General features: G+C 40.4%; 1 protein-coding gene across 15 annotated transcripts; it reads right to left on the reverse strand.

Moving 5' to 3' along the window:
- Nucleotides 1-14571: 14571 nt before the first annotated feature.
- On the reverse strand, nucleotides 14572-51209 carry LOC149912023 (sex comb on midleg-like protein 2). Of its 15 annotated transcripts, none has more exons than XM_090132781.1 (10): nucleotides 50745-51209; nucleotides 50392-50574; nucleotides 49249-49362; nucleotides 43048-43134; nucleotides 38062-38244; nucleotides 36919-37032; nucleotides 30717-30803; nucleotides 25731-25913; nucleotides 24588-24701; nucleotides 14572-15883 (listed from the first exon to the last, which is right to left on the reverse strand). In XM_090132781.1, the coding sequence occupies exons 1-10, from the start codon at nucleotides 50758-50760 to the stop codon at nucleotides 15459-15461; spliced, it is 1506 nt and encodes a 501-aa protein (XP_089988907.1). In that variant the 5' UTR covers nucleotides 50761-51209; the 3' UTR covers nucleotides 14572-15458. The 15 variants fall into 15 exon arrangements, with proteins under 15 accessions (XP_089988907.1, XP_089988906.1, XP_089988910.1 ...); XM_090132780.1 differs by having other exon boundaries at nucleotides 14572-15886; XM_090132793.1 differs by lacking the exon at nucleotides 14572-15883 and adding an exon at nucleotides 22775-24487.
- Nucleotides 51210-72089: the final 20880 nt, after the last annotated feature.

Genomic DNA, 72089 nt, shown 5'->3' on the forward strand with positions numbered 1-72089 from the left:
TATCATTTCCCCTCCATGATGGCCAGATTTCAGAAATCCAAAGACTGTTTTGGATTGATAGGCACAATCCACACAAGCTTGTACAGCTTGTTGAAGTACCACGTTGACAGGACCTGGTCCAAAGTGATCTGGAAGCTCCTGAACCTTTTTCTTATCCAGGTGAGGCCCAGAATTTCCATGCTTGTTGACATAAACACACACTGAAAAAGAACAAGCCATATTTATACAGAATATTTCTGCTTTCTTCACACCTAGTGCACACAGAATAGAGACATGTTTCACGTGCTAGAACTGCATTGTTTCTTAAGTCCCAAATTCACTCCCATCTGACCTCTAAAGCCTTTCCGTACCCTGCTAACGTACAAAGCTATCACAACCTGCATCTCTACTCACGCAATAGTCCCAGCAAAGCAAGAACTACCAGTACATGCTCTAAACTACCAAAAATCTATTCTTAAAAGTTGTCCTTGCTGCCCTATTTTTTCTCAGATTTGAGACGATACAACAAACCAAACCCTATAGCATACGCCTGCTATCGGTGCCCATTCTGAAGCACCCACACAGCGTTAATAATGTCTGTGCACAATGGTCAGTATCTGCTATCTTCAGCAACCATGCATGTATGATTTCCACACTACAGTTTGACTTTCAGTGCTAAACAAAAGAACAGTACTTACCTGGAAACTGTGCAAAGTGGTTTAAGGCTTATCATGAAAGTAATCAAATAGGACTATTGAAAACAGAGACAATGTCCTCTTGAGGGAAGAAAACAGGTCTTTCTCACAGCAAATGTCATCCAATTGGGAGAAAATCTCCTCTCTTGGGGAGAAAAGTGGTCTTTCTGAGAGAAGGTGTCCTCTTCTTGGCTGCAAGTGTCCCATTTGGCATTGTCATGGAGGCTTTTTGGGGAGAAAGCGTGTGGCAGTTGTAAGAGAAGGGGTATTTCTGGGAGCAAATCTCCTCTTTTTGGAAGAGAAGGTGAAATTTCCAAGGGAAAAGTGGCATTTCTGGGAGGAAATGACATAGCTGGGGGAGAAAAGTGGGAACCGGTGGGAAAGAATATCTTGTACTGGAGAGCAACGGTGGTCTTTTTGGTGTGCCAAGTGGTCTCTCGGGGAGAAAACGTGGTAAATAGGGGAGACAATGTCCTCTGGAGGAGTGTCAAGTAGTATTTGGGAGAGCAAACGTCAGGTATTTCTCGGAAACCGGCTGTTTCTGGGAGATAGTAGCAGACTTGGTTGGAAAATGACAGGTGTTTGTGAGAAAGCTGGTATTTTGGGAAAAAAAAGGCCGTTTTTTAAAGAATAAGCTGGCATTTCTGGGAGAATATGTCCCATCTTTGGGAGAAAACGGGTGTATGTGGGAGAAAATGTCGTGTATTTGGGAGAAAGCTGGTGTACGTGGGAGAAAAGGCCACTGTGATGGGAGTCAGTGTGATCTTGAGGAGTGGAAAGCAGTATTCTTGAGATGAAACGTGAGGTATTTCTAAGAGTCCTGGTATTTCTGGGAGAAAATGTCTTGTTTTGTTTTATTGTTTTTAATATTTATATATTTTTTATGTTGCAATTTCAAGGAAACACTTCGATAGAAATGGCTTTTAATTCTTTTGGCATACATAGAAGATGCGAAAATGCACATCATATTTTCACATGAATGTAGTAACACAAAAAAAGTTCAAAGCAGTAACTGATACACTCAATTATAAAAGCTGCCCTTCCTGTGCAAGAAATGTAACTCAGCCCTTGGGCTAGATGCCATTCTGTGTCATTGATGTAAACCTGGCGGACAGTACAAATACTCTGAATTTAAAATGGCATGACTAAAAATGGAGTCTTTCCTCTAGCTTTTAAGTTTTAAGAAATAACATAAAATATGTACGTATGCTTGGCAACTTTTCCTTTCATTATATACAAAAGTGACTCTCTCTAAAATAACTGTCAAACTAAGAGGGACTGTCAGAAGCCTATCACAGGAGGTAATCTATTTGCTCAGGTTGCTGAAGAGCAATGAAAAAGTAGATACTGAGTTTCAGTTTTCAGCACATACATTAAAGTCCCATGCCTGTAATTAGGTCTCCTACCTTCCAAATAGAATTTTAAAAAAGTTTGATACATGATTATTTTAAATTATTTTTCTATAATTGGTTAGTGGTATTGTGGAACACATATTTAAGGATTAATGATGAGAAAGATTAGAAATCCAAAAAAGTGTAAAATTCCATGCAAACTCAAGTAAGTTTCAAGGACATTTCCATCAGAAAGAATGGAAATGAAGAAAGAACGGAGCCCCCAGGCTGGTTGTTGAGTGAGAATTACTGCTTACCCAGCATCCGTTTGCTTCATCAAATGTCCCCCATCTGCTCACAGAAACCTCTCTAAGATGCTTTTCTGAAGAATATTTGGCAGCATGTTTCCCAGGGCTGATGCCTAGAGGAGAGGGTTACATGGAGACTTGCTGTCTATCTTGATGGCAAACCCCTCCTAAGTAGGAATCCAGAGCTGGTGACTCACTTTGTAGTCTTGTATAGGTCTGGGGCAAGACAACATTATGGCAGTGGGGAGATATTCATGGTCAGGCTGGACAGGCCTCTGAGGTCTCTGACCTCTGTGGGTGTCCCTGTTCATTACTGGGGAACTGGACTCAATGGTCGGTAAGAGTCCCTTCCAACTCAAAAAAAAATTCTATGATTCTATGATTCTATGAATATTCCTGGTTTTATTACAAGTACAAATACTGATAAAGCCTACATTCAAATTGTTTATTCCTTGCTTTTGGAGAAGCTAAAACACTAGCACTAAGAGTTTTAATCAACGTAGATAATAGCTTGTCAGTTGTTATGCACAGTGGTACGTGCACCCAGTTTGAAATTTCAGTGCCATTAATGTTTTAAATTTTTTAAGTGATATGACACAGTACATGCAATCAACAATAATGAACATACCATGGTTCAGGACCCCTGATCTCTCAGCTAGTAATTTAAAATATTTTCATGTGTAGAGACAAGACAAGTATTATATCCTAAATGGAGTCTAGGTCCCCAGCACTATTTCTCTCTCTATTTGATCCCTAAAAACAACTGTTTTCTTGCCAAAGATTTCTTCTTTTAAGAACGTTGCAACAAAACGTTGCTGGCATGCCATGCAGAGACTTCCTAGCCTAGAAGGAAAAAAAAAATGTCAAGCAGCAGCTATTCAGTTTGAGATGTAAGGATAATTTATCTGTAGGCATGGCATTAATATGTAGCAGAACTAATCCTATTCCTTAATAGAGGACGTAAGAGAACGAACACTGACCTAAGAGACCAGGGAATGGGAGAAAGGAGGAAGCAGCAAATTTAACATGTGGAATCACTTGCCTGGAAGCTAAAGAGATTAGCTGGAAACTTTTCACTCACTTGGTTAAGGTATTAAGAACACAACCATTATGTATGGATAAGATTATGAGAATGACTTGAATTAATAAAGCTGATACTCCACTCATACTGAGCTTACTTGACAAATGTATAGCTTGTATAGCTGCAGCTGTTGAGATGCACAAGCTCTGCTCATTACCAACAACCTAACTGTACAGTGTACATGTAATTCAACTTTGCTATTGCTAGACTCTGATTTAAGAACTGTTCAGAAAATCCTGGACTCCCAGTGATATAAAGTATACTCCACCAGGACTATCTTAATAAAGTAGTTCACAAACATACATTCTTGACTATGCTTAAGGAGTTACAAAAGTGATAGAATCTCACTGCAGGTTACTTCAGTTCTTTCTCCCTACCCTAGGTTCACAAACAAGTGAAGAAACAAAAAAAATTAGAAACATCTTCACATACCAGTTATCATTTCCCCTCCATGATGGCCAGATTTCAGAAATCCAAAGACTGTTTTGGATTGATAGGCACAATCCACACAAGCTTGTACAGCTTGTTGAAGTACCACGTTGACAGGACCTGGTCCAAAGTGATCTGGAAGCTCCTGAACCTTTTTCTTATCCAGGTGAGGCCCAGAATTTCCATGCTTGTTGACATAAACACACACTGAAAAAGAACAAGCCATATTTATACAGAATATTTCTGCTTTCTTCACACCTAGTGCACACAGAATAGAGACATGTTTCACGTGCTAGAACTGCATTGTTTCTTAAGTCCCAAATTCACTCCCATCTGACCTCTAAAGCCTTTCCGTACCCTGCTAACGTACAAAGCTATCACAACCTGCATCTCTACTCACGCAATAGTCCCAGCAAAGCAAGAACTACCAGTACATGCTCTAAACTACCAAAAATCTATTCTTAAAAGTTGTCCTTGCTGCCCTATTTTTTCTCAGATTTGAGACGATACAACAAACCAAACCCTATAGCATACGCCTGCTATCGGTGCCCATTCTGAAGCACCCACACAGCGTTAATAATGTCTGTGCACAATGGTCAGTATCTGCTATCTTCAGCAACCATGCATGTATGATTTCCACACTACAGTTTGACTTTCAGTGCTAAACAAAAGAACAGTACTTACCTGGAAACTGTGCAAAGTGGTTTAAGGCTTATCATGAAAGTAATCAAATAGGACTATTGAAAACAGAGACAATGTCCTCTTGAGGGAAGAAAACAGGTCTTTCTCACAGCAAATGTCATCCAATTGGGAGAAAATCTCCTCTCTTGGGGAGAAAAGTGGTCTTTCTGAGAGAAGGTGTCCTCTTCTTGGCTGCAAGTGTCCCATTTGGCATTGTCATGGAGGCTTTTTGGGGAGAAAGCGTGTGGCAGTTGTAAGAGAAGGGGTATTTCTGGGAGCAAATCTCCTCTTTTTGGAAGAGAAGGTGAAATTTCCAAGGGAAAAGTGGCATTTCTGGGAGGAAATGACATAGCTGGGGGAGAAAAGTGGGAACCGGTGGGAAAGAATATCTTGTACTGGAGAGCAACGGTGGTCTTTTTGGTGTGCCAAATGGTCTCTCGGGGAGAAAACGTGGTAAATAGGGGAGACAATGTCCTCTGGAGGAGTGTCAAGTAGTATTTGGGAGAGCAAACGTCAGGTATTTCTCGGAAACCGGCTGTTTCTGGGAGATAGTAGCAGACTTGGTTGGAAAATGACAGGTGTTTGTGAGAAAGCTGGTATTTTGGGAAAAAAAAGACCGTTTTTTAAAGAATAAGCTGGCATTTCTGGGAGAATATGTCCCATCTTTGGGAGAAAACGGGTGTATGTGGGAGAAAATGTCGTGTATTTGGGAGAAAGCTGGTGTACGTGGGAGAAAAGGCCACTGTGATGGGAGTCAGTGTGATCTTGAGGAGTGGAAAGCAGTATTCTTGAGATGAAACGTGAGGTATGTCTAAGAGTCCTGGTATTTCTGGGAGAAAATGTCTTGTTTTGTTTTATTGTTTTTAATATTTATATATTTTTTATGTTGCAATTTCAAGGAAACACTTCGATAGAAATGGCTTTTAATTCTTTTGGCATACATAGAAGATGCGAAAATGCACATCATATTTTCACATGAATGTAGTAACACAAAAAAAGTTCAAAGCAGTAACTGATACACTCAATTATAAAAGCTGCCCTTCCTGTGCAAGAAATGTAACTCAGCCCTTGGGCTAGATGCCATTCTGTGTCATTGATGTAAACCTGGCGGACAGTACAAATACTCTGAATTTAAAATGGCATGACTAAAAATGGAGTCTTTCCTCTAGCTTTTAAGTTTTAAGAAATAACATAAAATATGTACGTATGCTTGGCAACTTTTCCTTTCATTATATACAAAAGTGACTCTCTCTAAAATAACTGTCAAACTAAGAGGGACTGTCAGAAACCTATCACAGGAGGTAATCTATTTGCTCAGGTTGCTGAAGAGCAATGAAAAAGTAGACACTGAGTTTCAGTTTTCAGCACATACATTAAAGTCCCATGCCTGTAATTAGGTCTCCTACCTTCCAAATAGAATTTTAAAAAAGTTTGATACATGATTATTTTAAATTATTTTTCTATAATTGGTTAGTGGTATTGTGGAACACATATTTAAGGATTAATGATGAGAAAGATTAGAAATCCAAAAAAGTGTAAAATTCCATGCAAACTCAAGTAAGTTTCAAGGACATTTCCATCAGAAAGAATGGAAATGAAGAAAGAACGGAGCCCCCAGGCTGGTTGTTGAGTGAGAATTACTGCTTACCCAGCATCCGTTTGCTTCATCAAATGTCCCCCATCTGCTCACAGAAACCTCTCTAAGATGCTTTTCTGAAGAATATTTGGCAGCATGTTTCCCAGGGCTGATGCCTAGAGGAGAGGGTTACATGGAGACTTGCTGTCTATCTTGATGGCAAACCCCTCCTAAGTAGGAATCCAGAGCTGGTGACTCACTTTGTAGTCTTGTATAGGTCTGGGGCAAGACAACATTATGGCAGTGGGGAGATATTCATGGTCAGGCTGGACAGGCCTCTGAGGTCTCTGACCTCTGTGGGTGTCCCTGTTCATTACTGGGGAACTGGACTCAATGGTCTGTAAGAGTCCCTTCCAACTCAAAAAAAAATTCTATGATTCTATGATTCTATGAATATTCCTGGTTTTATTACAAGTACAAATACTGATAAAGCCTACATTCAAATTGTTTATTCCTTGCTTTTGGAGAAGCTAAAACACTAGCACTAAGAGTTTTAATCAACGTAGATAATAGCTTGTCAGTTGTTATGCACAGTGGTACGTGCACCCAGTTTGAAATTTCAGTGCCATTAATGTTTTTAATTTTTTAAGTGATATGACACAGTACATGCAATCAACAATAATGAACATACCATGGTTCAGGACCCCTGATCTCTCAGCTAGTAATTTAAAATATTTTCATGTGTAGAGACAAGACAAGTATTATGTCCTAAATGGAGTCTAGGTCCCCAGCACTATTTCTCTCTCTATTTGATCCCTAAAAACAACTGTTTTCTTGCCAAAGATTTCTTCTTTTAAGAACGTTGCAACAAAACGTTGCTGGCATGCCATACAGAGACTTCCTAGCCTAGAAGGAAAAAAAAAATGTCAAGCAGCAGCTATTCAGTTTGAGATGTAAGGATAATTTATCTGTAGGCATGGCATTAATATGTAGCAGAACTAAACCTATTCCTTAATAGAGGACGTAAGAGAACGAACACTGACCTAAGAGACCAGGGAATGGGAGAAAGGAGGAAGCAGCAAATTTAACATGTGGAATCACTTGCCTGGAAGCTAAAGAGATTAGCTGGAAACTTTTCACTCACTTGGTTAAGGTATTAAGAACACAACCATTATGTATGGATAAGATTATGAGAATGACTTGAATTAATAAAGCTGATACTCCACTCATACTGAGCTTACTTGACAAATGTATAGCTTGTATAGCTGCAGCTGTTGAGATGCACAAGCTCTGCTTATTACCAACAACCTAACTGTACAGTGTACATGTAATTCAACTTTGCTATTGCTAGACTCTGATTTAAGAACTGTTCAGAAAATCCTGGACTCCCAGTGATATAAAGTATACTCCACCAGGACTATCTTAATAAAGTAGTTCACAAACATACATTCTTGACTATGCTTAAGGAGTTACAAAAGTGATAGAATCTCACTGCAGGTTACTTCAGTTCTTTCTCCCTACCCTAGGTTCACAAACAAGTGAAGAAACAAAAAAAATTAGAAACATCTTCACATACCAGTTATCATTTCCCCTCCATGATGGCCAGATTTCAGAAATCCAAAGACTGTTTTGGATTGATAGGCACAATCCACACAAGCTTGTACAGCTTGTTGAAGTACCACGTTGACAGGACCTGGTCCAAAGTGATCTGGAAGCTCCTGAACCTTTTTCTTATCCAGGTGAGGCCCAGAATTTCCATGCTTGTTGACATAAACACACACTGAAAAAGAACAAGCCATATTTATACAGAATATTTCTGCTTTCTTCACACCTAGTGCACACAGAATAGAGACATGTTTCACGTGCTAGAACTGCATTGCTTCTTAAGTCCCAAATTCACTCCCATCTGACCTCTAAAGCCTTTCCGTACCCTGCTAACGTACAAAGCTATCACAACCTGCATCTCTACTCACGCAATAGTCCCAGCAAAGCAAGAACTACCAGTACATGCTCTAAACTACCAAAAATCTATTCTTAAAAGTTGTCCTTGCTGCCCTATTTTTTCTCAGATTTGAGACGATACAACAAACCAAACCCTATAGCATACGCCTGCTATCGGTGCCCATTCTGAAGCACCCACACAGCGTTAATAATGTCTGTGCACAATGGTCAGTATCTGCTATCTTCAGCAACCATGCATGTATGATTTCCACACTACAGTTTGACTTTCAGTGCTAAACAAAAGAACAGTACTTACCTGGAAACTGTGCAAAGTGGTTTAAGGCTTATCATGAAAGTAATCAAATAGGACTATTGAAAACAGAGACAATGTCCTCTTGAGGGAAGAAAACAGGTCTTTCTCACAGCAAATGTCATCCAATTGGGAGAAAATCTCCTCTCTTGGGGAGAAAAGTGGTCTTTCTGAGAGAAGGTGTCCTCTTCTTGGCTGCAAGCGTCCCATTTGGCATTGTCATGGAGGCTTTTTGGGGAGAAAGCGTGTGGCAGTTGTAAGAGAAGGGGTGTTTCTGGGAGCAAATCTCCTCTTTTTGGAAGAGAAGGTGAAATTTCCAAGGGAAAAGTGGCATTTCTGGGAGGAAATGACATAGCTGGGGGAGAAAAGTGGGAACCGGTGGGAAAGAATATCTTGTACTGGAGAGCAACGGTGGTCTTTTTGGTGTGCCAAGTGGTCTCTCGGGGAGAAAACGTGGTAAATAGGGGAGACAATGTCCTCTGGAGGAGTGTCAAGTAGTATTTGGGAGAGCAAACGTCAGGTATTTCTCGGAAACCGGCTGTTTCTGGGAGATAGTAGCAGACTTGGTTGGAAAATGACAGGTGTTTGTGAGAAAGCTGGTATTTTGGGAAAAAAAAGGCCGTTTTTTAAAGAATAAGCTGGCATTTCTGGGAGAATATGTCCCATCTTTGGGAGAAAACGGGTGTATGTGGGAGAAAATGTCGTGTATTTGGGAGAAAGCTGGTGTACGTGGGAGAAAAGGCCACTGTGATGGGAGTCAGTGTGATCTTGAGGAGTGGAAAGCAGTATTCTTGAGATGAAACGTGAGGTATTTCTAAGAGTCCTGGTATTTCTGGGAGAAAATGTCTTGTTTTGGAGAGCCAAAGTCCCATTTTGGGGGCAGAAGCTGGTATTTCTGTGACACTGCCATCTTGATGGGGGTAAGTGTGATCTTGAGGAGTGTAAAGTCAGTGTGATTTGCCTCATTTCTGTGAAAACAAATCCGGCTCCATTAATAAAAGCAAAAACTGTTTAAGGCCATCCATCTTACTCATTCTCCTCAAAGGTTTGCTGCCACTTGTTCTATCACAGAGGACTGCAAAACTTTTTTGCTCCACATTGTTACCCTCTAAAGATAAAATGAATAAATTGCTTAAGAAGATGTTGAAAGACTCTTAATGGTGCATTTATGATCATAACATACGTATTTGTGAGACCTAAGGATTTTTATTAATTCTATTTTTGTTCAATGTAAAATCAAGATTAACTTCTTAGATTTTCTGGAAATCCTCGTTGTATAAATTTAATTTTTTACTCCTTTTCCTTGTACAACTTCTGAAATCTGACAGTAAGAACATTTTTATTTTTGTCTCAAACCTCTTTTTTATTCTTTGTCCATCTATTTTTTTTTTCCCCCTATGATGCTTCTTATAACTTTACCAATTACTTTGTGTTCCATTTCATTACGTTACTTATGTTTGCTTTTTCTTTAGGGCAGGATATGTCTACTGCTATGCATCTGCACAGTTCCTACAATGGAGCTTTGATCCTGGTTGGATTGCTTAAGTGCCATTAACATAAACGTGGTTAACAAAAATAGTAGTTTCAGCTTAGTATTTTTCATGCTAAATCAGGTTCAAAACTAGAAGAATAAAAGTTTTTTTGTAAGAAACATAAACATCCATGTTGATTTCATAAGTGAAACTGATTCTGTTTTTGAAGAGCGGAAGAAATTTAAATAATTCATCGGAAAGCAAAGTTCACTTCTGTTTTTATATTCTCAGAAGTGAATCATCAGATTAAACTAGCATGCCACAGTTTAGTGGTAAACCTCTGACACTACCAAATCTACATATGTAGATTTTGCTTTAATGTCACAGGCAACAGAATGTAATCAACTAACAAACAAAACAAGCAAACAGAAAATTCACATCCAAATAAACCAGAAAGAGGAGTTTATAGACACTCTACAGAACTGTTAGCTGTGCTATGCTTTTCAAAAGCTGGAATTTGTCCTACAGACATCTCAGAAGTTGCACATCTGTCCAAGAAGAATCATTGCACTTTATTTCTACTGTACATGTTTATCTTCTATCTTATTCTTCATTACTGTTATGTACTATGCAAAATACATAAAGAAAAAAAGCAGTAATCAAACTATACATACTGTGAGCAGGGCTTTGTGAAGGCTGCAGTACTGTACAGAAGAAAGCCTTGAACAGATCTACCTCAAATTCAGGGTAATAATACATTTATTTCCTACCCACATTGCTCATGTAATCCACCAACTATTTTAGGAACGCCTAGATTCTTAAAAATACAGAAATTAAAGTGATTTCCTGATCAACCCTTACAGAAAGACACAAGTTTAAACATGAAAGCAACTATGAATGCTTTGGAGAGAAAAAAATAGAATGTAATGTTAATAATCCCTGTAATGTTAATAAGCTAAATAACAGTTTCAACGTTTAGTATCTTGATGCTTTACGGAGCTCCCATAAAATGGCTCTGAGCCATCCCTTTCTAATGATTTTGCACACCCACGCAACTTGCTCTGTGGGGATGGAAGATAACAGGATTTAGATCCTTGACACACTGCAATTGATTTAACAATAAATATTGTCTATCCTAGTTTTGGGTTACTATAAGATGAAAGCAAAAATGTATATACTGATCTACTGGTTTTCTTTTAAAAAACATTCACCTGATGCTGAAGGCTAATTCTGTAAAGCTGAAACTTAAATCCCAGCAGAAACAGGTTCCCAGATATTAAAAACAAACAAACAAACAAACAAACAAAAAATCATAAAAGTATGTATAATGAAATCTTTAGGCATGTGACAAACTTTGTTTTATATATTATATGATTTCAGAACATCTGTCACACACACTCACAAACTTTCCTTAGAAGGAGAAGCAGAAGTTTAGATGATGATAAAGTTATGTTCTTACCACATTAGAAGGTTCCAATTTCTTCCTTCTAGCAAGGTCAGTGATATTATTGCCATTGTAGTTGATGCTCTCCATACAGCCTTTGAAATTTTTTTCTGCTGTTAGAACTTGGCTTCCCAGAAAAAGGCATGCCTCCAAAGGTTATCTTTGAATGTATCAGAAAATGAAAGACAGTTACTGGAGGACAAGGGCTTAGAATTTTTGCTTACTAGAAAAAGAAAGTATCAAACAAGTACTGGAAAAGTAGGAAAAAGTCTATGATGAAGTCATGACTGCAAATATTTTTGGTGGTAAATTGTATCTGTTATTAGGTTTTCCCAAATACAGAGAAAATATGTATCACAGTTACATATAGACTGTAACGAAGAGAAGGTCTCTAAAAGGAATGCAGTTTTAAATGCTTGGCAGAGCAAAATGTCAGTATTGTTAAGAAACAAGAATTTGTTGGCCAAAGAATGTGCTGTCTGTCTGATCTTGGAGAAGAAAAGTCTGCCTTTCTTTACAAACCTGATTGCAGAAAGTTTGAGAAGTAAAGGTGCCCAGTAAAACCTATTTCAATATGTAGACTGAAACAAACATTAAAAAAAAAAAAAATCTACTAAATCAAAAGGGAAGAAGGAAAGTGTTGCTTTATGTAGAACATCCATCAGTTTGGTAGAGTGTCAGAAGTGAGAAGTGGTTGGTGGCAAGTAAGGAAAATAATTCTTCTCTATTATGATGCTAAAACTAACTAAAAATTGATGATAAGAAAAGAGAAGCAACTGGCACCTATAGAGAGCTTCCCTGTTATAATATTAGCCTAGAACATGGCTTTGAGAGCACAGGGTTGTCAGCAAAAATGAGTCTGAGGGCAGGAGGGAAAACGTGAAAGAGCAAAAATGTTACAGCATTTACAAAAATACATTGTTGGGGAAAAATAATTCCCTCCTCCCCCTTCACCCCCCTTCCATATTATAGTATGTATATAGTTATCTTAATCAAAAAAGTAACCAAGGAACAAAGGCTATAAAATACAGGTGTTGTGCTGTTTCCTGTTCAATCATCCCTTCCCTAGGGAACAATCTAAATACTAAATACTATTACTAAAATTCTGAAAAATGAAAGTAGTATTTCTGACCCTTATTACTACTTGGGAGAAAAAGGAGATATCATATGAAGGACTTGGAATGGGAAACTCGAAGTTACTGTAGACAAATTGTTGGATAGCAAAAAATACAGTGAGTTGTGGCCAGTTTACCAGGCAAAACGTTTACTCTTTACATATTCAATTGCATGCACAAGACAGTGTTATACTACTTTGCATGCCCAGAATGGGAAAAAGCAGATTTCAATTCAAAACTTAAATATCAATAATAAATGGAGACAATTGTGAATTAATTTCTTTTTTATTTAGTTTAAAAACAAAAACAACAGCACAAAAATGTTTCTAAAAATCTGTTTTTACTCATGACTGGAAAATCCAAATGTGATTTCCATGCATCTCGTGGGCCTGAGATAAAGACAATTTAAAAGGAAAGTAAGAAAAAAAAAAGGGAGGGGGGGATGCTATGATGGTAATGTTTAATATTCGTGTGGGGGGTGAAAGGTGTACTTGAGTTGCCTAAGCACAAGCTTCTACTGCTATTGGTGATGCCTGGGGTAATGTGCCTTAGTAACCTCTGCTTTCTGCTTGAGGAGGTATGCATCTCTATAAATTCTCTGCCATTTCTGCCAACACCATGGGAGTGCTGCAGATATCTAGGGGATATATGTATATAAGCTGCTCATTCAGTTTACGTGTTTGTCTTTTTCTTGGATGAGAAATAGTTGCTGTTTATTATTTCCTTAAATGCAACACAAGCATTTACTCATAATATCCAATCTGAGAACACCGTTCTTGTAACTGCTTATGAAAATCATAGATACAGAAATCAAAAGAAACTGTTTCAATCTGCTTGCACTTAAGGAAATAGGAAGTCTCTTTCCACCCTTGCGCATATTTAAGACTGTTTTCTGACAAACTGCTAGCTAAAGGCTTCAGTCTTTCTTTTTGTGCTTACTCCCTCAGTGGAATAGCTGAGCTTTTGTAACTGTCCCTACTTTGAAGTTTTCTAGTGGATCCAGGTTGGTTTAAGTATCCTCTATTCCTCACTTCTTTCTTTTCTACCATTTTCTTCAAAAAGGAGCATGTTAAGAACATAAATTTCTATTCTGTTAAGAGTCTTCTCCTGCAGTTAGCTGGTTAGTAAATAATACTTTGCTTTCAGAAGATAGGAAATGGATTTGTGGTCATTCTAGATGTTTCTTATCAGGTAAACTCTCATATGTATGTGTTGGAGAAATTCTAATCAGTTCTTCAGTAAAGGTATTATGAAAGCTCAGACAGACTGTTCTGTCATTATTTACCAAGAGATCTGTCTCTTCCTAAAAATAAACAAGACTTTTTGAATTAGGATGTAATTTCCTTTTAAACTGAAAAATTGGAGAAAGACATTTTCTCAAGGGGGAACTGCAGTGGTTGGAAAGAATCTCTGCAAGTCATTGAGTCTAACAAAGCTGGTTCCCTACAGTAAGTTACAGGAAAACGTCCAGATGAGTTTTGAATATCTCCAGAGGAGACTCCACCACCTCTCTGGGCAGTCTGTTCCTGGGCACTGTCACCCTCACAGTAAAGAAGTTCTTCCTTGTGTTCAAATGGAACGTCATTTATTCCAGTTTGTGTCCCCTGCTCCTTGTTCTGTCATTGGGCTCCACAGGCAAGAGCCTGGCCCCATCTGCTTGACTCCCACCCTTTTGGTATTTATAAGCATTGATAATATCCTCTCTCAGCCTTCTCTTCTTCAGGCTGAACAGCCCCAGGTCTCAGCCTTTCCTCATACAGGAGATGCTCCAGGCCCCTCATCATCTCTGTGGCCCTCCACTGGGCTCTCTCCAGAAGTTCTGTATTTCTTGAAGTGAGGAGCCCAGAACTGGACACAGCACTCCAGATGTGGCCTCACCAAGGTAGAGAAGAGAGGGGAGATCACCTCACTCAACCTGCTGGCCACATTCTTTTTAATGCATCCCAGGATACCATTGGCCTTCTTGACCACAAGGCCACATTGCTGGTTTGTGGGCACCCTGCTGTCTACAGGGACACCCAGGCCTTTCTCTGCAGTGCTTCTTTCCAGCAAGTCAGACCCTAACCTGTACTGATACATGCAGTTACTCTTCCCCACATGTAGGACTCTGCACTTGCCCTTGTTGAACCTCATAAGGTTTTTTCTCTCCCTTTCCACCCGGTCCAGGTCTTGTTGAATGGCAGAAAGATAAAAACTAATCAATGCTTCTTGAGGGAAATTCCCAATGTATTTTAGGTGTATACAAGATTATGTAATACTGTGTGAATGTTGTTATGACTGGGTGACAGTTCACCGATCAGTTCACAGATGTTTTTGCTTCTCAATTGTTTTTACAAAATGTAAATAGTATTCATGAGAAGAGAATGTGATTGACTTCACTTCTTCTAGCAAAATTTTGGCCTTGGAGCTTTGTATCTGTGCAGACTGGAACCATAAGTCAATCACAGAACTTGCCACATCACCATTTGCTTTGGTAAACCATCACCACCCCCTTATTCAATATTCTTGAAGGTTCCCTTTTAAGTGAATTCAGATCTGGTCCAGCTGTGGAACTTGCAGCTTTCAGCGTAAGAGTATTGTGAAAAGAAGAAGTATCACTAGTCTGTACAGGACTAACACATTTCATTTTACATATGACATTCTTAACAATAGGCTTTTATTATTCATTCTTTGTCATATATTAAAATAAAGGATGTTTTATTTTCTTTCATGTACCAAACAGTTCCATTTGTCTTAAATACTCCATACAACTGCAGATAATTACAGCAACATAAAAAACAGCATTATGACATACCTAGAGGGATTAGTTTGACTTGTGTTTGGTTCCCAGGTCCCAAGATGCCAGTATCTGGGAAAGTGGCAAATGGAAATTCAACTGTGCAGAGGAACAGGAAAAAACCCTATATCTGTATATCAGCAATACAGAAATAATTGATAAAATGCTCAGGAAACAAGCTGTGTTTAACCAGCACTGTCCAATCCAGCCTGTTGCAGGGTCCACGACAGCAGTGAGAGGAAAGAGCAGCAGACAAGACTCCTCTGGCTTGTACCATGGTATTAGTTCTAGCACGCTTAAGTTCTGCATCTGAAGTTACATTAGCAAGCCTGATGTGCTTGGCAACAGCACAACATCTCACTCCATATGTAACGTATTTTCTGTGGCAAAGAACTTCTTTGTTCAGAACTCACGGACTTTGCATGTTCATAAAAGCTGTTACATACTTTGGAAAGTTCAGGCATACCTTCAGTCCTCCTCTGTATTCGATTCCTACTGACTTCATAGTAACTGCTGTTCCCAGCAGAGCTCAATGACAGCCGGCGCAGGATCGGGGCTGAATTTGAGGTAGCAGTCACTGGCTGAAAGGAATTCCTGTAATATGCTGCACTCCCCGAAGTACGATATTCAGTGGAATTTCGACGGGCTGGGCTTGACAGATTTACTGAATTAAGTGCAGAATCCATAGAGTCCTCAGAAAAGCGATGCTCTTTGGAAGTGCTGTTTTCTTCTATACGTAACGTTTCTGCTACAGAAAACAAAAGCATCAATCTGTTCAAAACGATGGGCTTTGTAGCTTTGTTATTTAATTCCTTGCTATGTTCTCTTGAAGATAATAACAAGCTCCAAGCCTGTTAACAAGTCTCCTGTGAGACAAGACTTACTGAAGAATAGTCATTCTCAAGTAATCACTTGAGAATGAAACAGTCCTTTACTACATTAAAAAATTTCCAGTAAAATGTCTAATAGACAAGTTTGAGACAGTCTTCCATAAATCATCTCAGTTGTATATGTTAAATATTATGAGCAGGATGTGGACATAAGGGTTGATTTTTTTTTCATTGTCTGATATTAGCATTAACACATATGCAATCTCAGTCAAGCATTTTCATTATCTTTCTTAATGGTTATCTTCTGAGAATTTGTTTAGGAGTGCATTATGTTTCTATTTTTTATAAATATAAAAAGAATTTTTTAACATAAAAAAACCTCTCATGTTAACTAGCAAATGTTTAATTTGTTCTACACAGTAGAGGGAGTCTCTAACTTCATATGCAAGAGGACAATTATCATCTGTAGATCTCCATATGTTCAGAGACAATAGCCATCACAAAAAACTGAAGAGACTACATGCAGAGCTGCAGAAGGCTGTAAATCCTAGACTCACATGCACACTAACACAATACAGTCTGATCACAATGCTGCAACTACGAGTCGTTAAACATCAGTGGGAACACCACTCCATTCTCTCATCATTGTATGTTCTCAGCTCCACTTGCACTAGGCCAACATCTAGCCTGAGGAAGAAGTTGGAAGCCTGATGCAAAAATCTGCATGAAACAAATGCTGCTTTGGCAAGAGAGTTAAGAGCTGGAAAATATAGCTAACAGGTTCACAGAAGTGTAAACTCCACATTACCATCTTGAAAATTACTCTATGAAAGTTATAAAACATATGCTAGTGGAGCAGCATATTCTTGGGGGTAACTGGTACAATCTGTGAAACAAGTTCCTAGAATATGCTCTTTATTACTCTTCTTATATGACAACTTCCAATAATTTCTTGGGAAAATTCCAGAATTAAATAAAGGAAGAGTATTTTCCACAAACAAACAACAGCAACAAAAAACACACAGAGAGCTTTTGAAGCACGTTTAACTTGTTCTATTAGCAATTACGTTCTCTCCCCTGAAGTCTGTATAAAACTGGAGTTTAGTGAAGAACTTGAGGTGTATTTCACAGTTATGATCTTCAGGCAACATTATCCCAAAGTGGAACAAAGACACCCAGAGAACCGGTTCCCTACTTAGTGAATTCAGTAAAGCAAGACATGCAATCCACCATAACATCTTCTATTAAACACAACGCTTGTGGCAAAAAGAAGCTTTTAAGTCCACAAGCCCTTCTCTTTCAAGTACACAATCCTCAAGACAATAATGATAAACTTTCTAGTTTGATCTGTATCAAAAAAGCAAAGCAGTGGCTACTGAGGTTTTTGGAGAAAGCAAACTTTTATTTGTCGGCTTGAAGTAGCTGCAGCAACTTGCTAAAAGGAAAGCAATAGCCATCTTTCTATAGAATTTCAGAGATACTAACAGACACAATCAATGATAAGCACTATAATATTAAAGGAAACAAATGAGAAAATTAGATCAGTAGAGAATGAGACCACCAAATGAAGTCTCAGTGCAAGAATGAAAGGCAGAAGTAATACTTCAAATGGCTACAGAAAAGCACTATGAAGGAGTCCAAAACTTGTAGATTGAAACTTCATAAGTTTTTAAACGTATGATGAAATACTGGAAGCAATATTCCACACCAGAAAGTTTCAACAGGAGTATTTCAGCAAATATCAGCCAACTCCATACAATGTCTTATGAAGGAATCTTTTTATAGTAATCAAGCAGAGATCCCAAATACATCCGTTAAATAATCATTTTATGTCACTCTTTCCATGATCGCTCAAGACATAAAGGGTTTTAAATTGACTATTTTACAGAAGAATTTAATTGCATTTACTCCAATTATATCCCAGCAGGATGGGATACCAGGGGATGGCAAAGAGAAACTCTGCTTTGATTCCCAAGACACTAGCATTTGAGCTTAGAATCAGAAAATCATAGAATGGCTTGGGTTGGAAGGGACCCTCAAAGATCATGAAGCTCCAACCCCTCCACCATATGCAGGGCCACCAACCTCCCTATTAAATATTAGACCAGGCTGCCCAGGACCTCATCCAACTGGCCTTGAACACCTCCAGGAAGAGGGGTGTCCACAGCCTCTCTGGGCAGCCTGTTCCAGCACCTCACCATTCACTCTGTAAAGAACTTCCCCTGATACTCAACCTAAATCCTCCCTCCCTCAACTTAAAGCCATTTCCCCTTGTCCTGCCATTATCTTAAGCTTTTCTTAACATAGCTCCTCAGATCACATACACAAGGTGGGAAAACTGGCATACTTCATAGGATGATCATCTTTTAAAATAGGTGTTTCTGTCCAGCAGCTATACTATCCCAATCCACTCCCTTTCAATTCATCTAGCCTCCCTACAAACCAACCCCAACTGCAGTCTTGTTATTGAAAGCACGGTAACAGGTATGAGAGCTGATTCAGAATTGGTGTCTGACAAATACAGTTTTGCAATTAACGGACCAACAAATGACTCTTTTCCTACTTCGACATGTGGAGCAGATGCGAGTAGTAGAGGGATGGAATGAGAACAACTTTTTTTCTGTTACAAACAGAATTCACATTCTTACTCTCAACTATTCCAAAACTCAACAGATTTCAATGCTCTCTGATTTAGGTTTTGTAACAGAAAACTGAACATCCCTCATCTGCTTAAGCCTTCAAAGAATGCTTCTGCCACTTCAGTTTTGTTAGATTTGTAATATGGAATCAGCACTCTCTAGACCTTTGCCCTGTGAAATAAATTGTTATGCTGCTCCTTTAATGTATTTCCATCCATTACTGCATGGATGGCATCACATCTGCAATAGAACCCAACATTCACCACCAAGTAACCAATCGATGCCTTGTAAAAAAGGGCTGATCTGAAATAATAAACACATTTTCCTTACTCTGTCTTGTATCTGAACAGGTATTAACCAGACCCAGTTGTACCACAGCACTGGTAAAATACTGAAAGCAGAAGGCACTGCCATGTGATCTTATGCTGTAAGGCAGGCCCTGTAAGTAATAACTGAAGTTTTATTCTCAAGTCAGCACCAGACACCAAGGGTTCATACATGTATGAGTCCCAATTAGGAAGTTCAGCTTTTCAAAAACCAGAGTTAAATATGTTAAAGGCTGCTATTTAATGACTTCACAATGCAGCAAGCTGTTAATGGCAGGTAAATTCAGCAGAAGTAGAACTTCCATATGCAGAAGATCATTAACAACATCAAATTTACTACATCTAAGAGCCACTAACAGAGCCCAGTAAGCCATATCAATTTTATCTACAAATATCAGTCATCCAGAGGTGAGTTTTTGCACACTTGAAATGTACAAAAGATCAATGAAAAATTGTCTCACCTGAAGCTGGAAAGCATCAGTTTTTCAAGTTAATTTGGTATAGACTTTCTGCACCGAACGTTTACTGTTTCAAGACCTCAAGAGGAGATGAGCAATTGCTTGTGCATACGTTGTTATAAATCTAGATTACAAGTATGTGTGTGTATATGTAGATATACATGCCATAATTATTATGCTTTTCTTTTTCTCTATCTCATTTTTTCCCTCATTTCTCCTCTCCATCTCACTGAGATGGGGGCAGTGAATGAACAGCCACGTGACGCTCAGTGATCTGCTGGGTTAAACCACAATGCATCACCATATCTTAAAGAACTTGCACGCTGTAAAAGATTTCTTCTTTTAAGAACGTTGCAACAAAACGTTGCTGGCATGCCATACAGAGACTTCCTAGCCTAGAAGGAAAAAAAAAATGTCAAGCAGCAGCTATTCAGTTTGAGATGTAAGGATAATTTATCTGTAGGCATGGCATTAATATGTAGCAGAACTAAACCTATTCCTTAATAGAGGACATAAGAAAACGAACACTGACCTAAGAGACCAGGGAATGGGAGAAAGGAGGAAGCAGCAAATTTAACATGTGGAATCACTTGCCTGGAAGCTAAAGAGATTAGCTGGAAACTTTTCACTCACTTGGTTAAGGTATTAAGAACACAACCATTATGTATGGATAAGATTATGAGAATGACTTGAATTAATAAAGCTGATACTCCACTCATACTGAGCTTACTTGACAAATGTATAGCTTGTATAGCTGCAGCTGTTGAGATGCACAAGCTCTGCTTATTACCAACAACCTAACTGTACAGTGTACATGTAATTCAACTTTGCTATTGCTAGACTCTGATTTAACAACTGTTCAGAAAATCCTGGACTCCCAGTGATATAAAGTATACTCCACCAGGACTATCTTAATAAAGTAGTTCACAAACATACATTCTTGACTATGCTTAAGGAGTTACAAAAGTGATAGAATCTCACTGCAGGTTACTTCAGTTCTTTCTCCCTACCCTAGGTTCACAAACAAGTGAAGAAACAAAAAAATTAGAAACATCTTCACATACCAGTTATCATTTCCCCTCCATGATGGCCAGATTTCAGAAATCCAAAGACTGTTTTGGATTGATAGGCACAATCCACACAAGCTTGTACAGCTTGTTGAAGTACCACGTTGACAGGACCTGGTCCAAAGTGATCTGGAAGCTCCTGAACCTTTTTCTTATCCAGGTGAGGCCCAGAATTTCCATGCTTGTTGACATAAACACACACTGAAAAAGAACAAGCCATATTTATACAGAATATTTCTGCTTTCTTCACACCTAGTGCACACAGAATAGAGACATGTTTCACGTGCTAGAACTGCATTGTTTCTTAAGTCCCAAATTCACTCCCATCTGACCTCTAAAGCCTTTCCGTACCCTGCTAACGTACAAAGCTATCACAACCTGCATCTCTACTCACGCAATAGTCCCAGCAAAGCAAGAACTACCAGTACATGCTCTAAACTACCAAAAATCTATTCTTAAAAGTTGTCCTTGCTGCCCTATTTTTTCTCAGATTTGAGACGATACAACAAACCAAACCCTATAGCATACTCCTGCTATCGGTGCCCATTCTGAAGCACCCACACAGCGTTAATAATGTCTGTGCACAATGGTCAGTATCTGCTATCTTCAGCAACCATGCATGTATGATTTCCACACTACAGTTTGACTTTCAGTGCTAAACAAAAGAACAGTACTTACCTGGAAACTGTGCAAAGTGGTTTAAGGCTTATCATGAAAGTAATCAAATAGGACTATTGAAAACAGAGACAATGTCCTCTTGAGGGAAGAAAACAGGTCTTTCTCACAGCAAATGTCATCCAATTGGGAGAAAATCTCCTCTCTTGGGGAGAAAAGTGGTCTTTCTGAGAGAAGGTGTCCTCTTCTTGGCTGCAAGTGTCCCATTTGGCATTGTCATGGAGGCTTTTTGGGGAGAAAGCGTGTGGCAGTTGTAAGAGAAGGGGTATTTCTGGGAGCAAATCTCCTCTTTTTGGAAGAGAAGGTGAAATTTCCAAGGGAAAAGTGGCATTTCTGGGAGGAAATGACATAGCTGGGGGAGAAAAGTGGGAACCGGTGGGAAAGAAGATCTTGTACTGGAGAGCAACGGTGGTCTTTTTGGTGTGCCAAGTGGTCTCTTGGGGAGAAAACGTGGTAAATAGGGGAGACAATGTCCTCTGGAGGAGTGTCAAGTAGTATTTGGGAGAGCAAACGTCAGGTATTTCTCGGAAACCGGCTGTTTCTGGGAGATAGTAGCAGACTTGGTTGGAAAATGACAGGTGTTTGTGAGAAAGCTGGTATTTTGGGAAAAAAAAGACCGTTTTTTAAAGAATAAGCTGGCATTTCTGGGAGAATATGTCCCATCTTTGGGAGAAAACGGGTGTATGTGGGAGAAAATGTCGTGTATTTGGGAGAAAGCTGGTGTATGTGGGAGAAAAGGCCATTGTGATGGGAGTCAGTGTGATCTTGAGGAGTGGAAAGCAGTATTCTTGAGATGAAACGTGAGGTATTTCTAAGAGTCCTGGTATTTCTGGGAGAAAATGTCTTGTTTTGTTTTATTGTTTTTAATATTTATATATTTTTTATGTTGCAATTTCAAGGAAACACTTCGATAGAAATGGCTTTTAATTCTTTTGGCATACATAGAAGATGCGAAAATGCACATCATATTTTCACATGAATGTAGTAACACAAAAAAAGTTCAAAGCAGTAACTGATACACTCAATTATAAAAGCTGCCCTTCCTGTGCAAGAAATGTAACTCAGCCCTTGGGCTAGATGCCATTCTGTGTCATTGATGTAAACCTGGCGGACAGTACAAATACTCTGAATTTAAAATGGCATGACTAAAAATGGAGTCTTTCCTCTAGCTTTTAAGTTTTAAGAAATAACATAAAATATGTACGTATGCTTGGCAACTTTTCCTTTCATTATATACAAAAGTGACTCTCTCTAAAATAACTGTCAAACTAAGAGGGACTGTCAGAAGCCTATCACAGGAGGTAATCTATTTGCTCAGGTTGCTGAAGAGCAATGAAAAAGTAGATACTGAGTTTCAGTTTTCAGCACATACATTAAAGTCCCATGCCTGTAATTAGGTCTCCTACCTTCCAAATAGAATTTTAAAAAAGTTTGATACATGATTATTTTAAATTATTTTTCTATAATTGGTTAGTGGTATTGTGGAACACATATTTAAGGATTAATGATGAGAAAGATTAGAAATCCAAAAAAGTGTAAAATTCCATGCAAACTCAAGTAAGTTTCAAGGACATTTCCATCAGAAAGAATGGAAATGAAGAAAGAACGGAGCCCCCAGGCTGCAAAGCCATGCATACATGTATGTATGTATATACGTATAAAATATGTATGAAAGCATAAGTATAGCGTATATATAAAAACATGTATGCATGCATGCGTACATACTATATACTGTAGTATATACATACATAACTCTCTCTGTTTCTAAAGAATAACGAGAATTTAAATATTTCCTGGCTTTTGTGACCAATTAATTCAGATTAAGACCCATAAAAGTAAACAAAGGATGATGGGTGTGCCATCAGCAAACAAGCTTGTCACACTGCTGGCAAATGGAAACAGGCATGACTCCTTACTCATTTTTCTAATAATCCTGTGCAGAAATTGTTGGCTTTGCATCCACTGCCGCTAGTTAGGTGAAAGTGCTATGGATCCCTTTAGCTGTAACATTCTGCCATTTTTGATATTAAAATGAATTTGAAGAAATACATCAACTTCATCTATAAAAGGGTTCCAGGATCAAAATGCTCATCAGGGTACAACACGCGTGCCGACTTACTTACAGGGAGATTTCTTATAAGAGAAGCAGGTCTAAGACATCTGTTTATCTCCAATTTAAACAACTTAATTTAGGTAGAATTATGTGTTTTACAGCTATTCACGCAGTTGCTTACTAGAAATATCTGATTTAATTGCAGAGATGTTCTAGACCTAAACCAGGGTCTATTTAAGACAGAGAAAGCTCTGCATTGACAATTTTTATATTTGTTGTGGTTACATCATTGAAGTGAATACATTGTGTTTATATTAAATTGTAAGAAGAACCATTTTTAATAAGCTTTAACATTTTAATTTGATATCCTCTTCTGATTTAAGTGTGGCCTTATGACTCTCCATAGAAAAAGATTATTCTGCCCACACTGAGGCTAAATGACAAAACCCCAGTAACTCAAAAAAAAAAAAAAAAAAAAAGAGAAAAAAGAGAAACAAATGACTAATCTCAAAAGCCTTTGGAAATACTATGCAAATATACCACAGCAATAGAAAGTATCAGATGGGATGAGTCACATCAACAAGTTACCATGGTTTGACAAGTAGCAAAAGCAGAGTAAAACCACTCTTTCCTAAGTCTCTCTGTGAGGTTTAAGCTGACACGCTTCACTTCACATCTGAGGCAGACTACAAATCGGCACGAGCTACTGCACCTCAGCCATGGCACAGGCAAAAGCCTTCCTTGTCCTGGAGTCAGCTGCACAGAGAGGCTCTGCTGCTCTGGTCCCTGCCACGGCTGCATTTTATCCAACCCATTCCTGTGCTCATCTGAGCCCACGATGAGTCAGTGCAGAGAAGCTAACTGCAGATATCTCCTAGCTTTGCCAAAATGTTTTCTGTGCTTCACTGGGTCAGCTCGTCACCTCATCAGCAGGGAGGCTTGGGATGCACTACACGGACAAGGAGGCAAGGAGAGCAGGAGCAGAGCAACTTCTAGGGGCAGCTAGCCATACATTCAGTTAAACTGTACCATCAAAACACATCCTTGCTCTTACAGTCAGTAGCCCAAACCAAGAGTTATTAGAGTTGCTTCCAATTTATCTCCTAATCCATTTCAAGGGAATTGTTTTTCTACTAAATAGCCATACAGGAAGCTTCAAATGTCACCTATCTGCCTGAGTGATTTCACAAAAAAGACTGACATGTTTAGGAGAAAGACTTCTTGAACTTGCAGTAGATCGTCCATAAGCACAAAATCCATGCCACTGATCAATAAATATCTCCATTCTCAGCTGTCAAGGGCTATAGACATACCAGAGAAATACACTATACTCAGTCCTTTTGACTAAAAATACCAAAATCATACGTAATCCTCATATGTATTACAACACAATGTAATCACCTTCAGATGGATGAGCATCACTCCTCGGAAGCTTAGGGGAAAGGGGAGCTGTGTATGGTGGAGAGTCCTGAGAGTATCGTTTAACACTTCCGTTTTCACGTATTTCTTCTTTTGCTGTGAAAAGGAAAGATATCACCAATTTATTATGGTATAAAAATGCTCACAGGGAAAGTCAAAGTACAAAAGCAAAAACATACATCAAGTCATTCACCAGGTAACAAATCCATTTCACATAGAATCGGTCATTCAATACAAACTTCAAAAGCTGAAGTAACAGCTTAGTTTATACTATCATCATCCAAATTTCCAAATTTAGGCTACTTTCCTGAAAAGTATTAAAGCAAATGACTTTTATTTGATGAAATGAAACAAATACAATTTCTCTACTGGAAAAAAACAAAACAAAACAAATAAAAACCGAAATACCAAAACCACCACAATACTTTATTTTCTAAAGCAGCACCTCTAAGACTGAAACTGCATTGATGTCAAAGTTTTCTCAGCTATGGCTCCTGATAACCCTTGGACCGGGACTCGTAATACCAGCACTGCAAGCCATTTGATGGGAGACCCTGAGCATGTTATTTCCCTCTCACTCTATATACCCCCAGAGTACCAAAACTCACATAAAATGTCACAAGCAGCCAGCTGCAAAACCCACCTTCTCTACTAGACTGTATGCTGCAGAATTTAAAATTTTGGAGCCGCCACTGAGCAAGGTGAACAAAGAAGGAAGAAAAGAGTATTTAATGTTGTAGGATAGGCTGAACTGAATCATCTCTCAGAGCAAGCCCCTTCTTATAAGGTAGTAAGCATCTTTCTCCAAGGTTATTTTATGATTCAAACATAAATTGAACAGGCAAAATGTGAAGTTTTGAGTCTGTCCTTTTAGTAACCCAGTGGTACAATTCCTACTTGACCACAAGAAAGAGTTAGCAGAACAAAATGATTTCTGCACATGTGGTATGAGCTATCCCAACCTGCCACAGCACTTGTGCTCTGGAACGAATCCTCTAAGAACTGAAGAGTATTCATTTCAATCAATTAAAGTTATAGCAAAGCAGATTAAAATGTTAAATTTCATAAAGTAACCACACTTATCAAAAATATCAGTACTTGTAAACAACAGCTGTTTGATAGTACCTGGTTTGTTCCTATCGTACTCCGTGGGACTACGTGCACACCCCATGTAGGGGCTGAAAGGCTGGCTACTGAAAAGATTATCGCATTGAAGACTGTGGCAGAGTTTCTCCAAGAAACGTAGGACAAACGATGCACTGTTTACAGAAGGAAGATTGATGGCATGCTTCTCCCCATCAAAGGAAGCTGCGAATAAGAAGAAGATGTCAAACAGCCCCTGAGCATCACGAAGTATAGCAAAACACTAACAAGTAAAGGAGAAGACATTCAGCTTTGATTTAAAACATGCAAGACATGAGAGGAATAAACAATCTTTCTGGTGTTTAACACGTTTATATCCAAAGAACTGGTTGTACCTTCCATTGGATCCATGCCACTTTAAATTTGCTCTATGAGAACTTATTTTCAGAAAATAACACTGGCTTTAAATGAGTATAACAAATCTATTCTCTCAACATCAAAATCTTACGGGCAATTTCAGTTGTTTGCTTATAAAACAGTACCTCTATACCACCTATTTGCAGGAGATAACCAAGAAAAGATCCATTACAGCACTTGCTGGAGGGAAAAAAAAAAAAAAACTTTTTTTTTTTTTAGTTTGCAACTGAACTGAGCTTACTTGCAATAGCATGCTGGCATGCATCACCACTGAAATTTTGACTACAGAAACTCATCTTGTCATTTGATATTTTACCATTAGAGAAATCCATCCTGCTGTCAACGCTACAGTGATGAAACTCCAACTTAATTCTAAAAAATCTAGGTGGCAGAGATACCACAAGAATGGACTTGAATGAGTGATTACAAAGAGACTGAACATGCGCCAACATCTTTAACTTATTAACTTCCTTCCTTGCTCCCTAAATATTTAGAATGATAGTAGTACTATAGTAGTAGTAGTTAATGATAATTTTCCCTTTTTGTGATACTTGGTGAGATTCCGAAAAAACTTACTGTTGCAAATGCCACCACTACATAGGTAAATAATTACAATTACGTTATCTGAATCCTTTGGTTATTTCTAATTAGAAAGACACTACAACAGGAACAAACTTGTAAATTATGCTTAGGGTTGGAAAGAATCAGTGTGAACACCAGGTTTATGCATCAATTTGTCTTCTCAGGCAGCTTTCTGTTTTTGAGTTTCCAAATGGTAAGCAGAGCTTTAAAGGATCACATTTGGTTAGTGGCAGATGCATTTTCAAAAAAAAAAAAACAAAAAAAAACAAACCCACAAAAATTACAAGAAAGCCTTTATTCACAAGTCTGAAATAAGAAGCATACCCATATTGCGTTACAGAAGAAGACAGATATTACATGCAAAAACAAAGAAAACGCCCCAGCTCTAGCATATTTTATGCTTCCTTAGGAAATCAGAAGCGTGACTGACTTATACTGTTAAGTGAGCCTATGATTAGGGTTAATGCAAGTACACGAGCTAGCAGCAACAATAACACACTACCTCTCGTTTGCTTTCATTGTGTGGTGATCAGTGCAGGTGCCTAGAGTTTAAGAGTCAGTACCACAGGGATAAATCCTGGACCCACGGGTTTCCATGGCCCATTCACATTTTTTCCAGACTCCAATGTTTGAATGAAAACCTAATGATTCACATGTGGCTCAGACACAAGGCTCTCTACCTCCTGTTTGGGGAAAAGGTCTCGGGAGGCATATTTCTGCTAGGAGCTCAACCAGTTCTGGAGAGCAAATGGGCTGTGAGACCCAGCACAGCCTGATCTCCTGGTATTTACTTCAAGGTAGCACTATCAGCTGCAGCAAACATTCAAATAACTTCATAATAGCCTCACAGGTAGTCTTACATGGCCCTAGGGAAATTACTTGTTCTCCACATCTTAATTTCTCATTTTGAAAAGAAGCACTGAAAAGAATAATATTATCTTAGAGTTGTCAGGAGGATAAAGCAAGAAACATCTGAGGCCATCTGAATGCCCCAAGTCACACCATGAGAAAAATCCACAAAAAAAAGAAAACAGGATTCAGTGCAAACACAGCTCCCTTGTACTCCAAACATCTGAGGGCAACCATAGGAACTCCAAGCAAAGGAGTGGGATCCAGATCTACAGGCTCAACTCTCTGCTCTGCCTGGGAACAACATAAGCTTCTTACTTCCAAGATAAATGCTAGGGCTGAAAATAAAAAGGAGCACTTCTGAGGTGCAACAACCTCAACCTCAAATGACAAATAAACAGGGAATGGAGCTTGTTTGTGCAACCCCAGCCCTTGGGATGAAGAGTCATTCTCATTTCTTTACTTTTCATTGTGTAGGTATGTTTCAAACAGCAAGCTCAAGCCAGGAGAAAGGCTGAGCACTAAACTATCAGACAAATGTGTCTGTCTGATAGTGAAGAAAATCACCCAAGAGACTGATTGAATTCTCTGCTTGAGAAGGTTTATCTGAACCTCAGTCTGTTTCATCCCACTAAATGACACAGACTCAGAGCTAGAAGCAGAAAAAAGGGGCTGACACCACCACCATGAGTGGGCTTGCTAATCAAGCCTTTAATTTCCCTTTGGTTACATTTGCTGGAATTGAAACCTTATGCATCAAGCAAAATTAAAATGGTTTGTGCTTTTGTTTTGAGTAAGAAAAAATCCTAAATTCAACTCCATTCAAAACAATTATTTTCTCTGGCAGCTGAACCAAAAGAACCCACTAATTATTCACACACATTGTAGCAAGATTATTTCATCCAAGTCCCAGCATGCAGTTTTCTACTATAGCAAATACAATACTTGCCATGAAAGTTCATCACAAAAGATTTAGATTTCTTTCCTTAATCTCTGATGCAGACAATTGTTTTTCTTGCCAGTCTTAAAGAAAAACCAACTATACAAAAAAAAAACAACTTTCAAACAAAAACTCTACAAGAAAATATTCTCACAATTTCATTCTGCAATTTCTCATTTAATTCTACTGTCTACACCCTCCCTTCCTATTCAACTGCACAGTTGGTTTTCACAGAATCACAGAATGGCCAGGGTTGGAAGGGACCTCAAGGATCATGAATCTCCAACCCCCTGCCAATGCAGGGCCACCAACCTCCACATTCAGTGCTAGACCAGGCTGCCCAGGGCCCCATCCAATCTGGCCTTGAACACCTCTAGCGACGGGGCATCCACAGCCTCTCTGAGCAGCCTGTTCCAGCACCTCACCACTCTCTCTGTAAAGAACTTCCCCCTGACATCCAACTTAAATCTTCCCTCCTTCAGCTTAAAACCATTTCCCCTTGTCCTGCTGTTATCTACCCTTTCAAAGAGTTTTAATGCGTTACATTAACCTTAGCCACATTTTGTTCTTCTCAAAATATATCCCTCAAAAATTTTTTATAAAATGACTTACGATTTGACTTATCACTCAGTGAGCCTCTCAGCAACCTATCCAACAAGATGATGAGAAGACAAGAGCTAAAAAACACAGGAAACCCACAAGGGCCTTGTGGCTCTGTAACACCTGAGAGAGCTCCAGCACTCTGCTTCAGGAGCAGCCCACAGGCTTCTTGAGCTTAGGACTACTGAGCTGACTTCTTTGAATCTAGCAGTAATTACAATAGTAATTCCTGTTCCTATAGGATTTTTGAATGAAAACATATCAGAACTAGATAGATTTCTTTTTTTTTTTTTTTTTTTTTTTTACATCTGCTTTGTAAAATAATTACTTTCAACTATTCCATCATAGCCCACATTCGTGGTGAATTTAGTCCTTCTTCTAGAACAATAACAATCAGAATACTGGCAAAGCACATCTCAGTGCATTTTGTTCCAAAAAAAATGACTTGTTGGAATGAGGCACAACAAGGCACAACTATGTTATAATATTAATAATATAATAAAATTTCATATGTTTTGCAAAAAATAAAGTAATACAAGTTTCAAACCCATACTTACACAGTTCCAGTAAACTTCTATTACAAAGTAGAAAAGAAGCATCTATCTTTTGAACAAACTTGTGCAGACACATAAGCAAGGACTACTGAAATTCTGCTATATGCAGGTCAGGGTGCTATGTTACAGACACTGTTAGATAGCAACATCTTTTACAAGGATTTAATTAAACCTGTATTCCACTAATCATCTTTCACACCTGGTGTTAATGTAAGGAGATTAAAGTAACACCAAGTCTTTTTACTGCCAGTGATAGAATTAGGAATTGATGTGCTAACTGCCATACAGAGACTTCCTAGCCTAGAAGGAAAAAAAAAATGTCAAGCAGCAGCTATTCAGTTTGAGATGTAAGGATAATTTATCTGTAGGCATGGCATTAATATGTAGCAGAACTAAACCTATTTCTTAATAGAGGACATAAGAGAACGAACACTGACCTAAGAGACCAGGGAATGGGAGAAAGGAGGAAGCAGCAAATTTAACATGTGGAATCACTTGCCTGGAAGCTAAAGAGATTAGCTGGAAACTTTTCACTCACTTGGTTAAGGTATTAAGAACACAAACATTATGTATGGATAAGATTATGAGAATGACTTGAATTAATAAAGCTGATACTCCACTCATACTGAGCTTACTTGACAAATGTATAGCTTGTATAGCTGCAGCTGTTGAGATGCACAAGCTCTGCTTATTACCAACAACCTAACTGTACAGTGTACATGTAATTCAACTTTGCTATTGCTAGACTCTGATTTAACAACTGTTCAGAAAATCCTGGACTCCCAGTGATATAAAGTATACTCCACCAGGACTATCTTAATAAAGTAGTTCACAAACATACATTCTTGACTATGCTTAAGGAGTTACAAAAGTGATAGAATCTCACTGCAGGTTACTTCAGTTCTTTCTCCCTACCCTAGGTTCACAAACAAGTGAAGAAACAAAAAAATTAGAAACACCTTCACATACCAGTTATCATTTCCCCTCCATGATGGCCAGATTTCAGAAATCCAAAGACTGTTTTGGATTGATAGGCACAATCCACACAAGCTTGTACAGCTTGTTGAAGTACCACGTTGACAGGACCTGGTCCAAAGTGATCTGGAAGCTCCTGAACCTTTTTCTTATCCAGGTGAGGCCCAGAATTTCCATGCTTGTTGACATAAACACACACTGAAAAAGAACAAGCCATATTTATACAGAATATTTCTGCTTTCTTCACACCTAGTGCACACAGAATAGAGACATGTTTCACGTGCTAGAACTGCATTGTTTCTTAAGTCCCAAATTCACTCCCATCTGACCTCTAAAGCCTTTCCGTACCCTGCTAACGTACAAAGCTATCACAACCTGCATCTCTACTCACGCAATAGTCCCAGCAAAGCAAGAACTACCAGTACATGCTCTAAACTACCAAAAATCTATTCTTAAAAGTTGTCCTTGCTGCCCTATTTTTTCTCAGATTTGAGACGATACAACAAACCAAACCCTATAGCATACGCCTGCTATCGGTGCCCATTCTGAAGCACCCACACAGCGTTAATAATGTCTGTGCACAATGGTCAGTATCTGCTATCTTCAGCAACCATGCATGTATGATTTCCACACTACAGTTTGACTTTCAGTGCTAAACAAAAGAACAGTACTTACCTGGAAACTGTGCAAAGTGGTTTAAGGCTTATCATGAAAGTAATCAAATAGGACTATTGAAAACAGAGACAATGTCCTCTTGAGGGAAGAAAACAGGTCTTTCTCACAGCAAATGTCATCCAATTGGGAGAAAATCTCCTCTCTTGGGGAGAAAAGTGGTCTTTCTGAGAGAAGGTGTCCTCTTCTTGGCTGCAAGTGTCCCATTTGGCATTGTCATGGAGGCTTTTTGGGGAGAAAGCGTGTGGCAGTTGTAAGAGAAGGGGTATTTCTGGGAGCAAATCTCCTCTTTTTGGAAGAGAAGGTGAAATTTCCAAGGGAAAAGTGGCATTTCTGGGAGGAAATGACATAGCTGGGGGAGAAAAGTGGGAACCGGTGGGAAAGAAGATCTTGTACTGGAGAGCAACGGTGGTCTTTTTGGTGTGCCAAGTGGTCTCTTGGGGAGAAAACGTGGTAAATAGGGGAGACAATGTCCTCTGGAGGAGTGTCAAGTAGTATTTGGGAGAGCAAACGTCAGGTATTTCTCGGAAACCGGCTGTTTCTGGGAGATGGTAGCAGACTTGGTTGGAAAATGACAGGTGTTTGTGAGAAAGCTGGTATTTTGGGAAAAAAAAGGCCGTTTTTTAAAGAATAAGCTGGCATTTCTGGGAGAATATGTCCCATCTTTGGGAGAAAACGGGTGTATGTGGGAGAAAATGTCGTGTATTTGGGAGAAAGCTGGTGTATGTGGGAGAAAAGGCCACTGTGATGGGAGTCAGTGTGATCTTGAGGAGTGGAAAGCAGTATTCTTGAGATGAAACGTGAGGTATTTCTAAGAGTCCTGGTATTTCTGGGAGAAAATGTCTTGTTTTGTTTTATTGTTTTTAATGTTTATATATTTTTTATGTTGCAATTTCAAGGAAACACTTCGATAGAAATGGCTTTTAATTCTTTTGGCATACATAGAAGATGCGAAAATGCACATCATATTTTCACATGAATGTAGTAACACAAAAAAAGTTCAAAGCAGTAACTGATACACTCAATTATAAAAGCTGCCCTTCCTGTGCAAGAAATGTAACTCAGCCCTTGGGCTAGATGCCATTCTGTGTCATTGATGTAAACCTGGCGGACAGTACAAATACTCTGAATTTAAAATGGCATGACTAAAAATGGAGTCTTTCCTCTAGCTTTTAAGTTTTAAGAAATAACATAAAATATGTACGTATGCTTGGCAACTTTTCCTTTCATTATATACAAAAGTGACTCTCTCTAAAATAACTGTCAAACTAAGAGGGACTGTCAGAAGCCTATCACAGGAGGTAATCTATTTGCTCAGGTTGCTGAAGAGCAATGAAAAAGTAGATATTGAGTTTCAGTTTTCAGCACGTACATTAAAGTCCCATGCCTGTAATTAGGTCTCCTACCTTCCAAATAGAATTTTAAAAAAGTTTGATACATGATTATTTTAAATTATTTTTCTATAATTGGTTAGTGGTATTGTGGAACACATATTTAAGGATTAATGATGAGAAAGATTAGAAATCCAAAAAGTGTAAAATTCCATGCAAACTCAATTAAGTTTCAAGGACATTTCCATCAGAAAGAATGGAAATGAAGAAAGAACGGAGCCCCCAGGCTGGTTGTTGAGTGAGAATTACTGCTTACCCAGCATCCGTTTGCTTCATCAAATGTCCCCCATCTGCTCACAGAAACCTCTCTAAGATGCTTTTCTGAAGAATATTTGGCAGCATGTTTCCCAGGGCTGATGCCTAGAGGAGAGGGTTACATGGAGACTTGCTGTCTATCTTGATGGCAAACCCCTCCTAAGTAGGAATCCAGAGCTGGTGACTCACTTTGTAGTCTTGTATAGGTCTGGGGCAAGACAACATTATGGCAGTGGGGAGATATTCATGGTCAGGCTGGACAGGCCTCTGAGGTCTCTGACCTCTGTGGGTGTCCCTGTTCATTACTGGGGAACTGGACTCAATGGTCGGTAAGAGTCCCTTCCAACTCAAAAAAAAATTCTATGATTCTATGAATATTCCTGGTTTTATTACAAGTACAAATACTGATAAAGCCTACATTCAAATTGTTTATTCCTTGCTTTTGGAGAAGCTAAAACACTAGCACTAAGAGTTTTAATCAACGTAGATAATAGCTTGTCAGTTGTTATGCACAGTGGTACGTGCACCCAGTTTGAAATTTCAGTGCCATTAATGTTTTTAATTTTTTAAGTGATATGACACAGTACATGCAATCAACAATAATGAACATACCATGGTTCAGGACCCCTGATCTCTCAGCTAGTAATTTAAAATATTTTCATGTGTAGAGACAAGACAAGTATTATGTCCTAAATGGAGTCTAGGTCCCCAGCACTATTTCTCTCTCTATTTGATCCCTAAAAACAACTGTTTTCTTGCCAAAGATTTTGCATCATTAAATCTCCTTTCTGAAACAATGAATATTGTGTAGTTGCAGACCACTTTTTCAATCAAATCAAATTGATCAAATAGGACTATTGAAAACAGAGACAATGAAAAACTATCTTTCAAAAGGAACAACAAGGCAGAAAAATATGGAGAAAAGCTGTAACTGAAGGGTTTTTCTTTCTTCTTTTTGGTCTAGACTATCACATGACCAGGAATGCACAAAGACATTAGTACAGGTTAAATCTGTGGTGACTAAGCAGACAATCTAAGTGATACGTAATAGAAAAGACTGCTGCATTTTCTCAGCTGTAGTACCATTCTGGCTTAGTTAGAAGCATAGATTTTAAAAATGAAACATTTCTATGAAGTGCTTCACTGATCTTGTGTCTTCATGCCTATCTGCTTAGTCTCTGATGTCTGCAAATTGGAGGAAGCCGCTTTGTATGAATAAACAAAGATACAAATCAGCAAAAAGAGCTTTCATGACATCTTCTGTCTGACCTCAATAACAGCTGAAAGGTTTATTTTCCTAGGAAACACAAAGGTATTTTCCCCTCATCCATCATTGAAGTTGGGATGGAGAAGAGCCTGACAACTTCTATTGTAAAAACAGTTTTTAATTTTGTTTGGGATACTTTTGACATTTAACATAAGTTATGGGCTTTTTTAGAAAGATCTGAGCTTTCAATTGACAACCTACAAATTGTTTCATTACAGAGTTACAAGCCCCTCAACAAGCCAGCTCATTAAGTGGCTTATTTTTGTTTTGCCAATGCTTTTTAAGATACATTTCATTACATTTTCTCTTAAGTTTGCTTGTTTAAAAATAAGGGAGATATTTCCCCTGATTGCTTTTACTTGGTTTAAATGGACTTGCTTTTTTAATAGAACACTGAAGAGAGACAAAATCTCCATTTTGTGTTATTAAAGTCAAGCATGCATGAAAGCAAAATATCATATGAGCTTTTAGCTACATCAAATCCCATTTCATACATCAGAGAATGAGACAGAAATGAAACAATTGTACAGTTTCCTCCTTCAGACAGAGCAAAACTGACAGGTTTAGCAGATGTGTTCAAAGTCTCTGTGCCCCAGCACTTCTTGTTTTAATGCAGGCATCAAAATACCAGTTCTACAAAGTAACACTGGCACCTACAAACATCTTTTTTAAAAAAACGTAGTAGGTGAGTAAGTTCGCAGATAGTTCATTCACAATCTTGAAGCAGTTTCTTTGAGTAACTGCCAGGTTTCAAACATTTTTTCATCTGTGTCAGCTTTCTGGGACATCATACTGAGTTGTTGTAGGGGTTCATTGCAGTCTATCTTCATGAGATATTTTTATTTTGACATCCTTGCTTCTTTTGAAAATGATGTAATTTCCCTGCAAAAACCTGCAAAGCCATGCATACATGTATGTATGTATATACGTATAAAATATGTATGAAAGCATAAGTATAGCGTATATATAAAAACATGTATGCATGCATGCGTACATACTATATACTGTAGTATATACATACATAACTCTCTCTGTTTCTAAAGAATAACGAGAATTTAAATATTTCCTGGCTTTTGTGACCAATTAATTCAGATTAAGACCCATAAAAGTAAACAAAGGATGATGGGTGTGCCATCAGCAAACAAGCTTGTCACACTGCTGGCAAATGGAAACAGGCATGACTCCTTACTCATTTTTCTAATAATCCTGTGCAGAAATTGTTGGCTTTGCATCCACTGCCGCTAGTTAGGTGAAAGTGCTATGGATCCCTTTAGCTGTAACATTCTGCCATTTTTGATATTAAAATGAATTTGAAGAAATACATCAACTTCATCTATAAAAGGGTTCCAGGATCAAAATGCTCATCAGGGTACAACACGCGTGCCGACTTACTTACAGGGAGATTTCTTATAAGAGAAGCAGGTCTAAGACATCTGTTTATCTCCAATTTAAACAACTTAATTTAGGTAGAATTATGTGTTTTACAGCTATTCACGCAGTTGCTTACTAGAAATATCTGATTTAATTGCAGAGATGTTCTAGACCTAAACCAGGGTCTATTTAAGACAGAGAAAGCTCTGCATTGACAATTTTTATATTTGTTGTGGTTACATCATTGAAGTGAATACATTGTGTTTATATTAAATTGTAAGAAGAACCATTTTTAATAAGCTTTAACATTTTAATTTGATATCCTCTTCTGATTTAAGTGTGGCCTTATGACTCTCCATAGAAAAAGATTATTCTGCCCACACTGAGGCTAAATGACAAAACCCCAGTAACTCAAAAAAAAAAAAAAAAAAAAAAGAGAAAAAAGAGAAACAAATGACTAATCTCAAAAGCCTTTGGAAATACTATGCAAATATACCACAGCAATAGAAAGTATCAGATGGGATGAGTCACATCAACAAGTTACCATGGTTTGACAAGTAGCAAAAGCAGAGTAAAACCACTCTTTCCTAAGTCTCTCTGTGAGGTTTAAGCTGACACGCTTCACTTCACATCTGAGGCAGACTACAAATCGGCACGAGCTACTGCACCTCAGCCATGGCACAGGCAAAAGCCTTCCTTGTCCTGGAGTCAGCTGCACAGAGAGGCTCTGCTGCTCTGGTCCCTGCCACGGCTGCATTTTATCCAACCCATTCCTGTGCTCATCTGAGCCCACGATGAGTCAGTGCAGAGAAGCTAACTGCAGATATCTCCTAGCTTTGCCAAAATGTTTTCTGTGCTTCACTGGGTCAGCTCGTCACCTCATCAGCAGGGAGGCTTGGGATGCACTACACGGACAAGGAGGCAAGGAGAGCAGGAGCAGAGCAACTTCTAGGGGCAGCTAGCCATACATTCAGTTAAACTGTACCATCAAAACACATCCTTGCTCTTACAGTCAGTAGCCCAAACCAAGAGTTATTAGAGTTGCTTCCAATTTATCTCCTAATCCATTTCAAGGGAATTGTTTTTCTACTAAATAGCCATACAGGAAGCTTCAAATGTCACCTATCTGCCTGAGTGATTTCACAAAAAAGACTGACATGTTTAGGAGAAAGACTTCTTGAACTTGCAGTAGATCGTCCATAAGCACAAAATCCATGCCACTGATCAATAAATATCTCCATTCTCAGCTGTCAAGGGCTATAGACATACCAGAGAAATACACTATACTCAGTCCTTTTGACTAAAAATACCAAAATCATACGTAATCCTCATATGTATTACAACACAATGTAATCACCTTCAGATGGATGAGCATCACTCCTCGGAAGCTTAGGGGAAAGGGGAGCTGTGTATGGTGGAGAGTCCTGAGAGTATCGTTTAACACTTCCGTTTTCACGTATTTCTTCTTTTGCTGTGAAAAGGAAAGATATCACCAATTTATTATGGTATAAAAATGCTCACAGGGAAAGTCAAAGTACAAAAGCAAAAACATACATCAAGTCATTCACCAGGTAACAAATCCATTTCACATAGAATCGGTCATTCAATACAAACTTCAAAAGCTGAAGTAACAGCTTAGTTTATACTATCATCATCCAAATTTCCAAATTTAGGCTACTTTCCTGAAAAGTATTAAAGCAAATGACTTTTATTTGATGAAATGAAACAAATACAATTTCTCTACTGGAAAAAAACAAAACAAAACAAATAAAAACCGAAATACCAAAACCACCACAATACTTTATTTTCTAAAGCAGCACCTCTAAGACTGAAACTGCATTGATGTCAAAGTTTTCTCAGCTATGGCTCCTGATAACCCTTGGACCGGGACTCGTAATACCAGCACTGCAAGCCATTTGATGGGAGACCCTGAGCATGTTATTTCCCTCTCACTCTATATACCCCCAGAGTACCAAAACTCACATAAAATGTCACAAGCAGCCAGCTGCAAAACCCACCTTCTCTACTAGACTGTATGCTGCAGAATTTAAAATTTTGGAGCCGCCACTGAGCAAGGTGAACAAAGAAGGAAGAAAAGAGTATTTAATGTTGTAGGATAGGCTGAACTGAATCATCTCTCAGAGCAAGCCCCTTCTTATAAGGTAGTAAGCATCTTTCTCCAAGGTTATTTTATGATTCAAACATAAATTGAACAGGCAAAATGTGAAGTTTTGAGTCTGTCCTTTTAGTAACCCAGTGGTACAATTCCTACTTGACCACAAGAAAGAGTTAGCAGAACAAAATGATTTCTGCACATGTGGTATGAGCTATCCCAACCTGCCACAGCACTTGTGCTCTGGAACGAATCCTCTAAGAACTGAAGAGTATTCATTTCAATCAATTAAAGTTATAGCAAAGCAGATTAAAATGTTAAATTTCATAAAGTAACCACACTTATCAAAAATATCAGTACTTGTAAACAACAGCTGTTTGATAGTACCTGGTTTGTTCCTATCGTACTCCGTGGGACTACGTGCACACCCCATGTAGGGGCTGAAAGGCTGGCTACTGAAAAGATTATCGCATTGAAGACTGTGGCAGAGTTTCTCCAAGAAACGTAGGACAAACGATGCACTGTTTACAGAAGGAAGATTGATGGCATGCTTCTCCCCATCAAAGGAAGCTGCGAATAAGAAGAAGATGTCAAACAGCCCCTGAGCATCACGAAGTATAGCAAAACACTAACAAGTAAAGGAGAAGACATTCAGCTTTGATTTAAAACATGCAAGACATGAGAGGAATAAACAATCTTTCTGGTGTTTAACACGTTTATATCCAAAGAACTGGTTGTACCTTCCATTGGATCCATGCCACTTTAAATTTGCTCTATGAGAACTTATTTTCAGAAAATAACACTGGCTTTAAATGAGTATAACAAATCTATTCTCTCAACATCAAAATCTTACGGGCAATTTCAGTTGTTTGCTTATAAAACAGTACCTCTATACCACCTATTTGCAGGAGATAACCAAGAAAAGATCCATTACAGCACTTGCTGGAGGGAAAAAAAAAAAAAAACTTTTTTTTTTTTTAGTTTGCAACTGAACTGAGCTTACTTGCAATAGCATGCTGGCATGCATCACCACTGAAATTTTGACTACAGAAACTCATCTTGTCATTTGATATTTTACCATTAGAGAAATCCATCCTGCTGTCAACGCTACAGTGATGAAACTCCAACTTAATTCTAAAAAATCTAGGTGGCAGAGATACCACAAGAATGGACTTGAATGAGTGATTACAAAGAGACTGAACATGCGCCAACATCTTTAACTTATTAACTTCCTTCCTTGCTCCCTAAATATTTAGAATGATAGTAGTACTATAGTAGTAGTAGTTAATGATAATTTTCCCTTTTTGTGATACTTGGTGAGATTCCGAAAAAACTTACTGTTGCAAATGCCACCACTACATAGGTAAATAATTACAATTACGTTATCTGAATCCTTTGGTTATTTCTAATTAGAAAGACACTACAACAGGAACAAACTTGTAAATTATGCTTAGGGTTGGAAAGAATCAGTGTGAACACCAGGTTTATGCATCAATTTGTCTTCTCAGGCAGCTTTCTGTTTTTGAGTTTCCAAATGGTAAGCAGAGCTTTAAAGGATCACATTTGGTTAGTGGCAGATGCATTTTCAAAAAAAAAAAAACAAAAAAAAACAAACCCACAAAAATTACAAGAAAGCCTTTATTCACAAGTCTGAAATAAGAAGCATACCCATATTGCGTTACAGAAGAAGACAGATATTACATGCAAAAACAAAGAAAACGCCCCAGCTCTAGCATATTTTATGCTTCCTTAGGAAATCAGAAGCGTGACTGACTTATACTGTTAAGTGAGCCTATGATTAGGGTTAATGCAAGTACACGAGCTAGCAGCAACAATAACACACTACCTCTCGTTTGCTTTCATTGTGTGGTGATCAGTGCAGGTGCCTAGAGTTTAAGAGTCAGTACCACAGGGATAAATCCTGGACCCACGGGTTTCCATGGCCCATTCACATTTTTTCCAGACTCCAATGTTTGAATGAAAACCTAATGATTCACATGTGGCTCAGACACAAGGCTCTCTACCTCCTGTTTGGGGAAAAGGTCTCGGGAGGCATATTTCTGCTAGGAGCTCAACCAGTTCTGGAGAGCAAATGGGCTGTGAGACCCAGCACAGCCTGATCTCCTGGTATTTACTTCAAGGTAGCACTATCAGCTGCAGCAAACATTCAAATAACTTCATAATAGCCTCACAGGTAGTCTTACATGGCCCTAGGGAAATTACTTGTTCTCCACATCTTAATTTCTCATTTTGAAAAGAAGCACTGAAAAGAATAATATTATCTTAGAGTTGTCAGGAGGATAAAGCAAGAAACATCTGAGGCCATCTGAATGCCCCAAGTCACACCATGAGAAAAATCCACAAAAAAAAGAAAACAGGATTCAGTGCAAACACAGCTCCCTTGTACTCCAAACATCTGAGGGCAACCATAGGAACTCCAAGCAAAGGAGTGGGATCCAGATCTACAGGCTCAACTCTCTGCTCTGCCTGGGAACAACATAAGCTTCTTACTTCCAAGATAAATGCTAGGGCTGAAAATAAAAAGGAGCACTTCTGAGGTGCAACAACCTCAACCTCAAATGACAAATAAACAGGGAATGGAGCTTGTTTGTGCAACCCCAGCCCTTGGGATGAAGAGTCATTCTCATTTCTTTACTTTTCATTGTGTAGGTATGTTTCAAACAGCAAGCTCAAGCCAGGAGAAAGGCTGAGCACTAAACTATCAGACAAATGTGTCTGTCTGATAGTGAAGAAAATCACCCAAGAGACTGATTGAATTCTCTGCTTGAGAAGGTTTATCTGAACCTCAGTCTGTTTCATCCCACTAAATGACACAGACTCAGAGCTAGAAGCAGAAAAAAGGGGCTGACACCACCACCATGAGTGGGCTTGCTAATCAAGCCTTTAATTTCCCTTTGGTTACATTTGCTGGAATTGAAACCTTATGCATCAAGCAAAATTAAAATGGTTTGTGCTTTTGTTTTGAGTAAGAAAAAATCCTAAATTCAACTCCATTCAAAACAATTATTTTCTCTGGCAGCTGAACCAAAAGAACCCACTAATTATTCACACACATTGTAGCAAGATTATTTCATCCAAGTCCCAGCATGCAGTTTTCTACTATAGCAAATACAATACTTGCCATGAAAGTTCATCACAAAAGATTTAGATTTCTTTCCTTAATCTCTGATGCAGACAATTGTTTTTCTTGCCAGTCTTAAAGAAAAACCAACTATACAAAAAAAAAACAACTTTCAAACAAAAACTCTACAAGAAAATATTCTCACAATTTCATTCTGCAATTTCTCATTTAATTCTACTGTCTACACCCTCCCTTCCTATTCAACTGCACAGTTGGTTTTCACAGAATCACAGAATGGCCAGGGTTGGAAGGGACCTCAAGGATCATGAATCTCCAACCCCCTGCCAATGCAGGGCCACCAACCTCCACATTCAGTGCTAGACCAGGCTGCCCAGGGCCCCATCCAATCTGGCCTTGAACACCTCTAGCGACGGGGCATCCACAGCCTCTCTGAGCAGCCTGTTCCAGCACCTCACCACTCTCTCTGTAAAGAACTTCCCCCTGACATCCAACTTAAATCTTCCCTCCTTCAGCTTAAAACCATTTCCCCTTGTCCTGCTGTTATCTACCCTTTCAAAGAGTTTTAATGCGTTACATTAACCTTAGCCACATTTTGTTCTTCTCAAAATATATCCCTCAAAAATTTTTTATAAAATGACTTACGATTTGACTTATCACTCAGTGAGCCTCTCAGCAACCTATCCAACAAGATGATGAGAAGACAAGAGCTAAAAAACACAGGAAACCCACAAGGGCCTTGTGGCTCTGTAACACCTGAGAGAGCTCCAGCACTCTGCTTCAGGAGCAGCCCACAGGCTTCTTGAGCTTAGGACTACTGAGCTGACTTCTTTGAATCTAGCAGTAATTACAATAGTAATTCCTGTTCCTATAGGATTTTTGAATGAAAACATATCAGAACTAGATAGATTTCTTTTTTTTTTTTTTTTTTTTTTTTACATCTGCTTTGTAAAATAATTACTTTCAACTATTCCATCATAGCCCACATTCGTGGTGAATTTAGTCCTTCTTCTAGAACAATAACAATCAGAATACTGGCAAAGCACATCTCAGTGCATTTTGTTCCAAAAAAAATGACTTGTTGGAATGAGGCACAACAAGGCACAACTATGTTATAATATTAATAATATAATAAAATTTCATATGTTTTGCAAAAAATAAAGTAATACAAGTTTCAAACCCATACTTACACAGTTCCAGTAAACTTCTATTACAAAGTAGAAAAGAAGCATCTATCTTTTGAACAAACTTGTGCAGACACATAAGCAAGGACTACTGAAATTCTGCTATATGCAGGTCAGGGTGCTATGTTACAGACACTGTTAGATAGCAACATCTTTTACAAGGATTTAATTAAACCTGTATTCCACTAATCATCTTTCACACCTGGTGTTAATGTAAGGAGATTAAAGTAACACCAAGTCTTTTTACTGCCAGTGATAGAATTAGGAATTGATGTGCTAACTGCCATACAGAGACTTCCTAGCCTAGAAGGAAAAAAAAAATGTCAAGCAGCAGCTATTCAGTTTGAGATGTAAGGATAATTTATCTGTAGGCATGGCATTAATATGTAGCAGAACTAAACCTATTTCTTAATAGAGGACATAAGAGAACGAACACTGACCTAAGAGACCAGGGAATGGGAGAAAGGAGGAAGCAGCAAATTTAACATGTGGAATCACTTGCCTGGAAGCTAAAGAGATTAGCTGGAAACTTTTCACTCACTTGGTTAAGGTATTAAGAACACAAACATTATGTATGGATAAGATTATGAGAATGACTTGAATTAATAAAGCTGATACTCCACTCATACTGAGCTTACTTGACAAATGTATAGCTTGTATAGCTGCAGCTGTTGAGATGCACAAGCTCTGCTTATTACCAACAACCTAACTGTACAGTGTACATGTAATTCAACTTTGCTATTGCTAGACTCTGATTTAACAACTGTTCAGAAAATCCTGGACTCCCAGTGATATAAAGTATACTCCACCAGGACTATCTTAATAAAGTAGTTCACAAACATACATTCTTGACTATGCTTAAGGAGTTACAAAAGTGATAGAATCTCACTGCAGGTTACTTCAGTTCTTTCTCCCTACCCTAGGTTCACAAACAAGTGAAGAAACAAAAAAATTAGAAACACCTTCACATACCAGTTATCATTTCCCCTCCATGATGGCCAGATTTCAGAAATCCAAAGACTGTTTTGGATTGATAGGCACAATCCACACAAGCTTGTACAGCTTGTTGAAGTACCACGTTGACAGGACCTGGTCCAAAGTGATCTGGAAGCTCCTGAACCTTTTTCTTATCCAGGTGAGGCCCAGAATTTCCATGCTTGTTGACATAAACACACACTGAAAAAGAACAAGCCATATTTATACAGAATATTTCTGCTTTCTTCACACCTAGTGCACACAGAATAGAGACATGTTTCACGTGCTAGAACTGCATTGTTTCTTAAGTCCCAAATTCACTCCCATCTGACCTCTAAAGCCTTTCCGTACCCTGCTAACGTACAAAGCTATCACAACCTGCATCTCTACTCACGCAATAGTCCCAGCAAAGCAAGAACTACCAGTACATGCTCTAAACTACCAAAAATCTATTCTTAAAAGTTGTCCTTGCTGCCCTATTTTTTCTCAGATTTGAGACGATACAACAAACCAAACCCTATAGCATACGCCTGCTATCGGTGCCCATTCTGAAGCACCCACACAGCGTTAATAATGTCTGTGCACAATGGTCAGTATCTGCTATCTTCAGCAACCATGCATGTATGATTTCCACACTACAGTTTGACTTTCAGTGCTAAACAAAAGAACAGTACTTACCTGGAAACTGTGCAAAGTGGTTTAAGGCTTATCATGAAAGTAATCAAATAGGACTATTGAAAACAGAGACAATGTCCTCTTGAGGGAAGAAAACAGGTTTTTCTCACAGCAAATGTCATCCAATTGGGAGAAAATCTCCTCTCTTGGGGAGAAAAGTGGTCTTTCTGAGAGAAGGTGTCCTCTTCTTGGCTGCAAGTGTCCCATTTGGCATTGTCATGGAGGCTTTTTGGGGAGAAAGCGTGTGGCAGTTGTAAGAGAAGGGGTATTTCTGGGAGCAAATCTCCTCTTTTTGGAAGAGAAGGTGAAATTTCCAAGGGAAAAGTGGCATTTCTGGGAGGAAATGACATAGCTGGGGGAGAAAAGTGGGAACCGGTGGGAAAGAAGATCTTGTACTGGAGAGCAACGGTGGTCTTTTTGGTGTGCCAAGTGGTCTCTTGGGGAGAAAACGTGGTAAACAGGGGAGACAATGTCCTCTGGAGGAGTGTCAAGTAGTATTTGGGAGAGCAAACGTCAGGTATTTCTCGGAAACCGGCTGTTTCTGGGAGATGGTAGCAGACTTGGTTGGAAAATGACAGGTGTTTGTGAGAAAGCTGGTATTTTGGGAAAAAAAAGGCCGTTTTTTAAAGAATAAGCTGGCATTTCTGGGAGAATATGTCCCATCTTTGGGAGAAAACGGGTGTATGTGGGAGAAAATGTCGTGTATTTGGGAGAAAGCTGGTGTATGTGGGAGAAAAGGCCACTGTGATGGGAGTCAGTGTGATCTTGAGGAGTGGAAAGCAGTATTCTTGAGATGAAACGTGAGGTATTTCTAAGAGTCCTGGTATTTCTGGGAGAAAATGTCTTGTTTTGTTTTATTGTTTTTAATGTTTATATATTTTTTATGTTGCAATTTCAAGGAAACACTTCGATAGAAATGGCTTTTAATTCTTTTGGCATACATAGAAGATGCGAAAATGCACATCATATTTTCACATGAATGTAGTAACACAAAAAAAGTTCAAAGCAGTAACTGATACACTCAATTATAAAAGCTGCCCTTCCTGTGCAAGAAATGTAACTCAGCCCTTGGGCTAGATGCCATTCTGTGTCATTGATGTAAACCTGGCGGACAGTACAAATACTCCGAATTTAAAATGGCATGACTAAAAATGGAGTCTTTCCTCTAGCTTTTAAGTTTTAAGAAATAACATAAAATATGTACGTATGCTTGGCAACTTTTCCTTTCATTATATACAAAAGTGACTCTCTCTAAAATAACTGTCAAACTAAGAGGGACTGTCAGAAGCCTATCACAGGAGGTAATCTATTTGCTCAGGTTGCTGAAGAGCAATGAAAAAGTAGATATTGAGTTTCAGTTTTCAGCACGTACATTAAAGTCCCATGCCTGTAATTAGGTCTCCTACCTTCCAAATAGAATTTTAAAAAAGTTTGATACATGATTATTTTAAATTATTTTTCTATAATTGGTTAGTGGTATTGTGGAACACATATTTAAGGATTAATGATGAGAAAGATTAGAAATCCAAAAAGTGTAAAATTCCATGCAAACTCAATTAAGTTTCAAGGACATTTCCATCAGAAAGAATGGAAATGAAGAAAGAACGGAGCCCCCAGGCTGGTTGTTGAGTGAGAATTACTGCTTACCCAGCATCCGTTTGCTTCATCAAATGTCCCCCATCTGCTCACAGAAACCTCTCTAAGATGCTTTTCTGAAGAATATTTGGCAGCATGTTTCCCAGGGCTGATGCCTAGAGGAGAGGGTTACATGGAGACTTGCTGTCTATCTTGATGGCAAACCCCTCCTAAGTAGGAATCCAGAGCTGGTGACTCACTTTGTAGTCTTGTATAGGTCTGGGGCAAGACAACATTATGGCAGTGGGGAGATATTCATGGTCAGGCTGGACAGGCCTCTGAGGTCTCTGACCTCTGTGGGTGTCCCTGTTCATTACTGGGGAACTGGACTCAATGGTCGGTAAGAGTCCCTTCCAACTCAAAAAAAAATTCTATGATTCTATGAATATTCCTGGTTTTATTACAAGTACAAATACTGATAAAGCCTACATTCAAATTGTTTATTCCTTGCTTTTGGAGAAGCTAAAACACTAGCACTAAGAGTTTTAATCAACGTAGATAATAGCTTGTCAGTTGTTATGCACAGTGGTACGTGCACCCAGTTTGAAATTTCAGTGCCATTAATGTTTTTAATTTTTTAAGTGATATGACACAGTACATGCAATCAACAATAATGAACATACCATGGTTCAGGACCCCTGATCTCTCAGCTAGTAATTTAAAATATTTTCATGTGTAGAGACAAGACAAGTATTATGTCCTAAATGGAGTCTAGGTCCCCAGCACTATTTCTCTCTCTATTTGATCCCTAAAAACAACTGTTTTCTTGCCAAAGATTTTGCATCATTAAATCTCCTTTCTGAAACAATGAATATTGTGTAGTTGCAGACCACTTTTTCAATCAAATCAAATTGATCAAATAGGACTATTGAAAACAGAGACAATGAAAAACTATCTTTCAAAAGGAACAACAAGGCAGAAAAATATGGAGAAAAGCTGTAACTGAAGGGTTTTTCTTTCTTCTTTTTGGTCTAGACTATCACATGACCAGGAATGCACAAAGACATTAGTACAGGTTAAATCTGTGGTGACTAAGCAGACAATCTAAGTGATACGTAATAGAAAAGACTGCTGCATTTTCTCAGCTGTAGTACCATTCTGGCTTAGTTAGAAGCATAGATTTTAAAAATGAAACATTTCTATGAAGTGCTTCACTGATCTTGTGTCTTCATGCCTATCTGCTTAGTCTCTGATGTCTGCAAATTGGAGGAAGCCGCTTTGTATGAATAAACAAAGATACAAATCAGCAAAAAGAGCTTTCATGACATCTTCTGTCTGACCTCAATAACAGCTGAAAGGTTTATTTTCCTAGGAAACACAAAGGTATTTTCCCCTCATCCATCATTGAAGTTGGGATGGAGAAGAGCCTGACAACTTCTATTGTAAAAACAGTTTTTAATTTTGTTTGGGATACTTTTGACATTTAACATAAGTTATGGGCTTTTTTAGAAAGATCTGAGCTTTCAATTGACAACCTACAAATTGTTTCATTACAGAGTTACAAGCCCCTCAACAAGCCAGCTCATTAAGTGGCTTATTTTTGTTTTGCCAATGCTTTTTAAGATACATTTCATTACATTTTCTCTTAAGTTTGCTTGTTTAAAAATAAGGGAGATATTTCCCCTGATTGCTTTTACTTGGTTTAAATGGACTTGCTTTTTTAATAGAACACTGAAGAGAGACAAAATCTCCATTTTGTGTTATTAAAGTCAAGCATGCATGAAAGCAAAATATCATATGAGCTTTTAGCTACATCAAATCCCATTTCATACATCAGAGAATGAGACAGAAATGAAACAATTGTACAGTTTCCTCCTTCAGACAGAGCAAAACTGACAGGTTTAGCAGATGTGTTCAAAGTCTCTGTGCCCCAGCACTTCTTGTTTTAATGCAGGCATCAAAATACCAGTTCTACAAAGTAACACTGGCACCTACAAACATCTTTTTTAAAAAAACGTAGTAGGTGAGTAAGTTCGCAGATAGTTCATTCACAATCTTGAAGCAGTTTCTTTGAGTAACTGCCAGGTTTCAAACATTTTTTCATCTGTGTCAGCTTTCTGGGACATCATACTGAGTTGTTGTAGGGGTTCATTGCAGTCTATCTTCATGAGATATTTTTATTTTGACATCCTTGCTTCTTTTGAAAATGATGTAATTTCCCTGCAAAAACCTGCAAAGCCATGCATACATGTATGTATGTATATACGTATAAAATATGTATGAAAGCATAAGTATAGCGTATATATAAAAACATGTATGCATGCATGCGTACATACTATATACTGTAGTATATACATACATAACTCTCTCTGTTTCTAAAGAATAACGAGAATTTAAATATTTCCTGGCTTTTGTGACCAATTAATTCAGATTAAGACCCATAAAAGTAAACAAAGGATGATGGGTGTGCCATCAGCAAACAAGCTTGTCACACTGCTGGCAAATGGAAACAGGCATGACTCCTTACTCATTTTTCTAATAATCCTGTGCAGAAATTGTTGGCTTTGCATCCACTGCCGCTAGTTAGGTGAAAGTGCTATGGATCCCTTTAGCTGTAACATTCTGCCATTTTTGATATTAAAATGAATTTGAAGAAATACATCAACTTCATCTATAAAAGGGTTCCAGGATCAAAATGCTCATCAGGGTACAACACGCGTGCCGACTTACTTACAGGGAGATTTCTTATAAGAGAAGCAGGTCTAAGACATCTGTTTATCTCCAATTTAAACAACTTAATTTAGGTAGAATTATGTGTTTTACAGCTATTCACGCAGTTGCTTACTAGAAATATCTGATTTAATTGCAGAGATGTTCTAGACCTAAACCAGGGTCTATTTAAGACAGAGAAAGCTCTGCATTGACAATTTTTATATTTGTTGTGGTTACATCATTGAAGTGAATACATTGTGTTTATATTAAATTGTAAGAAGAACCATTTTTAATAAGCTTTAACATTTTAATTTGATATCCTCTTCTGATTTAAGTGTGGCCTTATGACTCTCCATAGAAAAAGATTATTCTGCCCACACTGAGGCTAAATGACAAAACCCCAGTAACTCAAAAAAAAAAAAAAAAAAAAAGAGAAAAAAGAGAAACAAATGACTAATCTCAAAAGCCTTTGGAAATACTATGCAAATATACCACAGCAATAGAAAGTATCAGATGGGATGAGTCACATCAACAAGTTACCATGGTTTGACAAGTAGCAAAAGCAGAGTAAAACCACTCTTTCCTAAGTCTCTCTGTGAGGTTTAAGCTGACACGCTTCACTTCACATCTGAGGCAGACTACAAATCGGCACGAGCTACTGCACCTCAGCCATGGCACAGGCAAAAGCCTTCCTTGTCCTGGAGTCAGCTGCACAGAGAGGCTCTGCTGCTCTGGTCCCTGCCACGGCTGCATTTTATCCAACCCATTCCTGTGCTCATCTGAGCCCACGATGAGTCAGTGCAGAGAAGCTAACTGCAGATATCTCCTAGCTTTGCCAAAATGTTTTCTGTGCTTCACTGGGTCAGCTCGTCACCTCATCAGCAGGGAGGCTTGGGATGCACTACACGGACAAGGAGGCAAGGAGAGCAGGAGCAGAGCAACTTCTAGGGGCAGCTAGCCATACATTCAGTTAAACTGTACCATCAAAACACATCCTTGCTCTTACAGTCAGTAGCCCAAACCAAGAGTTATTAGAGTTGCTTCCAATTTATCTCCTAATCCATTTCAAGGGAATTGTTTTTCTACTAAATAGCCATACAGGAAGCTTCAAATGTCACCTATCTGCCTGAGTGATTTCACAAAAAAGACTGACATGTTTAGGAGAAAGACTTCTTGAACTTGCAGTAGATCGTCCATAAGCACAAAATCCATGCCACTGATCAATAAATATCTCCATTCTCAGCTGTCAAGGGCTATAGACATACCAGAGAAATACACTATACTCAGTCCTTTTGACTAAAAATACCAAAATCATACGTAATCCTCATATGTATTACAACACAATGTAATCACCTTCAGATGGATGAGCATCACTCCTCGGAAGCTTAGGGGAAAGGGGAGCTGTGTATGGTGGAGAGTCCTGAGAGTATCGTTTAACACTTCCGTTTTCACGTATTTCTTCTTTTGCTGTGAAAAGGAAAGATATCACCAATTTATTATGGTATAAAAATGCTCACAGGGAAAGTCAAAGTACAAAAGCAAAAACATACATCAAGTCATTCACCAGGTAACAAATCCATTTCACATAGAATCGGTCATTCAATACAAACTTCAAAAGCTGAAGTAACAGCTTAGTTTATACTATCATCATCCAAATTTCCAAATTTAGGCTACTTTCCTGAAAAGTATTAAAGCAAATGACTTTTATTTGATGAAATGAAACAAATACAATTTCTCTACTGGAAAAAAACAAAACAAAACAAATAAAAACCGAAATACCAAAACCACCACAATACTTTATTTTCTAAAGCAGCACCTCTAAGACTGAAACTGCATTGATGTCAAAGTTTTCTCAGCTATGGCTCCTGATAACCCTTGGACCGGGACTCGTAATACCAGCACTGCAAGCCATTTGATGGGAGACCCTGAGCATGTTATTTCCCTCTCACTCTATATACCCCCAGAGTACCAAAACTCACATAAAATGTCACAAGCAGCCAGCTGCAAAACCCACCTTCTCTACTAGACTGTATGCTGCAGAATTTAAAATTTTGGAGCCGCCACTGAGCAAGGTGAACAAAGAAGGAAGAAAAGAGTATTTAATGTTGTAGGATAGGCTGAACTGAATCATCTCTCAGAGCAAGCCCCTTCTTATAAGGTAGTAAGCATCTTTCTCCAAGGTTATTTTATGATTCAAACATAAATTGAACAGGCAAAATGTGAAGTTTTGAGTCTGTCCTTTTAGTAACCCAGTGGTACAATTCCTACTTGACCACAAGAAAGAGTTAGCAGAACAAAATGATTTCTGCACATGTGGTATGAGCTATCCCAACCTGCCACAGCACTTGTGCTCTGGAACGAATCCTCTAAGAACTGAAGAGTATTCATTTCAATCAATTAAAGTTATAGCAAAGCAGATTAAAATGTTAAATTTCATAAAGTAACCACACTTATCAAAAATATCAGTACTTGTAAACAACAGCTGTTTGATAGTACCTGGTTTGTTCCTATCGTACTCCGTGGGACTACGTGCACACCCCATGTAGGGGCTGAAAGGCTGGCTACTGAAAAGATTATCGCATTGAAGACTGTGGCAGAGTTTCTCCAAGAAACGTAGGACAAACGATGCACTGTTTACAGAAGGAAGATTGATGGCATGCTTCTCCCCATCAAAGGAAGCTGCGAATAAGAAGAAGATGTCAAACAGCCCCTGAGCATCACGAAGTATAGCAAAACACTAACAAGTAAAGGAGAAGACATTCAGCTTTGATTTAAAACATGCAAGACATGAGAGGAATAAACAATCTTTCTGGTGTTTAACACGTTTATATCCAAAGAACTGGTTGTACCTTCCATTGGATCCATGCCACTTTAAATTTGCTCTATGAGAACTTGAAGAAATACATCAACTTCATCTATAAAAGGGTTCCAGGATCAAAATGCTCATCAGGGTACAACACGCGTGCCGACTTACTTACAGGGAGATTTCTTATAAGAGAAGCAGGTCTAAGACATCTGTTTATCTCCAATTTAAACAACTTAATTTAGGGTGAATTATGTGTTTTACAGCTACTCACGTTGCTGTGAAAAGAAGCGCGGCTATACGAATAAGAAGTCGCGCGGCTCTGCCCTCGCAACTCCCCCCGCCCCGCGCACGGAGGCGGCCCCCAACCGCAGCCCCCAGCCGCAGCCCCCAGCCGCTCCCCCCCTCGCGCAGCGCCACTCCGGGGTGCCGCCTGCCGCAGCGACGGCGGCGGGGAGCCCTCGCGCCCAGAGGCGGCCTTCCCGGGGTCTGCCCTCTCCGCCCCCCTCCCACCTACCTGAGGGCAGCCGGCATCCGTCCGCGCGGCGGCGCACAGCCGGTGGCACCGCGCGCGCAGCCTGCCTGCCTGCCTGCCGCCCTCCCTCGGACGAGGGTCCCCTTAGACGAAAGCACAGCCCCAGCCCGGCCGCTACCGCGAGGGGCCGCGGCCGCGGCCGGAGCCCGGGGGCCGCGAGGAGGGAGGGCGGAGCGCCCGGTGACAGGTGAGGACGGCCCCCGCGCCGCTCCCTACCTCGCGCCGCTCTCCTCGCAGCCGGCGGCTCGCTTACCCTCGACCGCCGCCGCCGCCGCCGCCCCCTCGCTCCGTTCCCCCGCCCTAACGCGGCGTTCAACGCCGCCCCGCTAGCCGCAAGGCCCCGCCCCCCGCCCCGCACTGACGGCTCTTTCCGCCAATAGCGAAGAAGACGGCCGTCCTCGAGCTCCGCCCTCACCTCCTTCGACCAATAGTAGCTATCCGTGGTGCTGCCCCTCCGCCTTCCCGGCAGGCTCGGTTGGCTCGCAGCTGCCGAGCAACGGGCGCGGGGCTGCGGGTGGGGCCGCTGAGGGCGGTGGCCGGGTGAGGCCCCGCTGCGGGCCGGGGTTGGTGCCGCGGGATTGTACCCGGGGCTTCTCGTTCGGGAGCTTTCGCCTCATAGATGGACGTTTTTTGTTCCCCTCCCCTTTTTCCCTCTCGGCTCAGCCATCAGGAGGATGGAAATATCTCCCGCACTCACAAAGCTGTAATCTTGGATTGCAGACATGATAACTGGAATGTGAAGATGTTTCTAATTTTTTTGTTTCTTCACTTGTTTGTGAACCTAGGGTAGGGAGAAAGAACTGAAGTAACCTGCAGTGAGATTCTATCACTTTTGTAACTCCTTAAGCATAGTCAAGAATGTATGTTTGTGAACTACTTTATTAAGATAGTCCTGGTGGAGTATACTTTATATCACTGGGAGTCCAGGATTTTCTGAACAGTTCTTAAATCAGAGTCTAGCAATAGCAAAGTTGAATTACATGTACACTGTACAGTTAGGTTGTTGGTAATGAGCAGAGCTTGTGCATCTCAACAGCTGCAGCTATACAAGCTATACATTTGTCAAGTAAGCTCAGTATGAGTGGAGTATCAGCTTTATTAATTCAAGTCATTCTCATAATCTTATCCATACATAATGATTGTGTTCTTAATACCTTAACCAAGTGAGTGAAAAGTTTCCAGCTAATCTCTTTAGCTTCCAGGCAAGTGATTCCACATGTTAAATTTGCTGCTTCCTCCTTTCTCCCATTCCCTGGTCTCTTAGGTCAGTGTTCGTTCTCTTACGTCCTCTATTAAGGAATAGGTTTAGTTCTGCTACATATTAATGCCATGCCTACAGATAAATTATCCTTACATCTCAAACTGAATAGCTGCTGCTTGACATTTTTTTTTTCCTCCTAGGCTAGGAAGTCTCTGTATGGCATGCCAGCAACGTTTTGTTGCAACGTTCTTAAAAGAAGAAATCTTTGGCAAGAAAACAGTTGTTTTTAGGGATCAAATAGAGAGAGAAATAGTGCTGGGGACCTAGACTCCATTTAGGACATAATACTTGTCTTGTCTCTACACATGAAAATATTTTAAATTACTAGCTGAGAGATCAGGGGTCCTGAACCATGGTATGTTCGTTATTGTTGATTGCATGTACTGTGTCATATCACTTAAAAAATTAAAAACATTAATGGCACTGAAATTTCAAACTGGGTGCACGTACCACTGTGCATAACAACTGACAAGCTATTATCTACGTTGATTAAAACTCTTAGTGCTAGTGTTTTAGCTTCTCCAAAAGCAAAGAATAAACAATTTGAATGTAGGCTTTATCAGTATTTGTACTTGTAATAAAACCAGGAATATTCATAGAATCATAGAATCATAGAATTTTTTTTTGAGTTGGAAGGGACTCTTACCGACCATTGAGTCCAGTTCCCCAGTAATGAACAGGGACGCCCACAGAGGTCAGAGACCTCAGAGGCCTGTCCAGCCTGACCATGAATATCTCCCCACTGCCATAATGTTGTCTTGCCCCAGACCTATACAAGACTACAAAGTGAGTCACCAGCTCTGGATTCCTACTTAGGAGGGGTTTGCCATCAAGATAGACAGCAAGTCTCCATGTAACCCTCTCCTCTAGGCATCAGCCCTGGGAAACATGCTGCCAAATATTCTTCAGAAAAGCATCTTAGAGAGGTTTCTGTGAGCAGATGGGGGACATTTGATGAAGCAAACGGATGCTGGGTAAGCAGTAATTCTCACTCAACAACCAGCCTGGGGAATCCGTTCTTTCTTCATTTCCATTCTTTCTGATGGAAATGTCCTTGAAACTTACTTGAGTTTGCATGGAATTTTACACTTTTTGGATTTCTAATCTTTCTCATCATTAATCCTTAAATATGTGTTCCACAATACCACTAACCAATTATAGAAAAATAATTTAAAATAATCATGTATCAAACTTTTTTAAAATTCTATTTGGAAGGTAGGAGACCTAATTACAGGCATGGGACTTTAATGTATGTGCTGAAAACTGAAACTCAGTATCTACTTTTTCATTGCTCTTCAGCAACCTGAGCAAATAGATTACCTCCTGTGATAGGCTTCTGACAGTCCCTCTTAGTTTGACAGTTATTTTAGAGAGAGTCACTTTTGTATATAATGAAAGGAAAAGTTGCCAAGCATACGTACATATTTTATGTTATTTCTTAAAACTTAAAAGCTAGAGGAAAGACTCCATTTTTAGTCATGCCATTTTAAATTCAGAGTATTTGTACTGTCCGCCAGGTTTACATCAATGACACAGAATGGCATCTAGCCCAAGGGCTGAGTTACATTTCTTGCACAGGAAGGGCAGCTTTTATAATTGAGTGTATCAGTTACTGCTTTGAACTTTTTTTGTGTTACTACATTCATGTGAAAATATGATGTGCATTTTCGCATCTTCTATGTATGCCAAAAGAATTAAAAGCCATTTCTATCGAAGTGTTTCCTTGAAATTGCAACATAAAAAATATATAAACATTAAAAACAATAAAACAAAACAAGACATTTTCTCCCAGAAATACCAGGACTCTTAGAAATACCTCACGTTTCATCTCAAGAATACTGCTTTCCACTCCTCAAGATCACACTGACTCCCATCACAATGGCCTTTTCTCCCACGTACACCAGCTTTCTCCCAAATACACGACATTTTCTCCCACATACACCCGTTTTCTCCCAAAGATGGGACATGTTCTCCCAGAAATGCCAGCTTATTCTTTAAAAAACGGCCTTTTTTTTCCCAAAATACCAGCTTTCTCACAAACACCTGTCATTTTCCAACCAAGTCTGCTACTATCTCCCAGAAACAGCCGGTTTCCGAGAAATACCTGACGTTTGCTCTCCCAAATACTACTTGACACTCCTCCAGAGGACATTGTCTCCCCTATTTACCACGTTTTCTCCCCAAGAGACCACTTGGCACACCAAAAAGACCACCGTTGCTCTCCAGTACAAGATCTTCTTTCCCACCGGTTCCCACTTTTCTCCCCCAGCTATGTCATTTCCTCCCAGAAATGCCACTTTTCCCTTGGAAATTTCACCTTCTCTTCCAAAAAGAGGAGATTTGCTCCCAGAAATACCCCTTCTCTTACAACTGCCACACGCTTTCTCCCCAAAAAGCCTCCATGACAATGCCAAATGGGACACTTGCAGCCAAGAAGAGGACACCTTCTCTCAGAAAGACCACTTTTCTCCCCAAGAGAGGAGATTTTCTCCCAATTGGATGACATTTGCTGTGAGAAAGACCTGTTTTCTTCCCTCAAGAGGACATTGTCTCTGTTTTCAATAGTCCTATTTGATTACTTTCATGATAAGCCTTAAACCACTTTGCACAGTTTCCAGGTAAGTACTGTTCTTTTGTTTAGCACTGAAAGTCAAACTGTAGTGTGGAAATCATACATGCATGGTTGCTGAAGATAGCAGATACTGACCATTGTGCACAGACATTATTAACGCTGTGTGGGTGCTTCAGAATGGGCACCGATAGCAGGCGTATGCTATAGGGTTTGGTTTGTTGTATCGTCTCAAATCTGAGAAAAAATAGGGCAGCAAGGACAACTTTTAAGAATAGATTTTTGGTAGTTTAGAGCATGTACTGGTAGTTCTTGCTTTGCTGGGACTATTGCGTGAGTAGAGATGCAGGTTGTGATAGCTTTGTACGTTAGCAGGGTACGGAAAGGCTTTAGAGGTCAGATGGGAGTGAATTTGGGACTTAAGAAACAATGCAGTTCTAGCACGTGAAACATGTCTCTATTCTGTGTGCACTAGGTGTGAAGAAAGCAGAAATATTCTGTATAAATATGGCTTGTTCTTTTTCAGTGTGTGTTTATGTCAACAAGCATGGAAATTCTGGGCCTCACCTGGATAAGAAAAAGGTTCAGGAGCTTCCAGATCACTTTGGACCAGGTCCTGTCAACGTGGTACTTCAACAAGCTGTACAAGCTTGTGTGGATTGTGCCTATCAATCCAAAACAGTCTTTGGATTTCTGAAATCTGGCCATCATGGAGGGGAAATGATAACTGGTATGTGAAGATGTTTCTAATTTTTTTGTTTCTTCACTTGTTTGTGAACCTAGGGTAGGGAGAAAGAACTGAAGTAACCTGCAGTGAGATTCTATCACTTTTGTAACTCCTTAAGCATAGTCAAGAATGTATGTTTGTGAACTACTTTATTAAGATAGTCCTGGTGGAGTATACTTTATATCACTGGGAGTCCAGGATTTTCTGAACAGTTGTTAAATCAGAGTCTAGCAATAGCAAAGTTGAATTACATGTACACTGTACAGTTAGGTTGTTGGTAATAAGCAGAGCTTGTGCATCTCAACAGCTGCAGCTATACAAGCTATACATTTGTCAAGTAAGCTCAGTATGAGTGGAGTATCAGCTTTATTAATTCAAGTCATTCTCATAATCTTATCCATACATAATGTTTGTGTTCTTAATACCTTAACCAAGTGAGTGAAAAGTTTCCAGCTAATCTCTTTAGCTTCCAGGCAAGTGATTCCACATGTTAAATTTGCTGCTTCCTCCTTTCTCCCATTCCCTGGTCTCTTAGGTCAGTGTTCGTTCTCTTACGTCCTCTATTAAGGAATAGGTTTAGTTCTGCTACATATTAATGCCATGCCTACAGATAAATTATCCTTACATCTCAAACTGAATAGCTGCTGCTTGACATTTTTTTTTTCCTTCTAGGCTAGGAAGTCTCTGTATGGCATGCCAGCAACGTTTTGTTGCAACGTTCTTAAAAGAAGAAATCTTTGGCAAGAAAACAGTTGTTTTTAGGGATCAAATAGAGAGAGAAATAGTGCTGGGGACCTAGACTCCATTTAGGACATAATACTTGTCTTGTCTCTACACATGAAAATATTTTAAATTACTAGCTGAGAGATCAGGGGTCCTGAACCATGGTATGTTCATTATTGTTGATTGCATGTACTGTGTCATATCACTTAAAAAATTAAAAACATTAATGGCACTGAAATTTCAAACTGGGTGCACGTACCACTGTGCATAACAACTGACAAGCTATTATCTACGTTGATTAAAACTCTTAGTGCTAGTGTTTTAGCTTCTCCAAAAGCAAGGAATAAACAATTTGAATGTAGGCTTTATCAGTATTTGTACTTGTAATAAAACCAGGAATATTCATAGAATCATAGAATCATAGAATTTTTTTTTGAGTTGGAAGGGACTCTTACCGACCATTGAGTCCAGTTCCCCAGTAATGAACAGGGACACCCACAGAGGTCAGAGACCTCAGAGGCCTGTCCAGCCTGACCATGAATATCTCCCCACTGCCATAATGTTGTCTTGCCCCAGACCTATACAAGACTACAAAGTGAGTCACCAGCTCTGGATTCCTACTTAGGAGGGGTTTGCCATCAAGATAGACAGCAAGTCTCCATGTAACCCTCTCCTCTAGGCATCAGCCCTGGGAAACATGCTGCCAAATATTCTTCAGAAAAGCATCTTAGAGAGGTTTCTGTGAGCGGATGGGGGACATTTGATGAAGCAAACGGATGCTGGGTAAGCAGTAATTCTCACTCAACAACCAGCCTGGGGGCTCCGTTCTTTCTTCATTTCCATTCTTTCTGATGGAAATGTCCTTGAAACTTACTTGAGTTTGCATGGAATTTTACACTTTTTTGGATTTCTAATCTTTCTCATCATTAATCCTTAAATATGTGTTCCACAATACCACTAACCAATTATAGAAAAATAATTTAAAATAATCATGTATCAAACTTTTTTAAAATTCTATTTGGAAGGTAGGAGCCCTAATTACAGGCATGGGACTTTAATGTATGTGCTGAAAACTGAAACTCAGTATCTACTTTTTCATTGCTCTTCAGCAACCTGAGCAAATAGATTACCTCCTGTGATAGGCTTCTGACAGTCCCTCTTAGTTTGACAGTTATTTTAGAGAGAGTCACTTTTGTATATAATGAAAGGAAAAGTTGCCAAGCATACGTACATATTTTATGTTATTTCTTAAAACTTAAAAGCTAGAGGAAAGACTCCATTTTTAGTCATGCCATTTTAAATTCAGAGTATTTGTACTGTCCGCCAGGTTTACATCAATGACACAGAATGGCATCTAGCCCAAGGGCTGAGTTACATTTCTTGCACAGGAAGGGCAGCTTTTATAATTGAGTGTATCAGTTACTGCTTTGAACTTTTTTTGTGTTACTACATTCATGTGAAAATATGATGTGCATTTTCGCATCTTCTATGTATGCCAAAAGAATTAAAAGCCATTTCTATCGAAGTGTTTCCTTGAAATTGCAACATAAAAAATATATAAATATTAAAAACAATAAAACAAAACAAGACATTTTCTCCCAGAAATACCAGGACTCTTAGACATACCTCACGTTTCATCTCAAGAATACTGCTTTCCACTCCTCAAGATCACACTGACTCCCATCACAGTGGCCTTTTCTCCCACGTACACCAGCTTTCTCCCAAATACACGACATTTTCTCCCACATACACCCGTTTTCTCCCAAAGATGGGACATATTCTCCCAGAAATGCCAGCTTATTCTTTAAAAAACGGTCTTTTTTTTCCCAAAATACCAGCTTTCTCACAAACACCTGTCATTTTCCAACCAAGTCTGCTACTATCTCCCAGAAACAGCCGGTTTCCGAGAAATACCTGACGTTTGCTCTCCCAAATACTACTTGACACTCCTCCAGAGGACATTGTCTCCCCTATTTACCACGTTTTCTCCCCAAGAGACCACTTGGCACACCAAAAAGACCACCGTTGCTCTCCAGTACAAGATCTTCTTTCCCACCGGTTCCCACTTTTCTCCCCCAGCTATGTCATTTCCTCCCAGAAATGCCACTTTTCCCTTGGAAATTTCACCTTCTCTTCCAAAAAGAGGAGATTTGCTCCCAGAAATACCCCTTCTCTTACAACTGCCACACGCTTTCTCCCCAAAAAGCCTCCATGACAATGCCAAATGGGACACTTGCAGCCAAGAAGAGGACACCTTCTCTCAGAAAGACCACTTTTCTCCCCAAGAGAGGAGATTTTCTCCCAATTGGATGACATTTGCTGTGAGAAAGACCTGTTTTCTTCCCTCAAGAGGACATTGTCTTTCCCACTGAGGACATTTTCTCCCAGAAGTGCCGCTACTCTTTGAAACACCTCCATTTCCTCCCAAATCTACTCCATGACACGCCTCAGGATGACACTTACTCCCCGATTTGGGGCATTTTCTCCCAGAAATACCACTTCTCTCCCAAAGGGATGGCCTTTTCCCTCTCTAGCATCTGTTTCCTCACCAATACCTGGCATTTTCTCCCAGAAACACCAGCTTTCTCACAGATACATCACCTTCCCCCCCCCCACATCAGACCTCTTCTCCCAGAAATACCAGGACTCTGCTGAATATTTCCCATTTCCTCCGGGACATACAGCATTACACTCCGCAAGAGGACAGTTTCTTTCAGAAATGTGGCATTTTATCGCAGATACACCATTTTTATGCCCAGTAGAGCTCCTTTTCTCCCAGAAATAGCACTGCTCTTAGGAAGAGCTCCCATTTTCTAACCAAAATGCTGCTTTACACTCCTCAGGATCACGCTTACCCCCATCAAGATGGCAGTGTCACAGAAATACCAGCTTCTGCCCCCAAAATGGGACTTTGGCTCTCCAAAACAAGACATTTTCTCCCAGAAATACCAGGACTCTTAGAAATACCTCACGTTTCATCTCAAGAATACTGCTTTCCACTCCTCAAGATCACACTGACTCCCATCACAGTGGCCTTTTCTCCCACGTACACCAGCTTTCTCCCAAATACACGACATTTTCTCCCACATACACCCGTTTTCTCCCAAAGATGGGACATATTCTCCCAGAAATGCCAGCTTATTCTTTAAAAAACGGTCTTTTTTTTTCCCAAAATACCAGCTTTCTCACAAACACCTGTCATTTTCCAACCAAGTCTGCTACTATCTCCCAGAAACAGCCGGTTTCCGAGAAATACCTGACGTTTGCTCTCCCAAATACTACTTGACACTCCTCCAGAGGACATTGTCTCCCCTATTTACCACGTTTTCTCCCCAAGAGACCACTTGGCACACCAAAAAGACCACCGTTGCTCTCCAGTACAAGATCTTCTTTCCCACCGGTTCCCACTTTTCTCCCCCAGCTATGTCATTTCCTCCCAGAAATGCCACTTTTCCCTTGGAAATTTCACCTTCTCTTCCAAAAAGAGGAGATTTGCTCCCAGAAATACCCCTTCTCTTACAACTGCCACACGCTTTCTCCCCAAAAAGCCTCCATGACAATGCCAAATGGGACACTTGCAGCCAAGAAGAGGACACCTTCTCTCAGAAAGACCACTTTTCTCCCCAAGAGAGGAGATTTTCTCCCAATTGGATGACATTTGCTGTGAGAAAGACCTGTTTTCTTCCCTCAAGAGGACATTGTCTTTCCCACTGAGGACATTTTCTCCCAGAAGTGCCGCTACTCTTTGAAACACCTCCATTTCCTCCCAAATCTACTCCATGACACGCCTCAGGATGACACTTACTCCCCGATTTGGGGCATTTTCTCCCAGAAATACCACTTCTCTCCCAAAGGGATGGCCTTTTCCCTCTCTAGCATCTGTTTCCTCACCAATACCTGGCATTTTCTCCCAGAAACACCAGCTTTCTCACAGATACATCACCTTCCCCCCCCCCACATCAGACCTCTTCTCCCAGAAATACCAGGACTCTGCTGAATATTTCCCATTTCCTCCGGGGCATTACACTCCGCAAGAGGACAGTTTCTTTCAGAAATGTGGCATTTTATCGCAGATACACCATTTTTATGCCCAGTAGAGCTCCTTTTCTCCCAGAAATAGCACTGCTCTTAGGAAGAGCTCCCATTTTCTAACCAAAATGCTGCTTTACACTCCTCAAGATCACACTTACCCCCATCAAGATGGCAGTGTCACAGAAATACCAGCTTCTGCCCCCAAAATGGGACTTTGGCTCTCCAAAACAAGACATTTTCTCCCAGAAATACCAGGACTCTTAGACATACCTCACGTTTCATCTCAAGAATACTGCTTTCCACTCCTCAAGATCACACTGACTCCCATCACAGTGGCCTTTTCTCCCACGTACACCAGCTTTCTCCCAAATACACGACATTTTCTCCCACATACACCCGTTTTCTCCCAAAGATGGGACATATTCTCCCAGAAATGCCAGCTTATTCTTTAAAAAACGGTCTTTTTTTTCCCAAAATACCAGCTTTCTCACAAACACCTGTCATTTTCCAACCAAGTCTGCTACTATCTCCCAGAAACAGCCGGTTTCCGAGAAATACCTGACGTTTGCTCTCCCAAATACTACTTGACACTCCTCCAGAGGACATTGTCTCCCCTATTTACCACGTTTTCTCCCCAAGAGACCACTTGGCACACCAAAAAGACCACCGTTGCTCTCCAGTACAAGATCTTCTTTCCCACCGGTTCCCACTTTTCTCCCCCAGCTATGTCATTTCCTCCCAGAAATGCCACTTTTCCCTTGGAAATTTCACCTTCTCTTCCAAAAAGAGGAGATTTGCTCCCAGAAATACCCCTTCTCTTACAACTGCCACACGCTTTCTCCCCAAAAAGCCTCCATGACAATGCCAAATGGGACACTTGCAGCCAAGAAGAGGACACCTTCTCTCAGAAAGACCACTTTTCTCCCCAAGAGAGGAGATTTTCTCCCAATTGGATGACATTTGCTGTGAGAAAGACCTGTTTTCTTCCCTCAAGAGGACATTGTCTTTCCCACTGAGGACATTTTCTCCTAGAAGTGCCGCTACTCTTTGAAACACCTCCATTTCCTCCCAAATCTACTCCATGACACGCCTCAGGATGACACTTACTCCCCGATTTGGGGCATTTTCTCCCAGAAATACCACTTCTCTCCCAAAGGGATGGCCTTTTCCCTCTCTAGCATCTGTTTCCTCACCAATACCTGGCATTTTCTCCCAGAAACACCAGCTTTCTCACAGATACATCACCTTCCCCCCCCCCACATCAGACCTCTTCTCCCAGAAATACCAGGACTCTGCTGAATATTTCCCATTTCCTCCGGGGCATTACACTCCGCAAGAGGACAGTTTCTTTCAGAAATGTGGCATTTTATCGCAGATACACCATTTTTATGCCCAGTAGAGCTCCTTTTCTCCCAGAAATAGCACTGCTCTTAGGAAGAGCTCCCATTTTCTAACCAAAATGCTGCTTTACACTCCTCAAGATCACACTTACCCCCATCAAGATGGCAGTGTCACAGAAATACCAGCTTCTGCCCCCAAAATGGGACTTTGGCTCTCCAAAACAAGACATTTTCTCCCAGAAATACCAGGACTCTTAGAAATACCTCACGTTTCATCTCAAGAATACTGCTTTCCACTCCTCAAGATCACACTGACTCCCATCACAGTGGCCTTTTCTCCCACGTACACCAGCTTTCTCCCAAATACACGACATTTTCTCCCACATACACCCGTTTTCTCCCAAAGATGGGACATATTCTCCCAGAAATGCCAGCTTATTCTTTAAAAAACGGCCTTTTTTTTCCCAAAATACCAGCTTTCTCACAAACACCTGTCATTTTCCAACCAAGTCTGCTACTATCTCCCAGAAACAGCCGGTTTCCGAGAAATACCTGACGTTTGCTCTCCCAAATACTACTTGACACTCCTCCAGAGGACATTGTCTCCCCTATTTACCACGTTTTCTCCCCAAGAGACCACTTGGCACACCAAAAAGACCACCGTTGCTCTCCAGTACAAGATCTTCTTTCCCACCGGTTCCCACTTTTCTCCCCCAGCTATGTCATTTCCTCCCAGAAATGCCACTTTTCCCTTGGAAATTTCACCTTCTCTTCCAAAAAGAGGAGATTTGCTCCCAGAAATACCCCTTCTCTTACAACTGCCACACGCTTTCTCCCCAAAAAGCCTCCATGACAATGCCAAATGGGACACTTGCAGCCAAGAAGAGGACACCTTCTCTCAGAAAGACCACTTTTCTCCCCAAGAGAGGAGATTTTCTCCCAATTGGATGACATTTGCTGTGAGAAAGACCTGTTTTCTTCCCTCAAGAGGACATTGTCTTTCCCACTGAGGACATTTTCTCCTAGAAGTGCCGCTACTCTTTGAAACACCTCCATTTCCTCCCAAATCTACTCCATGACACGCCTCAGGATGACACTTACTCCCCGATTTGGGGCATTTTCTCCCAGAAATACCACTTCTCTCCCAAAGGGATGGCCTTTTCCCTCTCTAGCATCTGTTTCCTCACCAATACCTGGCATTTTCTCCCAGAAACACCAGCTTTCTCACAGATACATCACCTTCCCCCCCCCCACATCAGACCTCTTCTCCCAGAAATACCAGGACTCTGCTGAATATTTCCCATTTCCTCCGGGACATACAGCATTACACTCCGCAAGAGGACAGTTTCTTTCAGAAATGTGGCATTTTATCGCAGATACACCATTTTTATGCCCAGTAGAGCTCCTTTTCTCCCAGAAATAGCACTGCTCTTAGGAAGAGCTCCCATTTTCTAACCAAAATGCTGCTTTACACTCCTCAGGATCACGCTTACCCCCATCAAGATGGCAGTGTCACAGAAATACCAGCTTCTGCCCCCAAAATGGGACTTTGGCTCTCCAAAACAAGACATTTTCTCCCAGAAATACCAGGACTCTTAGAAATACCTCACGTTTCATCTCAAGAATACTGCTTTCCACTCCTCAAGATCACACTGACTCCCATCACAGTGGCCTTTTCTCCCACGTACACCAGCTTTCTCCCAAATACACGACATTTTCTCCCACATACACCCGTTTTCTCCCAAAGATGGGACATATTCTCCCAGAAATGCCAGCTTATTCTTTAAAAAACGGTCTTTTTTTTCCCAAAATACCAGCTTTCTCACAAACACCTGTCATTTTCCAACCAAGTCTGCTACTATCTCCCAGAAACAGCCGGTTTCCGAGAAATACCTGACGTTTGCTCTCCCAAATACTACTTGACACTCCTCCAGAGGACATTGTCTCCCCTATTTACCACGTTTTCTCCCCAAGAGACCACTTGGCACACCAAAAAGACCACCGTTGCTCTCCAGTACAAGATCTTCTTTCCCACCGGTTCCCACTTTTCTCCCCCAGCTATGTCATTTCCTCCCAGAAATGCCACTTTTCCCTTGGAAATTTCACCTTCTCTTCCAAAAAGAGGAGATTTGCTCCCAGAAATACCCCTTCTCTTACAACTGCCACACGCTTTCTCCCCAAAAAGCCTCCATGACAATGCCAAATGGGACACTTGCAGCCAAGAAGAGGACACCTTCTCTCAGAAAGACCACTTTTCTCCCCAAGAGAGGAGATTTTCTCCCAATTGGATGACATTTGCTGTGAGAAAGACCTGTTTTCTTCCCTCAAGAGGACATTGTCTTTCCCACTGAGGACATTTTCTCCTAGAAGTGCCGCTACTCTTTGAAACACCTCCATTTCCTCCCAAATCTACTCCATGACACGCCTCAGGATGACACTTACTCCCCGATTTGGGGCATTTTCTCCCAGAAATACCACTTCTCTCCCAAAGGGATGGCCTTTTCCCTCTCTAGCATCTGTTTCCTCACCAATACCTGGCATTTTCTCCCAGAAACACCAGCTTTCTCACAGATACATCACCTTCCCCCCCCCACATCAGACCTCTTCTCCCAGAAATACCAGGACTCTGCTGAATATTTCCCATTTCCTCCGGGACATACAGCATTACACTCCGCAAGAGGACAGTTTCTTTCAGAAATGTGGCATTTTATCGCAGATACACCATTTTTATGCCCAGTAGAGCTCCTTTTCTCCCAGAAATAGCACTGCTCTTAGGAAGAGCTCCCATTTTCTAACCAAAATGCTGCTTTACACTCCTCAGGATCACGCTTACCCCCATCAAGATGGCAGTGTCACAGAAATACCAGCTTCTGCCCCCAAAATGGGACTTTGGCTCTCCAAAACAAGACATTTTCTCCCAGAAATACCAGGACTCTTAGAAATACCTCACGTTTCATCTCAAGAATACTGCTTTCCACTCCTCAAGATCACACTGACTCCCATCACAGTGGCCTTTTCTCCCACGTACACCAGCTTTCTCCCAAATACACGACATTTTCTCCCACATACACCCGTTTTCTCCCAAAGATGGGACATATTCTCCCAGAAATGCCAGCTTATTCTTTAAAAAACGGTCTTTTTTTTCCCAAAATACCAGCTTTCTCACAAACACCTGTCATTTTCCAACCAAGTCTGCTACTATCTCCCAGAAACAGCCGGTTTCCGAGAAATACCTGACGTTTGCTCTCCCAAATACTACTTGACACTCCTCCAGAGGACATTGTCTCCCCTATTTACCACGTTTTCTCCCCAAGAGACCACTTGGCACACCAAAAAGACCACCGTTGCTCTCCAGTACAAGATCTTCTTTCCCACCGGTTCCCACTTTTCTCCCCCAGCTATGTCATTTCCTCCCAGAAATGACACTTTTCCCTTGGAAATTTCACCTTCTCTTCCAAAAAGAGGAGATTTGCTCCCAGAAATACCCCTTCTCTTACAACTGCCACACGCTTTCTCCCCAAAAAGCCTCCATGACAATGCCAAATGGGACACTTGCAGCCAAGAAGAGGACACCTTCTCTCAGAAAGACCACTTTTCTCCCCAAGAGAGGAGATTTTCTCCCAATTGGATGACATTTGCTGTGAGAAAGACCTGTTTTCTTCCCTCAAGAGGACATTGTCTTTCCCACTGAGGACATTTTCTCCCAGAAGTGCCGCTACTCTTTGAAACACCTCCATTTCCTCCCAAATCTACTCCATGACACGCCTCAGGATGACACTTACTCCCCGATTTGGGGCATTTTCTCCCAGAAATACCACTTCTCTCCCAAAGGGATGGCCTTTTCCCTCTCTAGCATCTGTTTCCTCACCAATACCTGGCATTTTCTCCCAGAAACACCAGCTTTCTCACAGATACATCACCTTCCCCCCCCCCACATCAGACCTCTTCTCCCAGAAATACCAGGACTCTGCTGAATATTTCCCATTTCCTCCGGGACATACAGCATTACACTCCGCAAGAGGACAGTTTCTTTCAGAAATGTGGCATTTTATCGCAGATACACCATTTTTATGCCCAGTAGAGCTCCTTTTCTCCCAGAAATAGCACTGCTCTTAGGAAGAGCTCCCATTTTCTAACCAAAATGCTGCTTTACACTCCTCAGGATCACGCTTACCCCCATCAAGATGGCAGTGTCACAGAAATACCAGCTTCTGCCCCCAAAATGGGACTTTGGCTCTCCAAAACAAGACATTTTCTCCCAGAAATACCAGGACTCTTAGAAATACCTCACGTTTCATCTCAAGAATACTGCTTTCCACTCCTCAAGATCACACTGACTCCCATCACAGTGGCCTTTTCTCCCACGTACACCAGCTTTCTCCCAAATACACGACATTTTCTCCCACATACACCCGTTTTCTCCCAAAGATGGGACATATTCTCCCAGAAATGCCAGCTTATTCTTTAAAAAACGGTCTTTTTTTTCCCAAAATACCAGCTTTCTCACAAACACCTGTCATTTTCCAACCAAGTCTGCTACTATCTCCCAGAAACAGCCGGTTTCCGAGAAATACCTGACGTTTGCTCTCCCAAATACTACTTGACACTCCTCCAGAGGACATTGTCTCCCCTATTTACCACGTTTTCTCCCCAAGAGACCACTTGGCACACCAAAAAGACCACCGTTGCTCTCCAGTACAAGATCTTCTTTCCCACCGGTTCCCACTTTTCTCCCCCAGCTATGTCATTTCCTCCCAGAAATGCCACTTTTCCCTTGGAAATTTCACCTTCTCTTCCAAAAAGAGGAGATTTGCTCCCAGAAATACCCCTTCTCTTACAACTGCCACACGCTTTCTCCCCAAAAAGCCTCCATGACAATGCCAAATGGGACACTTGCAGCCAAGAAGAGGACACCTTCTCTCAGAAAGACCACTTTTCTCCCCAAGAGAGGAGATTTTCTCCCAATTGGATGACATTTGCTGTGAGAAAGACCTGTTTTCTTCCCTCAAGAGGACATTGTCTTTCCCACTGAGGACATTTTCTCCCAGAAGTGCCGCTACTCTTTGAAACACCTCCATTTCCTCCCAAATCTACTCCATGACACGCCTCAGGATGACACTTACTCCCCGATTTGGGGCATTTTCTCCCAGAAATACCACTTCTCTCCCAAAGGGATGGCCTTTTCCCTCTCTAGCATCTGTTTCCTCACCAATACCTGGCATTTTCTCCCAGAAACACCAGCTTTCTCACAGATACATCACCTTCCCCCCCCCCACATCAGACCTCTTCTCCCAGAAATACCAGGACTCTGCTGAATATTTCCCATTTCCTCCGGGACATACAGCATTACACTCCGCAAGAGGACAGTTTCTTTCAGAAATGTGGCATTTTATCGCAGATACACCATTTTTATGCCCAGTAGAGCTCCTTTTCTCCCAGAAATAGCACTGCTCTTAGGAAGAGCTCCCATTTTCTAACCAAAATGCTGCTTTACACTCCTCAGGATCACACTTACCCCCATCAAGATGGCAGTGTCACAGAAATACCAGCTTCTGCCCCCAAAATGGGACTTTGGCTCTCCAAAACAAGACATTTTCTCCCAGAAATACCAGGACTCTTAGAAATACCTCACGTTTCATCTCAAGAATACTGCTTTCCACTCCTCAAGATCACACTGACTCCCATCACAGTGGCCTTTTCTCCCACGTACACCAGCTTTCTCCCAAATACACGACATTTTCTCCCACATACACCCGTTTTCTCCCAAAGATGGGACATATTCTCCCAGAAATGCCAGCTTATTCTTTAAAAAACGGCCTTTTTTTTCCCAAAATACCAGCTTTCTCACAAACACCTGTCATTTTCCAACCAAGTCTGCTACTATCTCCCAGAAACAGCCGGTTTCCGAGAAATACCTGACGTTTGCTCTCCCAAATACTACTTGACACTCCTCCAGAGGACATTGTCTCCCCTATTTACCACGTTTTCTCCCCAAGAGACCACTTGGCACACCAAAAAGACCACCGTTGCTCTCCAGTACAAGATCTTCTTTCCCACCGGTTCCCACTTTTCTCCCCCAGCTATGTCATTTCCTCCCAGAAATGCCACTTTTCCCTTGGAAATTTCACCTTCTCTTCCAAAAAGAGGAGATTTGCTCCCAGAAATACCCCTTCTCTTACAACTGCCACACGCTTTCTCCCCAAAAAGCCTCCATGACAATGCCAAATGGGACACTTGCAGCCAAGAAGAGGACACCTTCTCTCAGAAAGACCACTTTTCTCCCCAAGAGCGGAGATTTTCTCCCGATTGGATGACATTTGCTGTGAGAAAGACCTGTTTTCTTCCCTCAAGAGGACATTGTCTTTCCCACTGAGGACATTTTCTCCTAGAAGTGCCGCTACTCTTTGAAACACCTCCATTTCCTCCCAAATCTACTCCATGACACGCCTCAGGATGACACTTACTCCCCGATTTGGGGCATTTTCTCCCAGAAATACCACTTCTCTCCCAAAGGGATGGCCTTTTCCCTCTCTAGCATCTGTTTCCTCACCAATACCTGGCATTTTCTCCCAGAAACACCAGCTTTCTCACAGATACATCACCTTCCCCCCCCCCACATCAGACCTCTTCTCCCAGAAATACCAGGACTCTGCTGAATATTTCCCATTTCCTCCGGGGCATTACACTCCGCAAGAGGACAGTTTCTTTCAGAAATGTGGCATTTTATCGCAGATACACCATTTTTATGCCCAGTAGAGCTCCTTTTCTCCCAGAAATAGCACTGCTCTTAGGAAGAGCTCCCATTTTCTAACCAAAATGCTGCTTTACACTCCTCAAGATCACACTTACCCCCATCAAGATGGCAGTGTCACAGAAATACCAGCTTCTGCCCCCAAAATGGGACTTTGGCTCTCCAAAACAAGACATTTTCTCCCAGAAATACCAGAACTCTTAGACATACCTCACGTTTCATCTCAAGAATACTGCTTTCCACTCCTCAAGATCACACTGACTCCCATCACAGTGGCCTTTTCTCCCACGTACACCAGCTTTCTCCCAAATACACGACATTTTCTCCCACATACACCCGTTTTCTCCCAAAGATGGGACATATTCTCCCAGAAATGCCAGCTTATTCTTTAAAAAACGGTCTTTTTTTTCCCAAAATACCAGCTTTCTCACAAACACCTGTCATTTTCCAACCAAGTCTGCTACTATCTCCCAGAAACAGCCGGTTTCCGAGAAATACCTGACGTTTGCTCTCCCAAATACTACTTGACACTCCTCCAGAGGACATTGTCTCCCCTATTTACCACGTTTTCTCCCCAAGAGACCACTTGGCACACCAAAAAGACCACCGTTGCTCTCCAGTACAAGATCTTCTTTCCCACCGGTTCCCACTTTTCTCCCCCAGCTATGTCATTTCCTCCCAGAAATGCCACTTTTCCCTTGGAAATTTCACCTTCTCTTCCAAAAAGAGGAGATTTGCTCCCAGAAATACCCCTTCTCTTACAACTGCCACACGCTTTCTCCCCAAAAAGCCTCCATGACAATGCCAAATGGGACACTTGCAGCCAAGAAGAGGACACCTTCTCTCAGAAAGACCACTTTTCTCCCCAAGAGAGGAGATTTTCTCCCAATTGGATGACATTTGCTGTGAGAAAGACCTGTTTTCTTCCCTCAAGAGGACATTGTCTTTCCCACTGAGGACATTTTCTCCTAGAAGTGCCGCTACTCTTTGAAACACCTCCATTTCCTCCCAAATCTACTCCATGACACGCCTCAGGATGACACTTACTCCCCGATTTGGGGCATTTTCTCCCAGAAATACCACTTCTCTCCCAAAGGGATGGCCTTTTCCCTCTCTAGCATCTGTTTCCTCACCAATACCTGGCATTTTCTCCCAGAAACACCAGCTTTCTCACAGATACATCACCTTCCCCCCCCCCACATCAGACCTCTTCTCCCAGAAATACCAGGACTCTGCTGAATATTTCCCATTTCCTCCGGGACATACAGCATTACACTCCGCAAGAGGACAGTTTCTTTCAGAAATGTGGCATTTTATCGCAGATCCACCATTTTTATGCCCAGTAGAGCTCCTTTTCTCCCAGAAATAGCACTGCTCTTAGGAAGAGCTCCCATTTTCTAACCAAAATGCTGCTTTACACTCCTCAGGATCACGCTTACCCCCATCAAGATGGCAGTGTCACAGAAATACCAGCTTCTGCCCCCAAAATGGGACTTTGGCTCTCCAAAACAAGACATTTTCTCCCAGAAATACCAGGACTCTTAGAAATACCTCACGTTTCATCTCAAGAATACTGCTTTCCACTCCTCAAGATCACACTGACTCCCATCACAGTGGCCTTTTCTCCCACGTACACCAGCTTTCTCCCAAATACACGACATTTTCTCCCACATACACCCGTTTTCTCCCAAAGATGGGACATATTCTCCCAGAAATGCCAGCTTATTCTTTAAAAAACGGTCTTTTTTTTCCCAAAATACCAGCTTTCTCACAAACACCTGTCATTTTCCAACCAAGTCTGCTACTATCTCCCAGAAACAGCCGGTTTCCGAGAAATACCTGACGTTTGCTCTCCCAAATACTACTTGACACTCCTCCAGAGGACATTGTCTCCCCTATTTACCACGTTTTCTCCCCAAGAGACCACTTGGCACACCAAAAAGACCACCGTTGCTCTCCAGTACAAGATCTTCTTTCCCACCGGTTCCCACTTTTCTCCCCCAGCTATGTCATTTCCTCCCAGAAATGCCACTTTTCCCTTGGAAATTTCACCTTCTCTTCCAAAAAGAGGAGATTTGCTCCCAGAAATGCCACTTTTCCCTTGGAAATTTCACCTTCTCTTCCAAAAAGAGGAGATTTGCTCCCAGAAATACCCCTTCTCTTACAACTGCCACACGCTTTCTCCCCAAAAAGCCTCCATGACAATGCCAAATGGGACACTTGCAGCCAAGAAGAGGACACCTTCTCTCAGAAAGACCACTTTTCTCCCCAAGAGAGGAGATTTTCTCCCAATTGGATGACATTTGCTGTGAGAAAGACCTGTTTTCTTCCCTCAAGAGGACATTGTCTTTCCCATGAGGACATTTTCTCCTAGAAGTGCCGCTACTCTTTGAAACACCTCCATTTCCTCCCAAATCTACTCCATGACACGCCTCAGGATGACACTTACTCCCCGAATTGGGGCATTTTCTCCCAGAAATACCACTTCTCTCCCAAAGGGATGGCCTTTTCCCTCTCTAGCATCTGTTTCCTCACCAATACCTGGCATTTTCTCCCAGAAACACCAGCTTTCTCACAGATACATCACCTTCCCCCCCCCCACATCAGACCTCTTCTCCCAGAAATACCAGGACTCTGCTGAATATTTCCCATTTCCTCCGGGACATACAGCATTACACTCCGCAAGAGGACAGTTTCTTTCAGAAATGTGGCATTTTATCGCAGATACACCATTTTTATGCCCAGTAGAGCTCCTTTTCTCCCAGAAATAGCACTGCTCTTAGGAAGAGCTCCCATTTTCTAACCAAAATGCTGCTTTACACTCCTCAAGATCACGCTTACCCCCATCAAGATGGCAGTGTCACAGAAATACCAGCTTCTGCCCCCAAAATGGGACTTTGGCTCTCCAAAACAAGACATTTTCTCCCAGAAATACCAGGACTCTTAGAAATACCTCACGTTTCATCTCAAGAATACTGCTTTCCACTCCTCAAGATCACACTGACTCCCATCACAGTGGCCTTTTCTCCCACGTACACCAGCTTTCTCCCAAATACACGACATTTTCTCCCACATACACCCGTTTTCTCCCAAAGATGGGACATATTCTCCCAGAAATGCCAGCTTATTCTTTAAAAAACGGTCTTTTTTTTCCCAAAATACCAGCTTTCTCACAAACACCTGTCATTTTCCAACCAAGTCTGCTACTATCTCCCAGAAACAGCCGGTTTCCGAGAAATACCTGACGTTTGCTCTCCCAAATACTACTTGACACTCCTCCAGAGGACATTGTCTCCCCTATTTACCACGTTTTCTCCCCAAGAGACCACTTGGCACACCAAAAAGACCACCGTTGCTCTCCAGTACAAGATCTTCTTTCCCACCGGTTCCCACTTTTCTCCCCCAGCTATGTCATTTCCTCCCAGAAATGCCACTTTTCCCTTGGAAATTTCA

This window comes from Phasianus colchicus, unplaced genomic scaffold (assembly GCF_987193195.1).
Source record: "Phasianus colchicus unplaced genomic scaffold, bPhaCol1.hap1.1 HAP1_SCAFFOLD_44, whole genome shotgun sequence".
In the NCBI taxonomy this organism is placed as follows: domain Eukaryota; kingdom Metazoa; phylum Chordata; class Aves; order Galliformes; family Phasianidae; genus Phasianus; species Phasianus colchicus.

Coding starts and splice junctions, on each gene's coding strand:
- LOC149912023 (XM_090132780.1), bottom strand. Junction 43,135..49,248: donor TGATGCTCATCCATCTGAAG/GTGATTACATTG, acceptor GTTCTTTTTCAG/TGTGTGTTTATGTCAACAAG. Junction 15,887..24,587: donor TGATGCTCATCCATCTGAAG/GTGATTACATTG, acceptor TGTTTTCTGTAG/CAGAAACGTTACGTATAGAA.